Source organism: Notechis scutatus, chromosome 2, assembly GCF_049901735.1.
Source record: "Notechis scutatus isolate UNSWTSFEM ecotype Mainland chromosome 2, rNotScu1.2, whole genome shotgun sequence".
Taxonomy (NCBI): Eukaryota; Metazoa; Chordata; class Lepidosauria; order Squamata; family Elapidae; genus Notechis; species Notechis scutatus.
The window spans coordinates 202,857,117-202,929,205 of NC_142010.1; the positions used below are offsets into that span (position 1 = coordinate 202,857,117).

Consider the following 72,089-nt stretch of genomic DNA (forward strand, 5'->3'; position numbering starts at 1 on the left):
TCACACCACAACAACAGGTAACAGCGATCAAATTATGTTTAAAGTCAGCTCTGGGTTTTGTTGCAACCCAGAGCTGTATTTATACATGTTATACTTTGGATAACAACATAATTACTATAACCACCTTCTGGCCGCCTTCGCTGCTTAACATCCGGCATCCTTAAAGAAACATGGTAACTGCGCCTTTCCCCTGCTCGATGAGTCCATGTACCCCCATTTGCTTCATATCATTATTACAACACCACCCCCTTGACATCCAGCCACGAATCATTATTATTGCACCACCCCTTGTCAGGAAGCCAATGTCAGTTATTTGAAGAATATTCATCATAACGTCCACGTGGTAACACAGGGCAAGTAAAAGAATGTGGTCGTATCACATCCTGGCTGTCTTGGCTTCAGTCCGTTCTTTATTGGAGTTGTGACACTCACACTTTCTTAACAGGCCTCAGCAGATATTTTGTGTCCATTAAGAAATCCAGGCCAATCTTTTCATAAACAAAAAAAAAAAAAAAACCACCTCCAGGGATGGGATTAAAATTTACATTCTCCTCTACCCTCCACAAATTCTAGCAACAGGACATGACCCTTTAGGACATAATACGATTAACCTGCTACCATTTAGCAAAAGACACAGCTCACTACATTGCACAATCCCCAAGGGCATTTCTGACATCGCACAACCCTCAGCACCATTTCAGAAACTATAAAAAAAAGCTTGCACTCATCAAGCTAATTTGTCAGCTGTCCCTGAACTACATGCTGGGTGTGTGTTGGTTCTGCTCATCAATAAATGGACCTTCTTTCTTAAGCAGCCTCCATTTTATTCCTGGCTTGAAACAGGACCTGATTTTTTCTTCCAACACTATTATGTCCTATAGGTCATGTCCTACATCATGTTCTGGTGTCCTGCATAAGAAAAGCCAGCAACACAAGTTGATGTTAGACTGTTTATCTGGAAAAGCGGACCTGGCACGACGTGACCATCCAAAAAGATTCAAAGTTTGTGCTACTGTGGTTAGTTCACCAACCCCTTATATTTTGCTCTACCTCCTTTGTGTGTATACCTTGCCCCAGCTGCTTGCTGCAGTCCGGCCACACCCCTAGCCGCCCATCCTGGCAATCCGGCTACGCCTCTAGCCACCCATCCCGGCAATCCGGCTACGGCCCTAGCCGCCCATCCCGGCCTATCACTCTTGATTTCCTACTTCCTCCCACGATATTAAGAATAAATAATGTTTTAATCTGGGAAGTAGGGAGGCTTTCTACAGTTTCACAAACAGACTATTAAACGTGTTCACTAAAAAAACCCAACACAAAACCATGCCTTGTTTTCCACAAGGATCATTAATAAAGCTACTTTTTATCAATTTTAAAACATCAAAATGAATCAAGTTACTATGAAGTGTTTTGTATTGTAATAGTTTAGGCTTTAATTTTAAATCTTTTTTTTTTTTGTAAATTTTATTGGTTTTTAAAGACAAACAAAAACAAACAAAACATAAAAACATCCAACTTTCTTCCATAAGTGTACAAGCAGTGTGTCGGTTGGTTTACAAATTTTTTGTGCATCCATTTCATAGTCTCAATTACAGTTACATTGCATAATAACTCATATTATCATTCAAAAATTGAATACCCTAGTATCATTATTAATCAATCATTTGACTATAATTTTGTTCATTCATACTTTGCGAGATAACTATAATTTACTTTGTTTATTTTATAACAATTCATATAATCCTCCCAAATCTATCCTAGAAACATTTTATAGATATAATAATAATAAAAAAAGAAATACATCTTTATATATTCATTATTTTATAAAATTCTACATATTTTAATATTATGTTTTATTATCTAACCATTGATAGAAAAGGTCCCAAATTTTGTAAAATTGTTTATCCTCTTGTTCTCTAATTTCAAATGTCAATCTACTCATTTCAGCACATTCCAATATTTTCTTAATGGTTTCCTCCTGCGATGGTATTTTCTCATTTTTCCATTTTTTAGCAAATACAATCCTAGCCGCTGTTAATACATTTACAATCAAATATTTTAAATCTTTACTGTATGTATCAGGTAAAATTTCCAATAAAAATATCTCTGGTTTCAAATCTATATGTTTTTTTTGTCATTTTTTCCAACCACATGTGGATTTTAGTCCAGTATTTTCTAGCATCCGCACAAGTCCACCACATATGGTAATATGAGCCAGGTATCTGATGACATTTCCAACATTTTTCAGATTTATTCTTGAACATTCTTGCTATTCTTGTCGGGGGGGAAAATGCCACCTGTAAAACATCTTATACAAATTTATACACATCTTATACAAATGCTGTTGACATTGTCATTTTATAATTTTGGGACCACAGTTTTTGCCATTTCTCTAAATTAATCCCATATCCAAAATTCTTCCCCCAAGCAATCATAGTTTCTTTAACTCGTTCTTCTTCTAGTTTAATTTCTAATAGATATCCATACAATCTTTTAATCACCTTTTCATCAGTACCCGTCAAGATCTTATCTAAGTCAGTCAATTTATAATAAAATCCTTCTGTTTTGAAATCTTTATCATACCTTGAATGTATTTGCGCATATGAAAACCAATTCATCTTTATACCTTGTTCCTCTAGTTTTTGCATAGATTTAAGTTCACCCTTTTCATTCAAAATTTCCCCATATCTAACTGTTTGTTCCTTCTTGTATATTATAGGATAGGAAAATGCTTCAATAGTCGATAACCAGACTGGAATTTTCAAATAACATTGTCTTTTAATCTTCTCCCAATTTAACCACAGTATATGATGTCTTCTAAAATAGCCCTGTGTTTTGGTTCCCTTATACCATAAAAAAGCATGCCACCTATTTTAAATCTTTCTTATAAAATCAGTATTTAATTTGCTTTCAGCATATGTAATTTATAACAGAAAAGCAAGCATAATGTGACTTTTCATTATTGCACTGGAGGAAAAATCCATTGCTACACATGATGGTTAACGTTTTACTCTTGGGTGCTTTATGTTTGAGGGTCAAAGAGTTTAAATCAATATACTGACCTCTTGTTGCATAACTACTAATCAAAAGATAAGGAACACTCATTTAGATTTTTCATCTTTCAGCTTCTGTTCTATTCTGATTTGCTTAGATTGGTTCTTGGACTGTTTTTCAGTATGCAACTTTTCTGCAATGTACTTTACGGAAGGTCACCTGCAACAATTCACAAAGGTTTTGCCAGATTCCTTTATCACAAATGAGAACATTTGTTCTTTCATTATGACATCAGTTTGCCCATTTTGCAATCATGAAATATGCTGCGAATGCAATACACATAGCTCAAAAATCAGTGGCTTTCCTGATTCTTATACCTCATCATTTTTAGCGGGTTGAGAATTGCATCACTTATAATATCCTTGTGTAATTGGACCTTAACCCGAATAAAAGCATTTTTTTAAAGTTCCCGGCATTAGGCTGAAATTGTAACATTCTTTCTTGAAAGAAAACTTGCAATGAGTTAATTTTGTGAAACAGGATAAATGTAGATGCCCAACACTGAATTGCATCATTGGTGTTACTATCTTCCCTATTGTTTTACTCCAATGTTTCAGATCAAGGTTTCTTTCTATTTAGGATAAGGACCGATATCAACAAACATTTATAACAAATTGGGCAGTATGCTGGAAGTCATTTGGGGTACAATAACGTTCAACAAAAGGCACTGATTGTGCCCCATCAAATTGGTGTCAGGCATCCCCACCCCAATTTGCTCAACTGAAGTTAAAGATGGCTGGCAGAAAACGGGAACGATGCCATCCCGCAGGATCGTGCGAATAAGACCTCTCCAGGGGAAGCCAGCCCTCCCGAATGGAGGTTGTGATTCTTCACAGCAAGATCCAACAACTCAACTTTCAGCACACAAGCTAGGGGCGGGCGGAGAGGAGCGCCTGAGGAAGCTCGTCCAAAGGCTGCCGCTGACTCGGCAACCTCGGTCGCCTCGGCGGATCGGATGTTGCAATCTCTCGCCAGCTTTGCACTGAAGAAGGACGGGACAATCACGCCGCCTGCTCGTGGCCCACTGGTCAATAACTGGCCCGGGCTGCGAAACCCCGACCAATCGGATCGTGGGGAATTGCCATACCCCCTGCGAAAAAAACCAATAGAAAAGCAGAGCCTCTTGAAAAGCTCTGCCGTTCTGAGTTCGAGAGAGCTAAGAAGAAGAAGAGAGGAGATCGTCGAGGCAAGCAGAGGAGCTCCGCCGCTGGCAACCATGGACGCTAAGAAACACGTAGCCAATTTCGGCGCCGGACCAGCGAAGCTCCCACGATCGGTAGGTACTCCGAACTGTCGAAGGCATCTGGGATGATGTCCTATAAACGGAGCGGGAGAGTTGCTTTCCGCTTTTTAATTGAGGAGGATCGCCCCGAAGCTGGGGTGCCGCTGTGCCTGGAGAGTAAAAGCGTTGCTACCGAGTAAACCTTTGGTTTAAATAGGGATTACTTTACAACCCGAATGCCGAACGTTGCTCTCTTAGGTGCCCATCTTCAAGAGAGCAGCTTTTGGAAGGATGCTTGGAAGCTTTGATTGCGGGACTGTTGTTGGAAAGAGACGAACGGGGAGATACTTCTATCCTTTGCATCGGGCCAATTTATTTTCGTTTTTCACGAATACTTCGGATGCCAAAAAAGGTCAGGAAACGGTGCTCCTGTTGACGTGGTTGTCCTGGAAACTCCGTGTTAGGGATTTCAGTTACACTCTTCAAGCATGCTGATTTTACTCGATTAACTAAATTTCCTGGTATGCTTAGCACAGTATTGACTTTATCTTTTAATTTTAGTTTAAAGTAATAGAAACTTGGCATTTTGGTGTTTTACCTTTCCAAATCTGATGCAGTCCAAAAGACAAACAAAACCAGAACATTAACATTTACAAGTCAGACATTACTAAATGGAAAAAAAATAATATTTTTTTCTTTCAAAGATATATTTACAAACATATTGCCCACATTGCACGATTGCAGGATATTTTGTCTTTGTATTTCCCCCCTTTTTAATTCCTAGCATTGGTGGGACCCAGTCAGATCTCCAACTTGTTAGTCATTTTCATTTCATTTTATTTCAGTCATGATGGGGATAGCAAGTTGTATTTCTGGCATAGCAGCAAAAGCTTATTGCTAATTGGTGCACCTCATGGCTTTAAGAATAGTGCATATTCAAGTTATTGTTGTGCCCCAGAGCATAAATTCTGATACGTACAAAAAAAGTAGGCTCTCCTGTTTTCCATTTGGGAAAACTAGAGTGTCTAATTGTTAATCATTTTGTTTGTGCATTCAAAAGAGGAGAGTATTGCAAAGTCCATTGTCTTCTCTTACTGAATAAATCCTTTGTGAATGTGTAGGGCACACATAATTATAGATACAGCAGGGTACAACTTCAGGCAGATTCATGCTAACAATAATTTCTAACCGTGTAACTCAATTTAATCCAAAAAGTTGCATCAGCAGCTGTCTTGATCCAATTACATTTGGAGGGTGTGGCTCTTTATATCTGGTTTTTCAGCTTTCCAGCAGACTTGCGTGTCTAAACAGTTTAAAAAATAACTGAGGCCTAGAAAAAAGTGACACTGGTATCTATTTGGGTTAGTTAACATTTTATCTGGGACATACAACCCCTCCCTTTAAAAGAAACAATTTTCTCTGTGAACTAGCTTGTAAGGAGTGTCTGTGGTGATTCTCAATCATCCAGGTCACGGTTGTCCCAAAGACTTTTTCAAAAGGCAACTGGACTTTCTTGGTTTTTTTTTTTCCTTGACAGAGTTTCATTTCTCATCCAAGAAACTTCTTCAGTTCTGACTGAATGGTGGGGAATAGAAGGATTTATATTCTTTGCAGTCAACTGCAAAGCACTCTTCGAGTTGTTAAAGCCACTTGGGTGTTTATCTGTACCTCAGGGTAACCTGAATCCCCTTTTAAAGACATCAAATTCCACATTCTGGACAGAAAAGACCACTGGTTTGAAAGAGAGGCTCAAGAGCCCATTGATGTTAAAATTGAACAGCCCTCTCTTAACAGAGGGAGAGGGATACAATCAGTGGCAGATTAAGGCTCACTGATGCCCTACACATTCACAAATCTTGGTGCCCCTTCCTTTGTACATACTGTACAAATGAAGCCAAGCTTAGGCTACATAAAAAGTTTTTGTGGTGCCCCTTTGGGCCTGGTGCCCTAAGCACGTGCTTAGTCTGCTTAATGGTTAATACACTACTGGATACAATACCACCTATCTCTTATCTACAACATAATCCTTTTAACACTCCCAAGAAGGTCCCACACTAGAGGTGGTATTCAGCAGGTTCTGACCAGTTCTGGAGAACTGGTAGCAGAAATTTTGAGTAGTTTGGAGAACCGGCAAATACCACCTCTGATTGGCCCTGCCCCCATGTATTCTCTGCGTCAGCTGATTGGCTGCACAGGAGAATGGAGCTGGAAAGCAGGTTAGTGAGGTGGGGAGGGAATGGGGATTTTACAGTATCCTTCCCCTGCCACGCCACCAAGCCACGCCCACAGAACCCATAGCAAAAAATTTTTTTTATCCCACTACTGTTCCACACCCATTTGTAACTCTGATTCAGGTGACCTTGAGAGTACAGATAAAACCCCTCAACTACTCTCAACAACGGACCAGAGTGCTAACAAGACCCAGAGTGCTAAATCCTTCCATTTCCCCACCATTCAGTCAGAACCGAAGAAGCTTAGCAAAATATTTTCAAAAAAAAAAAAAACACCTTGAAAAAAAAGTCCAGTTGAGTTTTGAAAAGCACCTTTAGGATAGCTAGTAAGGATTACTGTACTGTGTCTTATTTCAGAATTGAGTAGGACTAGCTGAATTTTTTTTATAATATTTGATGTTTAGCAAGACATCTGAAAGCACTGGTGTAATTGGCTGTATAAAGACATCCTTATTTCTCAGTTAGGTTTGGATGGAATAAATGGATGGATGGATGGATAAATAGATAATTTTCTGAAAATGGCAGCCTAAATGGTTAATTTCAAGGTTAACCCTATGGATAATATCTTCAGGGAGTCCAAATCTATAGCTGATGATCCCATTATTGAAGCCAGCAAATCATAGTAACTCAAAAGAGTGTGCAAACGTTGAAGATCTAGCAAACCCTTTACAGTTTAATGTAACAAAACAGACAATGATTTTTTTATGTTCTAAAAGAGAAGGATGAATGATAAAAGTTGTTTTATGAATAACTCATCCAAGGTAAAAGTGGTGTAAATGAGGATTTTACTATGGTCTGCTGAACTTACTGTGGTCTGCTTAGCTTTAGAACATGGATCTGTTTGGGCTGCCAGACACTCATGGAATTTTTGTTCACATGTTTGAACTCTTGCAGCACGGCAATTGCAATTGTGGACTTGTTAAATTGCAGAATAATTGTTACAGAAGTCCTCATTAGTTATAAAACACTGGTTTATACAAACTCTCTGGCCAGTTCTGGCTCTTGTTTTGTTTGTTGTTCTGTTATTTATTTATTATGGTATTTATACCCTACCTTTCTTTCTGTTGGACAAAGGTAGCGTACAATAGTAAATGAAATGTAAATTATAAAGAAAACAGCATCAATATAAATAAAATCCAAATATAAAAATTGTTAGGGGGGAAGCGTGGGAAAAAAGATGTGCTTTTATCAGTTTCCTTAGTACTAGGAGATTGGGGGAGAAGTCCATCTGCTTTCTTTCTTAATCTTTTTTTCTGGCAGTAGGGATACTTCAAAAATAATTGGTGGGCTGCAGCTGCGTTGTTTTTTTTTTTTTGTACTTCTTAAGAAAATGTATAACCAAAATAATGTTTGTTTCCTTAAGTTTTCGTGGGTATTTATATTATAGTGTTCAGCTTTGTTCGGGTATGACATGGGAAAATACCCGAACAAAGCTGAATACCATACAAAATAATATTTATTTCCAGATATAATCTTGGAAATAAAGATGGTGAAATTACTCGGTATTATAAAGCACATACTTCCCAACATGGAAGCTCATGATCAAACTTTGGCATCTCAGCTGATAGAAACATCCAGAACTGTTACCACTCAGATCGGGCAATAAATACCTGACTAGGATCTTAGTAGAATTATACTATTTACTCTTGGATAAATCTTAAAGCATACATGTTAAGATGCAAACAATAACGAATCTAAGTAACTTTCTCTCTGTAGAACATATGATTTGCCTATGACATGAGTATAATTATGTCAAATATTTTTTGCAGGTCCTGTTGGAAGCCCAGAAAGAATTGGTGGATTATAAAGGCCTTGGTATTAGTGTCCTTGGTAAGGAACTCATCTTTATTTTGGGTATTACCGAAAATGAAAATGTAGGGAAACAACTGCCACAACGAACAGGGGATCACCCTATTTTCCAAAGTACCAGAAGGCAGGACAAGAAACAAAGAATGGAAACTAAGCAAGGAGAGAAGCCACCTAGAATTAGGGAGAAATTTCTTAACAGTGAGAACAATTAACCAGTGGAGCAGTTTGCCTTCGGAAGTTGTGGGTGCTCCATCACCAGAGGCTTTTAAAAAGACCGGATAACTACTTGTCTGGAATGGTATAGGATCTCCTGCTTGAGCGGGATGGTGGTGGACTAGAACAGGGGTCCCCAACCACGGTCCGGGACCGGTACCGGTCCGTGGAACAACTCCTACCGGGTCGCTGTTTGCTGGGCGCCGCCATCTTTTTGATGAAAAAGTGCTTCTGGTGAGCTTTTCCGGATAGAAAGCTCACCGGAAGCACTTTTCATCAAAAAGATGGCGGCGCTCGTGCTCGTGAGCTTTTCCGGTAGAAAGCCATTTCTACCTGGAAAAGCTCACTGGAGGCTACTGCCGCCATTTTTGATGAAAAAGTGCTTCGGTGAGGTCACCGGAAGCACTTTTCATCAAAAAGATGGCGGCGCCAGCTGATGCCGTATCGGCGCGGCGCCCAGCTGATGCCGGTACTGGGCCGTGGCATAAAAAAGGTTGGGGATCACTGGACTAGAAGACTTCCAAGGTCCCTTCCAACTCTGTTATTATGTTGCAAGTAAAGGATCAAACACTCAGTTGATCCAAAAAAAGGGAACCTTTGCTTGTGGGAAAACTCTAGGACAAAAAGGGGGGAAAAAAAAGATCATTAGAGAGGCCGAGCAGTATTTAAGTTGTTTTGATCCTGTTGCAGCTTTCCTGCACTGCCAACCCTTGTAATGCCAACCCTTGTTACTGTTCCCCATTTAAGTTCACTAATGAAATGAACTGAGGTTTCAACTGCTTCAGCTCTTTCTTCTGAATAGAAAATTTATTCTATTTCACTTTATTATTCTTATTCTTTATCACTTCGATGGGCATGGGAATGTTTGTGCATTCTTGTGTCTGAAAGTCCTTTCCGTGATGGGAGCTGATCTATGCGCCCCATTTTTGCAGCCTTAGTTCTTTTGCTTCTATTGAGCATATGAAACATGATACGTAAGTAGAATGTGCTCACTGGTGCATGTGATAGATAATTCCTCATTTGGGCCCGAGCTCCATTTATCCATGACATCCTTGTGGAGTTTAGCAAATTAATTTGTCTGCTCTGTTTACAGTTTCTTAGGTGCTTTTAAGCTGACTGAAGAAAGCCAAGTTAAAATGCAATCATTTGAAAAGCTATGGTATGTGTGTTTTTATAACATGATATCTTTGATTTCCTTTCTGTAGAAATGAGTCACAGAACATCTGATTTTTCAAAAATCATCAAAGCCGCTGAAAACTGCTTACGTGAACTCCTGTGAGTTATCCTGTTTATTCACGCCATTAAAAGCCTGACTTCTGAAAATACTGTAGCTGCAATATATGTTTTCCCTTTGGATGTATAATATATTTACGATGTTTCAATGAAACATTATATGTGTATGGCTTATTGCTACAGAAATAAAATGGGACACTTTGTAAATTTGTTTTTGGCATGGATTGTTATACATTTTTTTTTTCAGGCAGGTTCTTTTATCATTTTTGTTTTATGATAGCTTGTAACAGCCATGTATTACAGTGGTGGGATTCAAAAGTTCCAACCACTGGTTCTGTGGGCGTAGCTTGGTGGGCCTGGCTGCAGGGGTGGGATCGTGCGACTTGTGCGATCGCGTGTGTGTTCGTTAAACACACACTTTGTGCACGCGTTAAAACAGTAAAAACTAAGCTGCTGCACTTCTCAGCTGTTTAGCACAGCAATCCGCTCTGCCGTGCCAAACAGCTGAGAGGTTAAAAAGGACCTAAGAGCAGGGGCAGGCAGGCGGCCCAACTGTAAAGCCTCAGAGAGACTTGGAGTGAACCAGTTCTCTGCCAGCTGATCTTTGGCACTACCGGTACGCCACAACTGGGCTGAACTGGTAGAATACTGACACTGATGTGTTACATCTAATGTCTATAATAGTACTTAACATTAATGGTTGGATCTCAACTAAATTCTTTGTATTTAGCCATTGTTAAATTTGGGTCGACATTTTTTTACACTGATCTAAACAGGATTTAAATTTAACTAAATTAGATCCAATGCAATCTTTTAAACCACTATATTGACTATTGGGAAGAGGATAATTTAAAGTAGAGTATCGGTGAATGGATTTTAAAATCCTTTTTCTGCTAGGGTTATGTAGAGGATGTACCTGCCAATTGTCCTGAGAATTGTTGTAATGGGTACTTTCATAGAAAGGCAGATCCTCTTTGCTATGTGATATTCTTCTGCCATTCAGTATGACTTGACTCTTTTCATTGAAGAGTATTATTAAATACTGATGAAGGGCTGAAGCACAACATTGCTCTGCAAAAGTTGATACAGCTATTTGATAAAGTTTATAGTATGCATAGGCAAATTTATTGGGGGAAAAATCAAGAGTTTCATGCTGGTTTTTTTTGACTGCTTTATAACCTGATTGGGAGTATCTTCACTTTCTATTATGTCTTCTTTTGCCATATGGGTGCTAATAAGGGCATCCTGGGTGCTAATGATGGCAGAATATATACATTTTTAATAGGGCTTCAATCTGTGGCATATACTGTACTGGATTTTGATTCACTCTCAACACAATTGCTGCCAATAGTTGAACATGCCACTCAGAATCTATTCCAGAGATGGAATGCTGATACTTTAATTTCAACAGAGCTTGGAAAATTGCCTTGAAGTTTTAGGAGCATCCCTCTACATTCTTTCAGTCCAACAAGTGCTGCTTTTGCTAGTTGTTGTCTTTTGTGGAGACCAGATTCTACCAAACTTATCTGCATGTGGCATCGACTTGGAGGCTGGCATGATTTCAACACTGTCACTGTGCACATTCCAAACTGGATGGCATGTGATGTATCTAGAGTGGAGTGATTGATAAAATTAGTTCTGATTTCTGGGAGATCTCTTTTAGAGAGCTAATTAATTCTTATTAATCCAATATTGAGCCATTTTTAAAATTCAATCTGGCATTTTGAGAAGCAGAATAGCTATGCATTCTGCCAACAAAAAATAAAACAGTATAAAACTAATAGATTATCAAGATACTTCAAGTGTTAAAATACAAGCAAATATATGCATTGTATTTTACAAATAATATTTATCACTCTGGTAGAAGAAGATTATGCATTGAGCCAACATTTGGGGTGATTACTTTTTAAATAAACATTAATGTATTGTAATGTAATGTAATATAATGTATTATTCATGTAATGTAATGTATTGTAAAAGTTTTCTCTACTTGAATGCCGTCTTCAGTTTTTACCAGGCATAATGAATGAATTATCACTCCTCCCTTTCTTTTGTTTTGCACAGCAATATACCAGAAAATTACAAAGTGATATTTCTCCAAGGTGGTGGATCTGGCCAATTCAGTGGCATTCCACTTAATCTCATTGGGCTTAAAGAAGCCAGATGTGCTGATTACGTGGTTACAGGAGCTTGGTCAGCCAAGGCAGCAAAAGAGGCAGAGAAATATGCAAAGGTGAACCTTGTGCATCCCAAGCTTTCAAGTTACACAAGTAAGTTAACTTACTTGCAGGAAAAAGTATATTAGGTTATTTTCTTTCTATTGTTTAATAAGACTTCACAGTATAGAACCGTATACATATGCAACTTTTCTGTATCTGTCTCTCTCTGCACGTATTCCTCCCTACTACAGTTTCCTTTAGCTGGTCCAAAAGGACGCTATGATTGATGGCATTAAAAGTCACTGAGAGCTCAAGGAAGTCTTTTCTAGCACTGCTGCATATTCCTGAGAAATGCCATCAATGTTGGTGAAGTATTGTGCCTAGGCATAAAAGCCATTTACAAAGGGTCCAGATAATCAGTTTCTTCCAGGGTCCTTTGCAACTGCAACCTTTTAAATAAATTTCCACAGAAAGAGGAGGCTGGACAAAAAAAACATTGTCTGGGGCAATTGAGTTTAGCAATGGCATCTTAAGTAGGTGGCACACTAGTGAACGTACACACATATTCAGAGAGGTTGATAACACTGCATGGAACTAACCACATGCAATCTCCTGGGAGGACATCAGCACTCAGGGAAAACAGGAATAAAAAACAACAAGTGGCCAGGTTAACAGTCTCAAAGATGCTGTCAACTCCATCAGAAGTTACAGGATCAGGCTACTTCCACTAACCAAGTGTGATGTTGCCTCCATCACATCTAGATCAGCTCATTTGGAGCCCAACTTTGTAAAACTATTAAATGCCTAGCATATTCTTCACAGCAGCCCAGTACATAGTTCTGTGGTCTGTTCCTCTCCCCAAATGATCGTGTCACTCCATAAAAGGCAGTAGACATAATAAGAATGGAGAAATAACTGTGTTCTGTTGTTATATAATGTCTGATATGGGCTCTTACATAGGGTTGGTTAGGTTCACTTTTTAGTTTTCTCCAGTGGTGTTCTTGGGTCCTGTTAGTATTTCTTGATATTTCATTTTGCAGAGTTCCTAAGAAAACCAATGGACATTCCCTCACTTTGAAATACTGTGCATCAAGAGGCTACACAGGAGCAATCCAGTCAATGTGTCTTGTCACCTTCCTATTTCCAGACAGAAAGTAAGGGCTCAAACATATAATCCCACCAGATCCTTGGGGACCCCTCCCCAACCCATGTCTCTTGAAACAATTCTGTATCATCAGTCTTGGGTGGACTGACCTAATAGGCCCTACCTTTCTGTAGGGAAAGGATAGTGGGAGCGATAGTATCCATGTGTGTGGGTCTTTAATCTTCTTACAAAAGAAGATTAAGATCTCTCCATTTTATAATAGCAGGCAATGTATGCAGTGGAGATCTCTGTGGCTCAAGCAACCTTGACTAGTTGTTTGGAGAGCTAGATGAATGGTTGGAAAAACAGAAAAGAAAGATCTCCCTGCAGATACTATTCCATTGTAGATGGAAGGGGGGGACTGCTTTGCTGGCTCCTTTAAATGCCAAGAGCACTGATTTCTCCCCCTGGCCTCCTTGTTATGACTCAAACCTCCTGTCCATTAAGTGGCTTTCAGTATCTTCTTTTGCAGTGTTCTCAGATATCAAAGGAAGGTACCCTGGATCTCTTTGAAGAGACAATAGCAGTTTCTGCATTCATTGTTTGAAGAGCCTCTGCTTTGCTTGTTTTTGACTGTTGGTTACTTGGTAATAAAATTAGATCTGCTTTTGGAAAATAAGGATCTGTCAGGCAAGCATGGTAACTGGTTAAAATCCAAAAACTAATGTGCAAGAGGAGGGGAATAATTATGCAGGCGAGTACAAAAGAAACATATTAAGAATCCAGATATTCTTGGCTTCTTTTCTGAATCCTCTTGGCTTTACATAGTTATTGGAATTTTCCTGCCAGAGACTCAAGATCCTCCTTCCTAAACATTAGAGGATCGGATATGGATGCTGCAAATTTCTTTAACTTGAATACACTTTAGCCATAATTAATATGGACTTCACACTTATACATTTCTTTAAAAGAGTCTTTGAAATTCTGAAATATGACCAATGTAATAATCTTGTGTACAAAATTATCTTCAAAATAAACGTCACTGTTATATAAAGACTGATAAGTACAAGGGTAGGCAATTTAGTGTCTGTCAACTAATTTGGGCTACAGTTCTTTTATCTTGTAACTGTATTGACTGTGGCTGATAGGAAATTAAAATATCTGGAAGGTCTTTAGTTTCCTATCACTGAGCTAATGGGCACATACCATCATATTCCTGTTCTAAAAGATGGATTGCGTCACTCTGGATTCGTTGCAGTGTTTCAAAGTTGGTTTCTCTAGGTACTGCAGATATTGGGTATTGAATGTTTGCTTTTGTCTCTTGCTTCTGTTGCAAACCAGCAACCTTTGCTCATTGCCTGACTAAGATGTCAGGTTCCTAATCATGAGGAATTCATGGATTTCAAAGTAAATAGATGAACAATTTTGGTATGTGTGTGTGAGAAAGAAAGTATAGCATTGTAATTCTCATATTTTATGATTATTTATAAAGATTCTGCTGATATCCAGGGGCATTAATAATCTAAGTAATTAAGGATTAATTTACTTGCTTCAAAAATAATTTAGAATAATTTTCAGCAGAGCAGTTCCCTATTGTTCATTAAAGTAGCCCACCTTTTTTTTTAAAGGCTACTGAGCTTTAAAAAGTGTGACTGCTTTAAAAAGTTGACTTATTCAAGTTACAGCAACTCTTGCAGTACCTGCAATCCTTTTTCAGGATCATGCAGAGGCTTAAAAAAATTGGCTACTTTAATGAGTAGCAGAGATTCTCTACCATGTAAGGTTTGAAATATCTTCTGAATGATTTTCAAAATAAGAATTAACATTCAAAACTACAGTGAAATATCAGATAAATTGCACACATGGAGCTTTTGTAGTTAAAAAAAAGTATGTTCCTTTAAATGCCCAAATACTTTGAAACTGAAAGTTATTTTGATTGCTAGTCAAGTTACTTTCTTTCCATATCAAGTGGATTTTCCTCTCCCAGTTTATCGGATTCTGCTTTCTCCAAGCAGTTGCACAAGGTTGTGGAGGCTTATGTATTTTTTTTTAAACACGTTCTTTGCTGAAGTAGGAGATTAACTTTGCTGGCAGTGCATTTGACCTTTGGCAGTCATTCCTGGCGTATCAATGCAACCAACAGGCTGAAATTTAAAAAAAAGCACAACCCATTGTTTTCCATCATCTTATTTTTTTTCAGAAATCCCTGACCCAAGCACTTGGAACCTTAATCCCGATTCCTCTTATATCTATTATTGTGCTAACGAGACTGTTCATGGTGTGGAGTTTGACTTTGTACCTGATGTTGGTAAAGCAGTTATAGTTTGTGATATGTCATCAAACTTCCTCTCCAAACCAGTGGATGTTTCAAAGGTAACTTTCCAAAAGGCATTTTGCAATATGTAATGATCTCAAATTTAAGGTCACCAAGGCCAGGGCCTCTGCTCCTCTTACTGAGGGCTGATCATGTTCAATTTACAAGTTTGGATATGTTCAATGCATTAATGAAGCAGTTAGAACTGTATAAATGTTTTGCAAATGCACTCATAAATGTAATGGATCTTTCTTTTTATTTTTTTCCCCCAATGATAAGTTTGGTGTCATTTTTGCTGGTGCCCAAAAAAATATTGGTTGTGCCGGAGTCACAGTGGTAATAGTGCGTGAGGATTTACTTGGCTATGCTCTGAAAGAGTGCCCCATTGTGTTGGAATACAAAGTGCAAGTAGAAAACTCTTCGTTATACAACACACCTCCATGCTACAGGTAATTCTACTAAAGTTAATATTAATTTCGTTCTTCTAATTACTTAGAAGTTTCTTACAATTGACTTACTTTTTGATAATTAGGGGAAAGGAGGGTCAAGAGAAGTTGGAGAACATACGTGAGGTCAAGTTCTAAGCTGGGAGGGCTTCACAAATAGAGCAGGTTCTTCAACGTTCAGAGGTCCCAAGACAATCTTGAACTAGTTAAGTCTCCTCTTTCTCATGTTGTTGTGATTATATGAGGACAATTAATATCTGAATAGGAATTCAATGATTGCAAACAGAATCCTAAATGAAGTTTATTTATGGTTGTTCCCTTTTGACTATTGCCCAACAATACATTGAAAGAGACCAAGATGTATTCAGAACAAACCCAGGCATCTCTTTGACTGGGTGTTTCCTTCCACACTATACTCTTCTATATGTCACCTGCAAACACTCGGTTGAAATAAATGCTCATTGAGTGAACTTTGAGACAGTCACTTTCTACCTCACAGGATTGGCTGTGGTGACATAAAGCAGGAGGTAGTACTATATATCCCAACTTGAGCTCCAGAATGAAATGTTGAGATATGAATCAACCAAGCAAACTAATATGATAGTGGCTGCCATTCCATTAGCTCTGGATCCAATGGCATTTAAGTAGAGATTCGCTTTAACTGAATCAAGTAATTTGGTACCCTCAAAAGAATTGGACCACACTCTTTCTGAGTCTACATATACTATAGCTTTAGACTTTATGGTGCCAGATGGCTACTCCTCATCTAGATTTATCAAGAAATGGAGGGAAGGGAAATAATTTTTCCTTGTGGCCCCAAATGGCAAGCAAACCCTGGCTTAGTGTTTCCCTTTTCGCCTTTTGGTGAATGTTGGATGTATTGTCCTATCTAGTCCATTTAGTACCAGCACACAAAACCTATTGTGCTAAGCTTACTTTTGAGGGAAACTCTTAAACCCTTTGAAAAACATTTCAGAAAAATTGAGTGCTACAAGAAATGTTAACTCTAGAACAGTCAGTTCTTTGTACTACATAATACAGTAGGACAGGGCAGCCCTCTCTTTCTTCTGGGGCTGATCAACTGCAAATTTCTAAGTTCAACATGTTTGGTAAAGATTTTGGTCACATGATACATAAATGTATAATTGTACTAGCATATTTGCAGAACATACCATGTTCTAGTATGATCATTATTAACCAGTAAATTGGCTGGCTATGTGCATTCCAAATTTATTTTTAAAATCAAACTCACCGTGCCGTGTATGTGGCTAGAGATTGGCTAATTTTCCAGTTCTGCCTACTACTTTTCTTCCTTTTTAGTGACAGTGTCGGTTGCCAAGATCCTGAATTAAATGTTCAAGAGTTGGCAGTCTGATGCGTTGAATTAAATTCCTGCAGTGTGGATCATTTTAACTTCCTGTCAATAGTGGACTTGCCTTCCTGACATTAATCTTCTGGGTAGATATTAATAACCTTTTTACCCCAGAAGAAATCTCATTTCCTAGCTACAAGGATTTGCCTGATATTTAAATCTATGAGTAAACCTGCTTTAGGGACAGCACTGAAACTGGCAGTGTGGCTTTAAAGTGGGTCATTCAGTTATACTTCTCTGCTCCCCCTCCCATCTGTTTAGGGAATAGGGAAGCTTAGTTGAAATTCAGCTCAATGTGGAGAAAGGATTCTGCATTGGCCAACAGGGAGAAGCAAATCTGACTTAGCAAGAGTGCACAGGGAGGCAGGAAAAAAAAAGCTCATGAACTGAATGCTGTCATCAATGTTTGTAGATTATATTCTGCCAATAAAAAGCCAAAAGGCCAGCAAAATCTTAGGGGATGGCAATATTTCTCTTGTAAGGTTTTACATGGTTTCAGCCACTCAGAGTTGTTGAGAGTTGGGGCAGCATGCAAGTTTAATGAACAATAATAAACTGTTATTGCTGATCACATAATAAGCCAGATGTTTAGACTGTATTTGGCATTTTTATCTACCTATCAAGCCTTTCCCAAGGACCTGGGATAGGCAGATGTTGTTTGATAGTATAAAAGGTATCCTTGCAGGGTGTAAGCTGCTCCAAATAAAGCTGCCTTTTGTAATTGACTGATGGTGATTTTGTCAATGCAGTTGGCGTTCAAGTGGTGCTCCAGATGTTTTGGAATTGCACCCAAGGCACCTATTACTGTCGGTACTATCTTTGCTTTCTTTTGTCACAGTTGTTCTTCTTGTTGTAATGTTTTTAAAGAAAAAAAATGGTTAGTTTAAACATTGTTTCACAAACAATGCTTCTTTGGAGCATTCACTTGAAAAAGCCACATTATCTGAGACCAGTTTTACAGGGACTAAGTGTGCACCAGCTCTGTGAAGAATTTTAACTTTTGAGCATAGAGCTTCTAAAGACTGGGGCAGTTATAAGACTATACTGGCCACTGAAAGACTGAAGACACTGTTGGTTTTAATACCGTTAAATGCTGGACAATAGTTTGGTCCCAAGAATGTTGATTTATAATAATACGATAGTCCTCAAATTCAGTGAACAGAGTACTTCTCATAGTAGCTAGGAAGCTGGAATATTTTGGTTGAAAGCCTTCCGTGGCCCTGAATGTATTCAGAGGCTTTGAATACCATTAACCTTGGCAAGAGGATAATAAATACCTTTCAGAGTAGGTTGAAAGGATTGTTGGGAGATTTTGTGAGTAAAGGTACTTGAAATTGTTTGAAATTCTAGTGTACAGTAGTCATACTAGTGATTGTGGTAGATATTATTCGGTTTCAGCTTCTTGCATTGTTCAGAAATGTACAAATGTTTACCTCCAAATCAATTAAAAGCGTTTAGGATGGAGGCTTCTTGTGCTTTTTAAAGACAAATTTAAAGGTCACATTGTGTGAAAATTCTGAGACTGTGCTAATAATGGAAGGCAATCCCAACCTCTGAAGGGCCCAAGATTGGAGAATGCTAGTCTAATAGCTTTTGACGTATTCATTAAACACTATAGCAAAAGAAAACCTTTTGGAAGTATTGCAAACATGCACACAATTTATTATTTTGCAAAACAGAGTCCACAAGAAAGGTCCCTGCTTCAGCAATTTTGTAGCTAAAATCGCGCTAAGCAAATTGCTGGCATTTTATGCTTTCATTTCCATGCAATAACTTTCTTTGAAAATGGCAGCTGATAAAAATGCATGAAAGCTACTGAGTTCTAGTAATTGTTGTTGGCAAGTAGCTTTGCAAAAACATGTTACTGTATATGCATGAAAGAAAGGGATGGATAGTTAGTTCAATGGATAGGTGGGGATAGTGCTACACAGCCAGCCATGGAATTCTGGAAAATGAAGTCCACCCATCTTAAAGTTGTTAAGGCTGGGAAACACTGTCTTTATAGTGTGAGAAACTTTAGAGACTTATCATTTGTCTTGCTTGCTTAAGTTGTTTGAGCCTGCTGGCTCTGCTGAAGCACTTGCTGATCTAGACAAATGTGGTGGGAACTGGGTTGGCTTTGATATACAGTTAGAGATTTCTTTTTTTGGATCTCCATGGTTTTGAGTCAATTCTATGCTAGATTTCCGAAGGCCTAATATTTTATATTAGAGACGCAGAGTAATTGAATGAGTAATTGGTGTGCCTCTCTTCTTGATTCCAGTATCTACATCATGGGCTTGGTCTTGGAGTGGATAAAAAACAATGGTGGTGTTATGGCTATGGATAAACTCAGCCAAATTAAATCACAAATGATTTATGATATTATCGACAAATCTAATGGATTCTATGTGTAAGTATGATTACTGCAAAGAAAGGGGCTTATAGTAAGGCATGGCTTGATGCCTGAATATATCTGTTCATGTCAAGAAAGAGGGAATTAACTTTCTTAAAATTGCCACTGAAACTTTTCCATATGTTAGAGGCAAGCAAAGAAGTCAATGATCACATCAGAGGCCTTGTGCGTCCTTTTCGATAAACACAAAAGAAAGACCATGAATCTATAGCAAACAGAAGAAAATGTCACATGAAACATTACTGTGCAAAGCAGAAATATTTTGGAAAGATATTTAAAACTTTTGTCTGATGTAGGAAGGGGCAGAAAAAGATAACCTTTAAAGTAAATAAATGAGTCCTAATAGCAAGATTGGTCACTTTTATAGTTTGACCTACTGTTTGGCAAAAGAAGTTCAAGAGTAAAATAACAAGCTTTCTTGCAGATTAACAACTTGCTTCAACATCCAGTTGCCTGTTTTCTCCAAGTAATGTGCAAGTGTAGAATAGCTATAATGTAGAGGTGGGTTAACATGTTGCACTTAACTATGATTGAAGAATCACAGTTGGCTGGATGCCTAGAACATGCTAATACAACATTTATGCAGAAATCCAGATTTTAAAAGGAAAGTAATGATTGGAGTAAATGAGGTGTTTATTCCATAAAGCTTGTAGAACCCAGGAAACTATTATTTAAGGAGAGGCTGACAGGTGTGATGTATGTACCTTGAATCACCTTTCCCCTTCAAATCTGGATCTCTTCTCAACCCTAATAAACTTTCTTGAACTTTTAACAAACCGTCCTGAAACATTTCTTGAAGTGGTTCGCAAACAACATGTTAAAATTTATGATGGTATGAACCCAGGCAGTGTGTTCAAGTACAGGCAAAAGGTCAGAGAGGACCTACTCTGCCAATTTAGAGGAATAGCAGGAGCAGTAAGTGGCGGCTTCCACTTCCGGTTCTACTTATTATCAGTTGGATCTCTGAAGAGGAAGAAACCCACTGTCTCATTATCTTTCTAGGGCAGGGGTCTCCAACCTTGGCAAAGCTGGAATTCTGGGAGTTGAAGTCCACCAGGCTTCAAGTTGGCAAGGTTGGAGACCCCTGCTCTAGGGAACTTCAGCTTTCACCCCAGTGTCATGGTCCAGTGGGTCCCCCCTCATTTTTTCACGCTATGGTATCTGGCAGGTAAAATATTATTTCCCCAAGTTTCCGATCAAGAGGTAAAATTAAAGACTAAATTTTCACTAAAGAAAACCGCCCATGTTCAAGTGTATTAATACTGAATAGCAATATTCAAACACATTTCAAAATTGGCCATGTTTAAGTGAAATTTGTTTGCTGCTCTCCATCTTGGAGTTAGTTTAGTCTCAAGCCTGCTTCCTATCTCATTTTTTTAGCATCTTTATTCTGAAATGTGGTTAAACGAACAGTTTTAACAACAGTTTCATATGGATAGTCTAGGGATAAACTTCAGGGTCTTGGGCTTAACACATCACACTAACTGTAGAGATATTTTACTTCTTTATATTTATTTATATAATAATGAATTGGCTTGCCCATCTTACCATAGCGTGGCTTACAGTTAGCAGTTCGATGCTTGGTTTGTTGGTTACTTTAGGTACAAATATTTTAAAAATTCCTTCTAAATTGAGCACATTGAGCTGAAGACAAAGCATAATCATGTTTCAAGAAAGTATTCTGGCTTAAGCCATTCGGCCTTGTCCTTTCCCCTACTTGAAGCTTACGTTTGGAAGGACAAGATAGATGACAGTTTTTTGAATAATTGTTGCCGCTTTTTAAAATGTTACTCCTCTAATTTAGTTACTAATTACTGTTGGTGCTTATAAAACAATTATCTCTTTAAGAGCATGCGTGAATCCAATAATTTATGGCAATTGCCATGACTTTTATATACACTACTCTTGGAGCCAGAGGTGATACGCTTCTTCAAATTAGACACTGGGGGAAATCAGTAGGACTCAGCCTAGTCTCTCTCTTCTGGTCTCTCAGGGCTCTTACATTAACTAATGAGAATTATGCTTTAGTTCAAGAAAAGCTTCAAAGGCTTAATGATTTTTTAAAAGAAAAATTAAGGACTGTTCACATTAATTAGCCTTTGACTCTGATTCGCAACATGTTAAGTGTTCAATGCAATGCAAGCTGGTGTGCATAATGATCATATATGTCCTCTGCATGAGAAGTACTAATCTGATCAGGCTGGCTAAGAATAATGAAAGTTGACCTCCAGCATATCAAGTGGACACCAAATTGGAGAAAACTGCTGGAAAAAGTCCTTTTGTTGAACAGAGTTTTCAAATGCCATGTCATTATCTCTCGAATAAGTGTTTTGCAGAGAAAAGCAGCTTCTGTGACTGATCAAATACCATGCTATTTAGAAACACAACTAGCTCACTAATAATTCAATACATCAACTAATATATATTATAACAAATCAATAAAAAGTGAAGCGGTAATAGCTTCTATGTCTGTGACATTTACAGATGCCCTGTGGAAAAAAAGAGCAGAAGCAGAATGAATGTTCCCTTCCGGATTGGCAGCATTAAGGGTGATGAAGCTCTAGAAAAAGAATTCCTTGAAAAAGCTGTAGAAAACAACATGATATCCCTGAAAGGTCACAGGTAAGACAAGAGATTTGTTAAACAAAAATAAAAAAATCTTTGTCTCAGTTCTTTCTAAGATATGTCTGGATAAAATGAGTCTTGAGCTTGTGGTTTATACATATATGGATACAACCACTTACTAATTCAAGAATGACAAATACCTTCTGTTTTCAGAATTAATAGACAAAAATATAATGCAAAGTAGACAACCTGAAATCTAATGGGTGATTGTTTCAGTTGTGTCATTGTTCAGATCAACAGAATGACCACAGGTGTGTGTGCGGGGGGGGGGGGACTAATGGGAACAGGAGGGATTTCTGAATTCCTGCTGGCTTCCCCACTGAATTTGCTTGTGATAAGCTTGCAGGGAGAAAGTTAGTGGAGAAACCAGCAGGGAAGGTTGCAAGTTGCTTGGATAAGTCTCCTCCCAGCCACTCACTTTCCCTTAGTACCTCATGCCAGCCATTCACACATCCACACACACTCTCTCTTCATGCAACACCCTTGTACACTGTCTCCGACTTCACCACATCACTTGGGCACCCCTCACACCCTCCATAACCTTTGCCCCACCTCTTGCACATCCCCTTGCTCCCTCCCCATCCAGTTTTCCTGCTGCTGGCCTTGGATTTGTAATTTCCTGCTGGCTTCTCCGATGAATTTGCTAGTGAGAAGCAGGCATGGACCTTGAAAATCATAACCGTGTTTAAACTTCCTGCTACCTTCCCCATTGACTTATGGGAAGCTGTTAGAGTGTTGGAAGTGACAGTCACATGACTGCAGCTGACCATAGTAGTGTGGTAGTGCTGAAACAGTCGCAACTTCGCCAAATTTCAATCCCAGAGAAATAATGGTCCTGGATTTAGGACGCATTCTGTAAGTTAGCCCATTTGAGTTACATCGATTAAAAACAGTTGACCTATGATGCACTGTTTCGTCCAGTTGAAAGTTACAAACAGATGAACAGGCACAAGAGTTTTAGTTGTATATAAATAAGGGCTATAGTGAATATTTGCTCATGTATCTTTCAAAAATATAAACTTTTCACTCAAGCAATAATTTCTGGTTCCCAGAGCAGCTTTGACAGTCCTGGATCATATGAATGTGATAATTTCAAGATGAAATACATATACTGAAGACATACTGTACATACTGGATGATTCAGGATCCTTTGCTTAAGGACAGTGAAACATATTCAGAAGGGGAAAAGCAGAATTTAGTCCCTTTTATTGATAATAGTCTGAAAGGAAAAATCATTTGGTTCTGAGGTAAATAAGCCTCATGGAAAATGAGGCTCTTCTGTTTCTGACCTCATGATTGCATAATGTCGACAACTGGAGATTTTTCACAATTACTTTAGGTTTTAGGGTAATAGAGCCCAAGTTTTTCCAGTACTCAACTGGTGCTCAACTGATCCTTGTTGAAAATATATAATTATCTATAGACATATCCCTTACATGTACATGTAATAGAGCCACTGTGGCACAGTAGCTAGAATGCAGTACTGCAGGCTACTTCTGCTGATCACTGGCTAACAGCAGTTTGGCAGTTCGGGTCTCACCAGGCTCAAGGTTGACTCAGCCTTCCATCCTTCTGAGGTCGGGTAAAATGAGGACCCAGATCGTTGGAGGCAATACGCTGACTAAACCGCTTAGAGAGAGCTGTAAAAGCACTGTGAAGTGGTATATAAATTGTAAGTGCTATTGCTATTGCTACATTCTCCATTCTTTTATTCTTGTAGAACAGAATTCTTTTTTTGGCCAAAGAATTGTTTTATTGGCTGAAGACAAATTCCTTGTGTGATTGAACACACAAGGAATTTGTCTTCGGTGCATAAGTTCTCAGTGTACATAAGAATACATTCATCAAGAAGAATGAGATACAACACTTAGTGATAGTCATAGGATACTAAATAAGCAATCAAATCATACTAGGAAACTGAATAAAACAATATAAATCACAAAGATTTATATTGTGTTGTATCTATGGAGATTCTCAATCATCCAGGTCATGATTGTCCAAAGATGCTTTTCCAAAAAGGAACTTTCTCAGTTTTTTCCTTGAAAACGTTTTGCTTCTTATCCAAGAAGCTTCTGCTTTCAAGGGAAAAACCCAAGAAAGTCCAAAAGGCAATACTAAAATTGCCTTTTGGAAAAGCACCTTCGGGACATTCTTGCATGTGGTTTTTCTTCCCAGTTTCATATTGCTGAAAGGTTTGACTTGGGTCTTCCTTTTATGCTTATATTCTTGCAGAATAGTAAAAAGTCATTGTGGTTGAATAAGCATGTTTTCAGTATAAATAAATTATTTTGGCATTTGCAAAGAAATAAATGTCTTTGTGAAACCACCATGCATCCTCTCCCCTCCCCTCCCCATTTTCCTTCATATTTCAGATCTGTGGGAGGAATTCGGGCATCTTTGTATAATGCGGTGACGATCGAAGATGTGGAGAAGCTGGCAACATTGATGAATAGCTTCATGAAGCTGCATTCATAACAAACTAAAGTAGATGATGTTGTGGTGAACCGCCTTTGAAACAAACCAGCAAAGAATTAGTAACTAGAAAAAAGTTAATACAAAATATTCCATGGCATTATATTTTTGAAACAAAGATATTGATATTTTTTTCTGGCCAGTCAAATTTGCATAGCAGTTTTGGCTGACTTGCAGATTTCACCCTAAAACCAGTGCTTGTTAATGTGACTGTATAGTGATCCATAAAAGGATTGCTAAGATTTTAATTTTTAAACAGATCATATCGATTATAAGATACCAAGAATTATCTGAAACATACAGTCTTCGTGTCACACACAATCCAATCTTGTACAGAATATATTTAAGTATACTTTGTTACATTTTCCCGACATTTGTTTCTATCTTGGTTTATTTAATTTGAAGTCTAAATCTTCAGAAAGACTGCCATAAGCTTGAACTGTCCACTTTTTCAATGTCTGATCATTCCAAGTCCATATGACTAAAAGTGCCTAAAGACATTGCTGCCAATTATGCAGAACACAGGCCTCAATCTGGCAAATATTTTGAAACAATATGCTAATGAGCTGAAGGCCTGGCTCAATTGTTATTTTCTAACTGTTAGCATATAGTTAACTATACCAAGGTGGAGGATTTTTTTTAACTTTTAAAATAGTACATTTAAATCATTTTAGCAATCTTATGTTCTCAACACAAAAGTAACATTTCTTTTCCTACCCTTTTCCCTTTTGAAGTCAACATTACTTTAATGTTTTTATAAAACCGAATTGATCTCTTATTGCAGTCAGATGTATAACTTTTTTTGGATCAGATGTATAATTTGGCTTTTTCAGAAAAGGCAGCTTCAGTAAACTGGGATTAAGTATATATTCTACACACTCAATTCATAAAATTAAATTTAAAAAATTGGAAGGAGTCCAACTCCCTTCCCACTCCAGAGTTCCTGTCCTCAGCCCTGCATGTCTCCATCTAGGAGAATTGGTTCCTTTGAAACAACTCATATTCTTTATTTTTGAATGTCATCTTCATATATTGTGATCTTCATACATTCTCCATATTTACACCCTCAATCCAATTATCTCACCTGTCCAATAATGTTTCTCTTTAAAAAAAAAAGGAAAACAATTAGAATCTCATAATTAATGCAGAATTTTATTGCATTTGATATGGGTTCAGAATTATATTTGGCCATATGTTGTGTCCTGGGAGAAGCATTGAGAATTATATGAAGGTGGGGAAAGTGTCCATCTGCAGAGTAAGCTATATTGTTCTTAATTCCAACCATTTTTAATCAGATGTTATTCACTGTCCAATCACATCTAGATTTAAAAGCATTACATTTTGAGAGATCTGTCTTCCTCAGTATCTGCATGTCCTGTTATGATAGTTGATGTACTTTGGGTCTTTCTATTACAAAGTGTCATCTGATATCATGATGCTTGACATCTGGAACAACATCCCCCTCCTTGGGATTTGTATTTGTCTTGTTCAAACCTGGTTCTTCAAATGTGGCATTTCACCCAGCTTTGAATTAAGTTGGGTAGCAGGCTCTTTTGATGAGCTGTTGTTTTTACTCTTTCCAGATACATGCAATTTTATTTTCTTAGTGTTGTTAATTTGCTTTTAATATTGTATGTTGCTCAGAGTCACTATGAGATCAGTCAACATTGCAAATAGGATAAATACGTTTTAAATAAGAATTGGCTACTTTAGCTTAATACTAAAATTGCTTAGGATTCCTTCAGAAGCTGCATTGCACACCATTCTGTACAGTATTAACATTATTTAAACATCTTTACTATACTTAATAATATTCCTTGTTTATTTCTTGGCATAAGGTCTGAAATAGATGTCCATGTACCCATTTAAAGGTGTGTGTGCTGATTTTAAAATAGCAATGTTTATTTTTTGTATTCCACCATTAATTGAAAAAATAATAATAAAAAAACTTAAAATAGCTTTTTGTGATTTGATTTTCTTTTAATATAAAACATGGTAAATGTAAATTCTGTGAGACTTGTAGGATCATTAGCATTAGATATAAAACACTGGTCCCTGTTTGGAGATTGTTGAACATAACAAACTTGTGTATTTGAGGTTTTGCAAGCAAGAGTTCCCTTTTCTGTGCCAACTGAAGATATGATTGGTGCTGTCATCTTGGCCAATGATATTGATTAGTGGACTAGGAAATGATCAAAAGCAAGTCTTGTCTATCAAATCAAAGGAAAATGGTTCCATTAGAGTCAAAGGCACTGATTTTGTGCCTCATGATATGGGTGGCAGTTCTCTGTTCCGAGGAGACTGAAGGTCTGAAGTTTCATTTCTTTGAAACATAAGTTCCTATGTGAACCTTATTTTGCATTATTTTAAAAGGTTATATCCATTTATCTGAAATGCGTAATCTCATTCCTGAGCATGAACATGTTTGATATTAAGCTGTCTTCCTAGAGATAGCTTTATTTTTTAACAGACATGACAGCATAGATCTTTAATCTTGTCTGCCAGCCCAAGATGCATTGACATTAAATTAAATTTGAGAGGTGAATTTAATATCACCTTAAGGTGGCTGAACATGGCAAAGAAAACAGATTTCTTATTTTGGGCCTCCAAATTATTAAATGTTAGAAGTAACAAAGATGGTAGGATATTTTGATGGATTAGTTTCTGTCAAATTAAGGTGAAAACATTATTAGGGTTGGTAATATATCAGCATATGATTAATGTTTGTTATATTACACTCTTCGAATGTTAAATAAAATGTGTGGAAAAAAATCTCTTCATATTTGATAAGGGTGTGCATAATTAAAAACTGAAATGTTACTTTGTTTTTAAGTGAAATCAATCATTTTAATTGGAAAGAAATATCCTTATTTCTGTTGGTAATTGGACTCTCGATAATTTTAAATGGAGATTCATAACAGTTTGTGATAAATTGGCTCCTTTTAGGCTAAAAGAAGCTCAGAAATTATAATTAGCCCTGGATTATTCCTGGATGACTAGATCAAAGAGATTGAAGGAGATAGGAAGAAAAGCTGTTTAATACATGAAGATTTATTAGGTTTTAAAGCAGCTCAAGAACATACGTGTGTTAGTAGCAAAAACAAAAGCTCCACAATTCCAAAAGAAAAAAAAAACCTCAAAGAGCATGAAAGGAAATGAGTATTTTAGTCTTTGCGCAACATTTGAGCTGAAGAATTTATGTGTTGGGGATTTAAATGTGCAGAACTATTGTAGCAGGAATTGTTACTAAAATTATTAGAAACCATAAGTTGAACAAATATAATTAGCTCAATCTGATCTCAAATTCATTCTTTCTGTCTGTCTGTCTGTCTGTCTGTCTGTCTCTTTCCTTCTATCCCTCTCTCTCCTCCAAAACCAGGACTTTAAAAAACACACCAAACAACCTATTCCCCACTGGATCTTTCCTTCCTTCCTTCCTTCCTTCCTTCCTTCCTTCCTTCCTTCCTTCCTTCCTTCCTTCCTTCCTTCCTACCTACCTACCTACCTACCTACCTACCTACCTACAATGCAACATCATTATGGTGTTACATGAATACTATGTGTCTGTTCAGGTTTCGTTCCTGTTTTGCTATTCATAGTAGTTATTTCCACATGGTGTAAATCCAAATGGTTGTTTTTCTTCTCTTTCATTTCTTACTAGAAGGTCCAGAAAGAAAAGGAGAGATAAAAGTCATCCATGTGCAAGTTTGTGTCTCTTATGTGGCAGTATGGCAGTAGATTCTAAGAGAAAATGGTTGATATATGCAGATGATGATAAATTTATATTGGGAAGGGAAACAGTACACAATTTCTTTTAATTAGTTAATTCAACTAAAGTGTGTGTGTGTATTGTTTTGATCTTGTATTATTTGTTGGTATACTTGCAGATAGATAGATAGATAGATAGATAGATAGACAGACAGACACAGACACAGACACACACATATGTAGTAGCCAGACAAATATCTCCAAGATATGACATTCTGATGTTGACAAGGTGGGGAAGGTAGACACTGAAAAGGATTTGGACTGAATTTATGATTTTTTTCAGTTCCCCCTTTTTCAGGAGACAAGCATCATGTTATATTCAAGATTACCTTCCTTTCAAGCGAGTGCAGTAAGTAATATGTCAACATGTATCACCTTGTATCAGCTTTATTATCAGAATTCTGCTGTTATCAGAATTCTTCCAGAGTTGAAGGTGACATGCAAACAGAAAGCCTTTGTAATGTCATCAGCAAGGTGAAAAGTTACAGTAAATTAAGCCGGAAAATCTGTAAAGCAATCTGCTTGCTTGCAGACTGTGTCTAATAACGTTGGAACATTTTCTGAAAATAAAGAAGGGGAAAAAAATTTAAATTTTGCTGAGCTTTCGGAAGGTGATACAGTCTTGGAAAAAGTATGTGAAGCAACTGATATGTTCTCTGAGTCAGTCGGCCTATCTTGAAACACACAATCCTTTGGTTCACTCATGGTATCTATTGGACCTCTTCTTCAGATTGGTGAAAAATCTTTGGGCCAATTAAATTTAGTTTCCTTTATACATGATAGTCTTTGAAGGGAGCATTCATTTACAATTACTTTACTTAACAGTAAAGTTCTCTTGTAGCCGGGGATAGCTCTTTGATTGTTGAAGCCTCCTAGAAGCAAAGGGATATGTTTAGTGATGTCATTACGTCATCTAAGTGACACGGGGCAAAATCAGTTGGAAGGGAAGTTAGAAACTATTTACCTATAATATTGTCAGTCAGTCAGTAAGTTTATTGTTGTAACTACAGATACGTAGTGTGTCATAAAATACAATGAAATAACAGTTAAAGAATAAGATTGTAAAAAAAAGTAATATAAAGAATATTGACTGTAAAAGGGTTACAGCGAAACAAAGGCAAAGCTGTAATTAAAAATTAAATATTTCTAAGTTTAAATGGCAGCAGAGCAAAGGTAGCAGCTTGGTTGCTGACAGTTGGGACTACTTCTACAAGAAATAGTTCAATTTTTTTTTTTTAAGGTTACAGCCCTTGTGCTTTCACATTCATCAGTAATTTGGCCCTGATCTCATTCTACATGCAGAAATAGTCCCCCCCACCCTTTAAAAAATATATGAAGACTTGGCACTTAGCTCAGAGATTCAAAAACATCTTTTTATTGTTAAAATAGCCTACTGTATTCTGTTTTTTAATGATTAATTTTCCATCAATGATGTTCTGAACACTAACTGTACAACTTCAGTAACTTCCTTGTCATTTCACTGATATTTCATTACATCAATTATTTTTCATTTGCTTGGTTTTCGTTTTTAAAATAAACAATAATAAATAAATGAACAAATATAATAATAATGAATACTGGGAAGGGGAAATGAGAAAAACCTTCAGTTTCTGAACAATCTAAAGTATTATCCAAAGTATTGTCCCTAACCCCAACAAAGGAAACTGTCAGCCAGCAATATATTTTGATATTACTACAATGTTCACTTTTATTCTCTTAGTGGTTCTTTTGGTATTGATATAAAGATGTTCCTGTGTGTCATGGAGACTGGAGACTGGAGACTGACTCTGAGGCAGAGGAGGAAAGCTACAGGGAGTGGAAGTATGGCTCCAGAGGTTGTAGAGGAAGCTGGGGAAGGGCACAAGCCAGCTGGGCAGTCAGAGGAGGACCCAGGTCCATCCCCTCTCCATCCTTGGGCATGCAAGGAGGAGAGGATAAGGGAGAAACATGAATGGCGTGGTCTACGGGGGAGGAAAGGGCCTTGATCCTCTTCATAGGCTGCAGCTGTGAGAATTGGTTAAAAGGACGGTGCATGAGCCAGTGCTGGAAACAAAGCGTGAAAATATTTCTAGTTTGTCCGTTCTTACCTGAGTTTGGCATCCTTCCCAGTGAATATTCCATATCTGTGGACGTCTTCAACCCTTATCTTGCCTGGTTCCCTTAATTGCTTCAGTGTGGTTTGTGTTGTTTTTTCTATTTATAATTTATAGGCATTTTTAGTTTAAACGGCATTTCCTCCTTTTTGCAACTGTTTGTGGGGGAGTTTTTTGTCTCCAGTCAAGGATATTTGGAGCTTTGAAGCCAAGCTGAAGGAATTAAAGGGACTTCACCTATTTTTGTGCCTGTGTTGTTTTTATATCCCACCCTGGGTCATCACACTGTGATTCTAGTTTTTCATTTTGAAAAATGGTATTGGATAATGGTATTGGACATAAAGGAAGATTTCTCTATAGCTGGTCAAAGGTGCAGAATTTCCAGCTCCCAAATGTTTCTTATGCAGACGGTCTTTCCCCAGTATAGAAAGTTGTGTTCTAAAAGCAGGTGGCTTTTCAAGATTGAGTATTCATTTTAGTTCCCTTAATTTCTAAAAAGGTTTAAAAGTGGGTTGTTATCTGCTGCTGCCTTTAAAATAGCTTATTTTGAACGTCCATTTATTTTGTTTTATGCTTATTAGATATTAATTAATTAGATATTAATCAGAAATCAAACTGAAGTGGGGCATTCAGGCTGAAAGCCTATATAACTATCTGGAGAACTTTAATGCAATCACCATCTTCAGCGGAGAACTCAGTGGGATACTTCATAATGGTATGAAGTATTTATACTGATTAACCCTCCATTTTTTTTAGTAGGGGAAGGTGGCTTTGATGGCAATTTTTACTCTCTACCCATTATAGACCCCAAGATAAAAGTACTTACATAAATCTGCATTTAATCTATTAGCTTAGAAAAACAACAACACATCCCTGCTGTTATAATTACTTTGCTACTTCCAAGGAAAAGAGTGGAAAGCTTCCATCTATTGTCTTCATCTACCACATGTGTAGCAATAACTATACACCCAGTTCATAAGTTTTGTGATGTTTCCTGTATGTAATATACAATAGGTAGTCCTAGACTTACAACAGCTCTAGTGAGTGCTTAAAGTTACAATGTCACTGAATAATGTGACTTGTGGCCAGTGGTGGGATTCAATTTTTTTTACTACTGGTTCTGTGGGCATGGCTTGGTGGGCGTGGTGTGGCTTGATGGGCGTGGCAGGGGAAGGATACTGTAAAATCTCCATTCCCACTCCACTCCAGGGGAAGGATACTGTAAAATCCTCATTCCCTCCCTACTCCTGGGGGAAGGATACTGTAAAATCCCATTCCCTTCCTACCCCACTAACTTGCTTTCCATCTCCATTCTCCTTTGCAGGACAACAAAAGAAGATCCAGATGATCAGCTGAGATTCAGGAGGCAGAGAATAGATGGGAGCGGGACTAGTCAGAGGTAGTATTTGCCGGTTCTCCGAACTACTCAAAATTTTCACTACTGGTCCTCCAGAACTGGTCAGAACCTGCTGAATACTACCTCTGTTTGTGACCATTTTTCACACTTACGTGCATTGCAGCATCCCCATGGTCACATGATCAAAATTCAGCACATCAAAATTCAGACACTTGGCAACTGACTCATATTTATGACAGTTGCAGTTATTATTTAGGGTATGATGGAAGATGAGGGAAGAGAAGCAAACATAATATACATAGTCCATGTAATTATAAGGAAAACTTCTATGGGGCTATGGCAGTGGCCTCATAACTGAATGTGCAGGTGATCACCTCTGACATTGCTTCATGCAATGTCAGGTCTTCTAGGGCAGGGGTCCCCAACCACCGGTCCACGGACCGGTACCGGTCCGTGGAACAAGTCCTACCGGGCCGCTGGTTGCTGGGCGCTACCATCTTTTCTTGATGAAAAAGTGCTTCCGGTGAGCTTTTCCGGGTAGAAAGCTCACTGGAAGCACTTTTCATCAAAAGATGGCGGCGCCCAGCTGATGCCGGTACCGGGCCGCGGCTCCCAGCTGATGCCGGTACCGGGCGCGGCATAAAAAGGTTGGGGATCACTGTTCTAGGGAACCAGAGAACACACGTGGCGTGCAAACTTGCACAATATATTTAATAGTTTGTATATCAGCACCACAATCACAGTTGAAGTTCATAACTTTTAAAGTTCCCAAGGTCGGATCCCCCTGCTTTAAAATGTTCAGTCTTTTTAATATACTTCATGCTCTCACACAAGACCTGATGCAACTATAGTTATCCAAGATGACGGAGCGAATACTGAAGAGCTCCTAAAACTGCAATCTCTTCAAAGTCCATTCTGAGATTCTGTACTTGGAGTCACTGCCAAAATAGCAGACAGACATTGCGGTAATATATAAATGTCAGGCTAAAGGAAGTTGCACCCTCCTACTCTATGTCTTCCACCTAGTGTACGGCACAGCTTCGAAGCCTACAATGCCATACGTTTCAAGGAAATTGCTAAGACATAAGCAAAATAATAGCACTTAAAATTGAACACTTAACATGCTGTCAAAAGGTAAACAGGTTCCTAGATAGGCTAGGGAAACTGCTGCCATTCAACATTTATAACCGGATAATAAAGCAATTTCTGTTAGATTTACACAGATGGGTTTCTTCTATTTGCTTCTGCTTTGCAATATTTTATCTCTGAATGAGTACGGTATAACTTTTGGGCTAAGTCACAGCTTGGCAATTTGCAGCCCTTCAAATATTACTGAAGCACAAGTCAGTCAATTCTGGATGAGTTTGCTAGGAATTGACATTCAGCAAGGTGCATGGGTTGCTCTAAAGTAATCAATTTGATGGGATGGACACCCCTGGTCTTTCCCTCTGACAAGAGCAGTTATAACAAAGTGATAAAGTTGTAGGGTCAGCAGACAAAAGAGAGAGACGAGTGTCCTAGAAGAGTCTTTCTGTGGCATATTCTATCTTCTGATTCTAAAATTGAAAGTAGAACTGATTTTGAGCCCCAGATTTTTGAAACTGACAGGCCTGCTTTCTACATATCAGTTTACTTCACTCTTTTCCAACCTGGTCTCCTTCTGTGCCAGATTATAGCTGCCTTCATCTCAGCTATTGTGAGACCTATCTCTTGTACAGTCAGAGAAACACTATGTGATAGGACATCATGTGGCTCTTTGCAAAACAAGAGAGGTAGAAATGGAGAAACAGATTGGCTACCTAAAAGACAGACTAAATGCAGAGCAGGCAGTAGAAGAAAGCACAACTGAACACTGATTTCATGAACTATAGATCTTATTTGTTCACACACACACACACACACCTGGAATTCTCTCGTAATCGCTTCAGTAGTTTTTCCACAGTGAAATTCCTTTGCAGAAATTGCTGGATTCTTTTGCTGAACACTGATTTCATGAACTATAGATCTCTCTCTCTCTCTCTCTCTCTCTCTCACACACACACACACACACACACACACACACACACACAACTGGAATTCTCTCGTAATCGCTTCAGTAGTTTTTCCACAGTGAAATTCCTTTGTAGAAATTGCTGGATTCTTTTTGTTTTCAGTTTAACTTGTCCGGGGAGAGGTTTGATAGCCAGCACAGCCATGTGCCTAGAAGATGATAGAAGCTTTAATTTTGTAGGAGCTGAGAAGAAGAAAGCTGTTATAAACTGGTATGTAGAAAATATAAGCATTGTTGGAATGCGTGTTGGTTTGTATATGTGTGTGTATTAAAAGCACTGCAAAATTCAGAAGCGAAACAGAAGCGACAACTGATTTACTGCTGAAATTATCTGGACAGGACAAAGAAAAAAAACAGACTGGAGCAACAATGAGGTAAGATAAGGAATAGAAGCATTCTTTTATTTATTGTATTTATATCTCACTTCCTTCCATTAGGCAATTTCCCAAGAGCATCGATAATGGTTCCAAATGTAGCTTCCTATCATAACCATTGACCCAAGCTGACTTAGTTTCATTCATTTTAGGAATGATGCGTTTTCACACCAGAGCCTTCATTTTGTACATGAAGCAATAATTTGCACTGATCCGTCTTCTTAAACAGAGAGGGGAAAAAAATCCTATGAAAAGGAGAGAAGCAAATCTAAGAGGGAGAAACTATTAAATTCAAAGATTTGCTGCCAGGTGCTATTGGGGAATGGCTGTGGATTTTACAGAAGTTTATTCCAGGTTTCCTCTCCCAATTGACTTTGGGAGTAGGAAAAATATATATATTAAATGGTCTGATCCCCCAAAACACTTAGTTTGGTCAGTAGGAGATAGCATTAGAATAAGACCAGTTGATTTGTAAACAGACTAGCCCTGAAAAAATTAAACTACCCTACCTAATCAACTGCTTTAAGAAAACTTGAAGACCCAGACTATTTTCAGGGCTAGTTTGTCTGGCTTGCTTACCTGGCCTTCCAAGTAAACAAATTTCAGTGGCCAAGCTCCACTTAAGGATGTCATGAAACCTTGTTGGTGCTCTCTAAGTGCAAAAGATCATGAAGTAGGCAGTTTTTGAAAAAAGTGAGTGGGGATTCAGGGATGACAACATTTGATCTAATTAATTTGTGCTTCTGGAAAAAACAAGAAGAAAAAGACTGGGTTGGGACTGTGGTTGATTAGGCTAAATAGATTGTGGTAAAAAGACAAAAAGTAGGGTAACTTCGGTCCTAGTGTATTTCTTTCTTTCTGAGGAAATATTAAGGGGATGGGAAGCAGAGGTGGTATTCAGCAGGTTCTAACCAGTTCTGGAGAACCAGTAGCGGAAATTTTGAGTAGTTCGGAGAACTGGCAATTACCACCTCTGATTGGAGAACTACACTATCCTTCCCATGCCACACCCACCAAGCCATGCCCACAGAACCGGTAGTAAAAAAAAATTGAATCCCACCACTGATGGGAAGGCTAGCAAACAAACAAACATCAGGCCTCACCAGATCTTTCCCAGCATTATGACTCTCCTTGCAGAGTATTAATAGCATGGGCAACTGAGATTTCCATGCCTGTAATAAGGATAGTCCTCGACTTACAATCATTCATTTAGTGACCGTTCGAACAGCAGTAAAAACAAGTGACTGATTATTGTTTTTCACAGATATGACCATTGCAGCATTGCCATGGTTACATGATCAGAACTTGGACGCTTGGCACCTGGCATGAATTTATGCCAGTTGGGGAGGCCTGGGATCATGTGATGATTATTTGTAGTCTTCCCAGCTGGCTTTTGACAAGCAAAGTCAATGGGGGAAGGCAGGCTTGGTTAGCAACTGCATGATTCACTTAACAACTGAAGTGATTCATTTAAACTTTGCCAAAAAAGGGTCATAATTCACTTAACTTGCTTAGCAATGGAAATTTTGGACTCAATTGTAGTTGTAAGATGAGGACTATCTGTAATGAAGTTTGCCGGGCTTAACTCATTGGCTTTTCTGCAATATTCAAGGGATGCTGAAATTGTGCCTATAGATTCATAGAACTGAACTTCCAGAGTACAAGTGTCAAACTTGATCGCGTCATGTGACATATTGTGATCTATCTTGATTGCGTCATGTGACATATTTTGCCTTTGTGGAGCCAGGGTGGGCGTGGCCTGCACATGACGCATCTGGCCCATGGGCTGCCAGTTTGATACCCCTGTTCCTGAGGATAAAGAGAAGTTAATGTGAACTCATCAGAATTATTCATATTTTTAAATAAGTTTTAAGTCTTTTTTTAGTCCCATACATTACTTTATTTTAGTACTTCAGTCAACTTTGCATCAAGAATGCTTGATTAATGGTTTTGTCTACCAGCAGTCTCAAAGAACTGAAATATTAATTGTATTGTATCAGTTTTGTATAATACTGGCATGGGGTATCCCTACATATGAGCTGAGCAAGCATGTGAGATAATTCACTCTAAATGGACTCTATTCTGGAAGATAGCATGCAATTTCCAAGCTCTATACCAGTGTCTCTGAACCGTTTAAGATGTGTGGACTTCAATTCCCATCTTAAAGTTCCTGAGGTTGGGACAAATTGTTCTACCCACTTCAGCAGATAAAAGATATACCAAAGTTCTTCAGAGTTTCACGGGATTTAAGAGTATTGAAATGATCCATTAAATAATTTAATGCAACTTTTTAACCATTGCTGCTCTTCATGGCAATGGATTCTACATGGCAATGTATTCTTAATAACTAACCAAGTAAAATAAGCAAACAATAATGGTGCTAAGATAATTAGGTTGGGATGACCTCTTCTGCCCCAAATTAAATAAAACTGCAGGGGGAAGGCTAGTTACTGATGGAATCATAATTTGTAAAAGAGTAAATACTTTTCAAATGATTTCTCTCTTTCTCTCAGGACATACAGTAGTTATATGGACCAGAGGAAAAATGTATGTTTGTCTTTGAGAAGAAAGAAAGAATCTGCCCAGGAAAGATAAATTACATTATTTTCACAGAAAGAACGCTTACTAATTTAAAAAGGGTATATGATCTATTGAAACACATTCTATTTTGTAATTTTTCTTAACACATTTGTTAAGTGAGTCACTGCAGTTGTTAAATTAGTTAACATGGTTTTTAAGTGAACCTCGTTTCCCCATTGAATTTGCTTGTCAGAAGGTAGTAAAAGGTGATCACATGACTCTGGGACATGGCAACCATCATAAATATCATATAATAGCTGGTGATTTAATAAGGCATGCTTAAACATTGTATTTCCCGAATTTACTCAGTATGTGACATGTGCCACCAGGGGAAACATCACACTTGATCATGTGTATTCTAATGTAAAGCGTGCATATAAAGCAGTGTCCCTTCCACATCTGGGACTTTCGGATCATTTATCACTGTTCCTTATACCAGCATACACCCCATCAGAAGGAAAACTAAGCCTGAAATCAAACTCATCAAGATCTGGCCGGAGGGAGCACTTGATCAGCTGCAGGATTGTTTCTCAAATACTAATTGGAATTTATTTGAACAAGAGGATTTGGAGGAATATACAAAAACTGTACTGTTTTACATCTTGACCTGTGTGGATACGGTTACTGTGAATAAGCTCGTCTGGATTTTTCCAAACCAGAAGCCCTGGATGAACAAGGACGTGCAATTACTTCTCAAGACATGTGATATGGCATTCAAGTTTGAGGACAGGGTTTGGTATAACAAGGCAAGAGCGGAACTGAGGCGGGGCATCCAGGAGGCAAAAAAGGACTATAAAAGGAAGATTGAGGACTACTTCACAAATAATGATCCACAACGGGCTTGGCAGGGAATTAAACACATCACTAATTACAGGGGCAGCAACCCCATATCGATCAATAAGGATGCATCACTGGCAGAAGAATTGAACTGCTTCTTTGCCCAATTCGAACTGAATAGGTCTTTGAACACACTGCCTCTACAAACCACTGGTACTCAACTGTTCACAGTACAAGAGTATGATGTGAAGCAGGTGTTTAGAGCAGTGAATGTGAAAAAGGCTGCTGGCACTGATGGATACCTGGGAAAGGTACTCAAAGCATGTGCTGACCAGCTCGTAGGTGTGTTTACAAATATTTTTAACCTTTCTCTTACACAAGCCATTGCTCTATCTTGTCTCAAAACTTCCATTATTACTCCAGTTCCCCAAAATCCCTCTCCTGATATTTTAAATGACTATAGACCAGTAGCTCTCACACCCATAATTATGAAGTGTTTTGAAAGACTGGTCTTAAAATATATACAGGATTGCCTCCCATTAAACCTTGACCCATACCAGTTTGCCTATCGGAATAACAGATCCACAGAGGATGCTATTGCTGTGGCTCTCCACATTGCACTAAACCATCTGGAGCATAGAGGGAGCTATGTAAGGATGCTTTTTGTTGATTACAGCTTGGCTTTTAATACCATCATTCCGGATATACTGATTAAGAAGTTGCCAGAAATGCGCCTCTCCTCTCACATCTGCTGTTGGATAAAGGACTTTCTTACTAACAGACCCCAAACTGTTAGGATTGGCAGCTATTTTTCCTCCACTCTTGCTCTCAGCACTGGCTCTCCACAGGGTTGTGTGCTGAGCTCCCTTTTGTATTCACTCTATACCTACGACTGCACTCCCTCTTGTCCCACTATAATAAAATTTGCAGACAACACCACATTGGTGGGACTCATATCAGAAGATGAAACGGCCTATAGGTCAGAGGTTCTCAGACTGGTCTTGTGGTGCAAGAGTCATAACCTCACCCTGAACATCAAAAAGACCAAAGAATTGATTATAGACTTCAGAAGATGCAAAGCAGAGCCTCCCCCACTATGTATCAATGGATAAGAAGATGCTCCAGAGAGTTATAAACACAGCATAAAAAATCATTGGTTGCTCTCTTTCTTCTTTGGAAGAGATTGTGAAGACCAGATTCCTCTCTAGAGTACTAAAAATCTCCATAGACCATTCTCATCCTGGACATTCATATTTCAAACTGTTACCATCAGGGAGACGTTATAGATGTCTTAAAATGAGGACTAATAGACTGAGAAACAGTTTCTTTTCCAAGGCAATAATTGTCTTGAATCAAAAAATGCAGATGTGATTTAGCCCTATGTATATAGTGACATTTTTAAACTATCTAACTTACTATATGTTTTAGATAGGTTTTAGACTAGGTTTTTAATTATTATTTTAATTATTTTAATTTTAAATACTCTAGTGTGATTGTGATGTGGTGCTTGGGGCACTGTGCTAGAGTAGCTTTCAAATTTCACTTTATTTGTAGAATGCAATGACAATAAAGGTATTCTATTCTATTCTATTCTATTCTATTCTATTCTATTCTATTCTATTCTATTCTATTCTATTCTATTCTATTCTATTCTATTCTATTCGAAATATGAGTCAATTGCTAAGCATCTGAATTTTATTCACATGACCATGGGGATGCTGCAACAGTCATAAGTGTGAAAAATGGTCATGAGTCATTTTTCAGTGCCATTGTACCTTTAAACAGTCACTAAATGAACTGTTGTGAATCAAGTAATTTGATACTTTACGTCATGAATGCATATAAGTCAGCTATCTAAAAAGGAGCAAAAGCTATTATTTTGAGGTAAGCCAGAAATACTTATGCTTATTTTCTGAGGATTTTTTTAAAAATCACTCATAGTTTCCAGGAAATACAGAGCTGTCACAATTACTTTCCCTAGAATACGTTCAATATTACTTTGATGTCATCAGATTTAACTTAAATATGATTTCTTAATACTTTCTGCATAATTTGTTTCAAACATTGTAATTGATAACAAAGCTTAAATTCCTTTTTCACATGTTGGTTTTTATCATCTGTTCTTCAAAGTATGAACACATGAGGGAGACAAAGACATGTTAATAATGGAAGTAAATAACTGCTGTTCTCTGAAGCTTGACCACTTAGTTACTTAAATTTTAGCTAGGAAATTATGAGACCTTCTCATCAGTACATATGTATCGTGAAGAAAACACAGCTTTCAATCATATACAAGCTCACATAGCAACTTGTGTGTACGTGCGCACACGCACGCACGCACACATACCCACACAACACAAAAACACACAAACACAACACATATCAACCACAATTGGGACCATCAACTTGGTTGTTAAGTGAAACCAACACTGAGCTTAAGATCTTACCTCAACTTTGCTTCACAGATCTGCAAAGTGTTGTAAATGTGAGGATTGGTCATAAAGGTACTTTTTGATCACAGCCTTAACTGCGAATGGTCACTAAACAAAACGAAAAACAGCTCTATATTTATTTGAAATAAATATCACTCTAGAACAGAGGTGTCAAACTCAAGGCCCGCGGGCCGGTTGTCGCCCCCAGGGTCCAGGCCACCCTGGAAACAGCTATCGTGCCTGAAAACATGGCCCAAGCTCTGTTTTCACTGGCAGAAGGCTAGCAAAACAAACTAAAAACAAAACAAAAGGAGAAATGTTTCCCCTTTTGCATTTGAGCATCAAAGAAGGAACAGGAAAGGAGAAAGGGAAAGAGGAAAGACAAAAAGAAAAAGAAAAGAAGAAAAGATGGGAAGTGCACAAGGAAGGAAAAAATAAGGAAAGAGGGGAAGGAATAAGAAAGGAGAATGAAGAGGAAAGAAAAAGAAAAGGAAGGAAGGGAGGGAGGGAGGGAGGGAGGAGAAAGGAAGGAAGGAGATTATAATGAGAGGGAGGGAAGGTCTGAGGGAAGTCCTGCATTCGCACTTGGCCAGCACAGGTGCCTCCGACATGAATGACATCGAGCTGACCATGCCCACCCTGGCCACACACCCCAGCCTCCCGCAAGGTCAAACACAACCCTGATGTGGCCCTCAATGAAATCAAGTTTGACACCCCTGCTCTAGAATGATAGTGAGAAAAAAAATATATATTCTGATTTGGGAAAAGTCTTGATCTGAGCAACAGCTCATGATTTCTCTCCGTACTGTAGCTAACAATTGTATAGCATTCCAAGGCTGCATTTCAGTGACAAAAACCTTGCAAGACTGTTTATGTATCTCTCATGGCATGTCTTAATTTACCCCCTTGAACTATAATCCAGCAAAAGAAAAGCAGTTTTATGTCTCATTGATTTCTGTTGAAAGCACAAGCACTTAAAGATATTTAACTCTGGAGGATCCTATAATCATTACTTGGAAATAAGTACTAGCTGGAAAACAATGCTTTGGATGTTACATATAGTAAAACCATGCCAGAATTACACCAATTGGACCATAGGGGGCTCCACAAAGTCAACACAGCATCCATAAATGTACAAAAGAAGCAGGGCTTTGATCATAGGATCATGGCTGCCATATTGAACTTTACAAGCCTGTCCCTACTGATTTTTATTTATTTATTTATTTATTTCATTTGTCAATCGCTTACAAGATACAGGTATAAGAATAAACATAGTTTTGAATACATGAGATAGAAAAAATAAAAAGAAACAATAGGACAGGGGCGGTAGGCACAATTGGTGCGCTTATGCATGCCCCCTACAGGTCTCTTAGGAAGGGGTGAGGTCAATAGTAGACAGTCTAAGGTTAATGTTTTTGGGGTTTGGGGAAGAAACTACAGAGTCAGGTAGAGTATTCCAAACATTGACCACTCTGTTGCTGAAGTTGTATTTTCTGCAGTCAAATTTGGTGCAGTTAACCTTGAGTTTGTATCTATTGTGTGCTCTTGTATTGTTATGATTGAAGCTGAAGTATTCATTTGCAGGTAGGACATTGCAATGTATGATTTTATATACTATATTTAGATCGGACCGAAGGCAGCATAGGTCTAGGTTTTCTAGGTCTAGAATTTCAAGTCTGGTGGCATAAGGTATTCTGCAATGAGTAGAGGAACGGAGAACTCTTCTTGTGAAATATTTCTGGACTTTTTCAATTGTGTTTATATCAGATACATGATATGGGTTCCAGACTGATGAGCTGTATTCAAGTATAGATCTAGCAAATGTTTTGTATGCTGTAGTTAGTAGTGTGATATTTCCAGAGAAGAAGCTACGTACGATTAGATTAACAACTCTTAATGCCTTTTTGGCGATGTAGTTACAGTGGGCTGTAGCACTTAGATCATTAGAGATGAGTACTCCAAGGTCCTTGACAGAATTTGGATCCTCAACAAGGTCTTGACTATTTAGCTTGTATTTTATTTTCTGATTTTTTTTGCCAATATATAAGACAGAGCATTTATTTGTTGAGATTTGAAGTTGCCATTTTTTTGACCATTCTGATACATAGTCAAGGTCTTTTTGGAGGGTAGTAGTATTGTCTGTGGTGTTGAATAGCTTTACACCATCAGTGAAGAGAACGCAGTTGCTCTTAATATGATCACAGAGGTCATTTATGTAGAGTATGAAGAGAGTTGGTCCTAAAACACTGCCTTGGGGGACACCACTGTTGACAGGTACAGAATTTGATAGGACGCTCCCAATTTTGACTATTTGTTGTCTGTTTGACAGGAATCTTCTATCCAGTTATGAAGGTGACCAGAGATACCATAAGATTTTAGTTTTAGTAGTAGTTTGTTGTGTACCACTGAATCAAAGGCTTTACAGAAGTCTATGTAGATTGCATCTATTGCTTTGCCCTGATCAAGTTGTGTAGTCCATATGTTTTTGCAGTGTAAGACTTGCAGATTACAGGATAGTTTTTTCCTGAAACCAAATTGTTTATTGGAGAGTAGGTTGTTTGCTTCTAAGTGGAGGATGATGGATTGGTTAATAATTGATTCCATGACTTTACAGGTGACGCAACATAAGGAGATTGGTCTGTAATTTTCAACTAGGCTGGGCTCTCCCTTTTTGAAGATGGGGATGACCGTGGCTTGTGACCATAGTTTTGGCAAGGAACTGGTCCTGAAAGATTTTTCAAAGATTATGCTTAGAGGTTTGGCTATGGCAGTGGATAGCTTTTTTAAGAAGTAGGCACATATTCTGTCCGGTCCAATAGATAGGGATGGTTTTAGATTACGCAGTGCTTTTTCAACAATGTCTTCTGTAAAATCGATATGTATTTGATCATTGTAGTTGTCTGTGGTTCGACTAGGAAGTACTGGGCTTGATCCATTGCTGTTTACAAATACTGAGCCAAAGAATGTGTTAAAGAGGTTTGCTTTGATGGTGTCGTCATTGCAGTCTTTGCCATTAGATCCTTTCAGGGGTGGGGTTGACCTTGACTCTTTTAATTTGTTGTTAACAAAATTGTAGAAAGCACGGGTGGAATTTGTACATAGAAGGTTTTCCTCTTGTTTAATGTAATAATTAGTGCATTCAGTTTTTATCTGGTGGCATAGATTTTTGTATCGGGTTTTGAAGTTGGCAACGTGACCAGATTTGTTTTTTTGCCAAAGTGATCTCTTTTTGGATTGAAGCTTCCTTATTGTTATGGGTAATCTGTTTTTCCTGGTTTGGGGAGTTGTTATTGGTACATATAATTTGATGGCTCTTTTGATTTCTAGTAAGAATATGTTGTAATGGTCTTCAACAATTATTGCATCCAGTGAATAGAAATTGCCAACCAAGGTAAGAGAGATCATTGATTATAAGATCATAATTGCCTTTTTTGAAGTTATAATTGGGGATTTTGTTGTTGTGATGATTTTTGTGTGGACGTATGTTGAGACAAAAGTCAATCATGTTGTGGTCACTGTTGGAAAAGGGTTCTTTAATTTGTATTCCGTAAATTGAATTCAAACTATTGCAGAAGATGAGATCAAGGCAGTTGTTAAGTCTAGTATTGTTGGTTACTAGTTGTTCCAGTCCCAGATTTGTTACAGAATTGTAGAAAGTTGCATGTATGGGTTCAGTTGTACATTCGTTTAGGGTCCAGTTAATATGAGGTAGATTGAAGTCACCAAGAAAGATAAAAGCGTGTGGGCAGGATGCTGCCCACGTTAGTAGTGTATTTAGCTTGTTTACATGTTTGATGTCATAATCAGGGGCTCTGTAACATAGTAAGAACTGAAATGTGATATTTAAGGTCAGTTCACAGATAATGGTTTCAGAAAGTATTGGTATTGGATTTTTTTACTGGCATGGTGGGTTTGTTGAGATAGTACGTTGATTAAATTGCTTAATAAAACAATTTTGGGTAATCAATATAGCCAATATCACACCAATTAATCAATTACAATAATCTCTCTAGTCAAGTAACTATGCTAAGCAACAATTAGCCTAATTAATTAATTACACTAATTGTTAATACACTGTTCAATTAAATTCACTGAATCGCTAATTCTACTAATCAATTAAATTACATTAAGCCTGATTTTTTAACATTAATCAGTAATCACACTATTCGCATTAAACACTCTAATCACACTGATCAATTAAAATGATAAATCAATTAAACAATTGATAAAATAATTATTTTTTAGAAATTGATTATCTAATCATTGATATAGGTATTGAGGTAGAATTAGAAAATGCTTTTTTAAAATCGCTGGTTGAATGTTGAAGTTCTCTCTTTAGGGGGGGAAAACACAGCCTGCGTCTATGGAGATAGCTGATTTAAAGTGTTTGCTGGATTTGCATTTTGTCATCAAAAAGGGGTGAATCGCAGCCCGTTTCTTCCTCTCAAAGAAAAGACTAATGACTTTGGAGCTGGCGGGCAGATTGTTTCAATGGAGGCGAAGGAATGCAAGAGATTCTTTTATTGGTTACTTTCTGTGGAAGAACAGAGGAAACCAACTATTCTTCTCTCCCTATTCAGCAGAGACAAACGGAGAAATTCACAGGCAGGCAACAGAAAACTTTTTGTTTTTGTTTTCCCTTGATGAATGGGATTTCTGGCCACCTCCTAGTCAATTTAAATACACTTTCAAAGTTTGTTGCTTTTCAGAGAAAGAGGCACGTAGATAGTCTTGCACTGGCAATTCTAACAGTTTATATTTTTACTATGTAGACTCAGATTTGTATTGAGCATTGGCTACTGGCTTCAATATACTTCTGCTTCTATCACAGGAAATAAAATTGCTTCCACACTTCACAGGAGTTCAGTTACAACAATACTTCCCTACTTATTGGGTTACTGTCCTTTTAAAGAGGGAGTCCGGATTAGCAGTTGGATGGGATGAATCTCACCGTCTCACCGCCCTGCAAGGATGACCGTAGAGCCCCCAGTACTGGTGAGCCCCACTGCCTTACCTTCTAGTAAGGATGGGTCGAATCGCAGATCGTTGAGTGCTTTTGAATAGAGCACTTTTGAATTTAGCGCTTTCCAAGGAATGAGCTCTTTTCTGGCGTGCTGGTCAAGGATGGGAGGAATCGGAAATGTTCCAGCTGTTTTTCTTTTTCTTTTCGAGTTGTTCAGTTTTTTTTTATTCAGATGTCCCTCTGGCCTAGCTGGGAGGGCAGCTGTGGGCATAGTAGTAATTGTACCCATACACCTCCAGACCCCGGAGAGATGCTATCTCAAGACTTAATCAAGGCTTTCCTGAAGGCCACTGTAGCAGATAACAAAGCTCCAGATTGATCCCCATAATACCCCTAAATAATAATACCCCTAAATAATAATACCCCTAAATAATACACTAAGCAAGAAGATTGTATGTTTGAGGGAGAATATGTAAGCTGATGTTTTTCCAGGAATCTGAAATGTAAGGAAACATCAATTATTTGATACACTCATTCAATTCAAAGTACAGCCTTTGTTCCAGATTTGGTAAAAATTAATCACAAAGCAAATTTTACCTCACTTTAGGTAATGGCAATTGTATTAATAAGATTATTTATTACTCCACATACTCCACCTCTATACTTGTTGGTGGCATTCTTCTGCTCCATAAACAGTAATTAAAAAGATACTTGACATGTTTTAAATAATACAATTTGATCTGAAATTACTTCAAGCAGAGATGGTATTGGCCCCGACCCCATCTATTTGCTGCCTCCCAAGCCCCAGCTGATCGGCTGGGTCTTCTTTTGTTGCCCTGCACAGGAGAACGGAGCTGGAAAGCAGGTTAGTAGGATAGGGAGGGAATGGGATTTTGCAGTAACCTTCCCCCAGGAGTTGGGAGGAAATGGAGATTTTACAGTTTCCTTCCCCTGGAGTGGGTTGGGAATGGAGATTTTACAGTACCCTTCCCCTGCCATGCCTACCAAGCCATGCCCACTAAGCCATGCCCACAGAACCGGTAATATTTTTTTTTTAATCTCACCACTGATGTCTACCCCTATCTGGGCCCTGCAAATGTGTTGCATTATTAACTTTAATACTTCTTGGAAGTTCAAGGCTCCTTGGGATAATTTTATTTATTACTCATGCTTCCCTAGGCATGCTATTCCCTTAGGATATTTTCTATATGGCTGCTTAGGAACTATGATATCTGCAAGACAGATATAAGATTTTTGGAATGGATAGGATACATTCATATTACTTTAGCTATGGTTTTTATAAGCATCTTCCTTACTAGATATACATGCATAGATGTATGTATAAGTCAGCTTGGAAAGTATGATCATGGCTACAAGCTAATGATATACTCTTTCTTTGCCTTTTAATGAATGTGATTTTATGACATTCATTTTTTCTAGATGCATAGTATTAATTGCACACTGAATATGTACAAATGAATACCAAAAAACCCCAGATCTCTTATTCAGATTTGTTTATTCATTTAATTTACGATTTACTCTTCTCTTCTAATGAGTATTGAAAAAAGCTGACCAAATAAGAACAAATAGCAAAGTCTCAAAAGCTAAAAACTTAACACTAAGACCAAGTCTAAAATCAATTCTCAATTAGCTTACTGTCTGTTTAGAGATTCTCTAAATGCCCAGATAATTGGGTTTGTGGTGTGTGTGCAGATGTTATTATGAAGTGGTGCATGTATGCCTGGAAGCAGCCCATAAGAAGGCTTCTCTTATCCATGCAGAAAGTAACAGGGGGAAGAAATACTTTTTGGTCCAGCTTTTTAGGCATTTAAAGATTAATACACTAGAAATATACAACCAGGGTGCTATGTAGCTAAGGAATGAGGCTTGGACCAGGAAGTTCAAATTCACCTTCAGTCCTGAATGAGTTTAGCTCCCTGAATGAGTTTAGCCCATATTATCTTTCAGCCTAGCTCATCTCACAAGGCCATTGAGTAGAAATATTGGAAGGTGGAGAACTGAACTGGAGAAAAGGTGAGATATAAATTCAATACATTAAAGACCAAGAACTTAAACCGTGCCTGACTAGCACTTGGCAATCAATGTAATTTTTTTCAGTATAGCCATCATATGCTTTTGCACCATGCAAACACCTGGACACTTCTCAAGGATAGCTTGGTCATCACATGCCTTTGCACCATTGCAATAGCTGGATACTTCTCAAGGATAGCTTCAGGTAAAACATGTTGTAGGGTTTAAAGTAGTCAATGGTTACCCACACAGTATGAGAACCTGAAGGTTTGCAGGTAATCTGCAGCTGGTACACTAGGCATAATTGCTCCTTGGCTCTCTTTGTTATGGGAATCCACTGAAGTGCTCTTGAACTTGTTCTTTCAGAAGGAAAGCAAATGTCAGTTTAAGTTGAATCTCAGTTCCTGAATCCACTTCCAAGTTTATCCATAGCAACTCTATCTTGTCTAGATTTGATTTCATGTTATTCTCCTTTATCTTGTTCATTGTCACTTAGATATCTTTCAGGGATACCAACTACTAGTGAAAGAATCTCAATAAATTACTGGAAAAGATGCTTGGATGATCATAATAAATATTTCAATAAGCTTCAAATTTGCTTTGTATATTCGATTAATAGAAAAGATTATTTTATAAACAATGTGAGGAGTGTAACATCTTTCTACTCTTCAGCAGACTATATACAGGCTATTCTTTTCATATACTGTACTCTTGTATATTTTTTATACAATGCTTTAGGGTAGCCCTAAATATATGTAAGATTTCATAAATACAGGTCTTCCTGTCCATACTGGCCAGATTGGATTTTCACTTTCATCTCTTCCCTGCACTGCACTCAGTCATTTTATCAAAGGATCCCCATCTGAAGTTAATGAAACAAAGAGATTGAGTGCAGGGAAGAGATTGACTTAATATAACAGAGCTGAATTAGATAAAAAGGGAGGAAGGAGATCTGCAATTACAGATTGACAAGTTGTTTTAATATCCACTAATGCAAGTCTGGAGCAGCTGGATTAATTAAGTAATATGGTGAAAGCAACCCGGGTCATTATGAATTTCAACATGCCTTGGAGGCTCAGTGAGGCTGGCAGGCTTAAAAGTACAACTTCTGACCATACAAAAGGGCTGGGATTGATAATTATCAATTATCGTGGGTCTCTTGCATGACTTGAAAGGGCTGGTTTAAAAATGAGGGGTGAAAATAGGCTTTAAGATTAGCAGGACTGTAAAATCCCATAGAAATTGGTCCTTGAGAATATTACACAGACAGGACTGAATATCTTGCTACTGGCAATGGTTTGTCCCTTGGCATATTTATTAAGGCTAACCAGAGAGTCCACTTCAAAGTTGAAAGTGGATGGGAGTGTACCATTATTCATTTTCTAGAAAACAAAAGCTAGAACATTTTAAAAGGGTTGTTTCACAAAAACTGGTTCGTAATAATAAACAAACAAATAGAAAAAAAGATGAAAAAAATAGTAAAAAGTAAAGGAGAGGAGAAAGGAAGGAAGGATGTAATTGTTTGAGTTCCACTGAAGCTTATGTTAAAAGGTGGCCTGTAGAGTACAGTTTTATGCTTGTATAAATAAATAGGGTTTTGATGCTTTGATATATGTGTAAAAGCCTGTATGTTCAGGGACTTGATTTGTATTCTAAAATTTCCAGTTTCTAATTCTACCAATTCTGGAATAATCTATTCAAAAATGAAAACAGTTTTGCATCAATAAGCGTCTTCTTGGTGTTTTCCAAAATTACCTTGCATTAAAAAATATTTTGTTTATTAATTCCAAATGAAATCTGAAAGTAAAAGAGGTATGGATATTTTCTTTCCCCACTTTGCAGTTCTAAAAGCTGTGGAATCTGATATGAGCCTGCAGCAGTTAAAAAGGTTACAATTCATATCAACAGCCCCAAAGCCTAATGTTTTATGCCTTCAGGAGATTTGAATAATTAACAGCTTAAACATAATATTGTAAGCATACATTTATAATGATCCTACCATGCTTAAATAAGACATTTAAGAAAAGCAATTTGATCTTATTCTTGATCACTTACACTATGGAAAGGTATCCCAATATTAACTATATTTGGGAACAATTTCTAATTCCCATTGGTTTTATTGGCTTCAAAATGATTGTCTTCATTTAGGTTTGTGCTTAAGCAAAGCAGTCTAGCACATCTACAAAAACAAGAAGAACAGCAGATGGACAGAACCAATATATTCATAAGAAAGATATTAAACAGACAGAGATTTGTAATGCTGTGGGATGAATAAATTAAGGAAGTCATAAAACATAACAAGCAACTGCATAATATATTTCCAAGAATTACGGCAACTGTAAACTGACAATGAGAAAGACAACTGGCAAAAACATATGTTTTCCTTCAAGACCAATAAGAGAACGGTAATTACTGATAGAATTGGGAAACTTTAGAGATATTTATCATCTCACACTGCAAAAGTAATGTTTTCCATGCTAGAGTTCATAATACAATAATTTTCTGAAATTGCCACTTCATTTAAAGAAAGAGTTGGAGAATTCAGTGACAGAATGGCAGGACGGATGGCATTGTAAAAGTAGACTTAAAGTTAGTTTATAGTCCTGGTTTGTTGGGATAATGGGCCACATTTCTCTATTTATTTATTTTCTTTGTATGCTGCCGATTTCCAGAAGCTCCAGGCAGCTGACAGTAAAAAAATAAATAAATCATAAAAAGAACCTTCTTGAAAATAATGAAGTTCACTAATGACATAGACCAGGGGTGTCAAAAACAACATGAAACATCACATGACATCAACACGATGTGGCAAGTTTGACACCTGTGACATAGACTAAATGCAATATCAAAATTATGTAGAAAGGTGATAATATATGATATACCCCAAATGCATCTGCCACATTAAACTATTCAGTTGCAACATGCCTCTTCCTATGCTTGATCTTAACTGGTTTCTGTTGGACCCCAGGAAGGAAGAAGTAGAGCAGATTATTGTGGGGAGGAAATTCTAGAGTAGCAGAGGGATAATCAAAAAATGTTTATTACTGAAGTCTCATCAGATGCCATTCCTGGATAGATGGGACCCAGAGAGAGTTGATCCTATTTGATCTGATCAGATGAGCAGATGAATATGGGACAACAAGGCAGCTTTGCAGATAACCTGTTCCAGAACCATATAGGATCTTAATGAGGACAACAGCACCTTGAATTGCACTCAAAATCTGACTGCCAGCCAATACAGCTTTCAAAGTTGCAAAGTCACCTGATTTATCCTGTGAAAAAGAAGGAATGAAATAGGAGTGAAGGAGCTGCTTAGTGACACATGACACTTATTAGAATCATTTGGCTTGAATAAGCCAGAATTCTGATCTGAGGCTTGTTAATGAATTTTAGAACATTTTGTGCTATTTTAGGTCAATTCAATGTTTGAATTCATAGTTGCCTGCTATGTTTATATTAGGACGAGAATGATCCATTTGTGTGAAGAGCTAGGAGACATTAATTAGAAGTCTTCATCTGGTTGCAACTTGTCTCTGTGTCTACAATTAACTCTTCATGTAGCAATAGCACTAACAATTGCACTTATATACCACTTCCCAGCCCTCTCTGAGCAGTTTACAGAGTCAGCATATTGCCCCAAACAATCTGGGTCCTCATTTTACCAGCCTCGGAAGAATGCAAGGCTGAGTCAACCTTGAGCCGGTCAGGATTGAGGAATCAAACTCCTGACAATGTGAGCAGAGTTAGCCTGCAATACTGCATTCTAACCACTGTGCCATCATGGCTTATGTACCTGTGTATGTATGCTTGTACTGAATATGTAATGACTGGGAAATGTTATATCCAGCAGACACAGAAATATCTTTGAAAGTGCAGTCATGGAACTGAAAAGACCAAAAGACCTAGCTAGCTTTTCCAAGCAATAAAGTATTCCCAAATTATATCCTGAGATATAATTTGCTTCCTCTTGCAAAAGTTATTTTGCCTGGGAGGTACTTTAAAACTTCCAAAGGATCCAAGTTTTAATTACTTTTGACAGAATGTGGTAGTATAGTTAAATACAAGGGTTGCCAACTTTTTGGACCTCAGGGACCACCAAACTCATAATTTTAAATCCCAGGGACTACTAATATGAATTTTGAGTGATGGTGGCTTGCTGATGTTGGTGGGACAGAGAGAGAGAGATCTGATCTAATCCCTTTCTCTTCCTCTCCAGACCCCCCCCTCTCTCACACACACAGAAACACACAGAGGCAGGGGTGAGATTCAAATTTCAACCGGTTCTGTGGGTGTGGCCTATTTTGTGGGTGTGGTTTGGTGGTCATGTGACTGGTTGGGTATGGCTTGTATGTAAATATTATAAATATTTATGTATATATTGATTTTTTTTTTTTTAACAAAAAAAGCAACTTTTACCCAAAATCAGGCAAAGCAGGCAGGCAGATTGAGTTGCTCACAGAATCACAGATTCACTCAGAGATCTATCTTTCTGCCATTGGCTACCTGAGTCTGCACTGAATAATAGAAGCTTCAGTCCTAAGGAAGGTTCTAAAGATCTAAAGATTAGCTAGAAAGCAAGAAATCCAATGGTTTCCTGCTTTCTAGGTAATCTAAATCTCCTGGCACAGCAGAACAGCTGATGGTCGGGAAAGAAAAAGGAAAAATAGCAACTTAGCAGGCAAGTTTGCCAGGTAAGGAGTGAATGTGGGGGTGGAGGGTTCCCGTGGGCCATGTGGGTGGTGCAGCCTTGTGTTCCTGCACAGCCTGGATTAATTGCTTTGGGGGGTGCACTGGGGGTGACATTTATCTGCGGACCACCAAAATTTTCTTGTGGCCCACCAGTTGGCAACCACTGGTTAAATAGATTTGCATCATGATCAGCTTTGCTCAAGACTACTTGGGCTGGAGCAATGGTATGGGGATTGTCATCTGAAATGACTCAGCCACACATCACATTGGCTCTGATTGACTTTACGAAAACAAAGCCTTTGTGGAGAGACAGTCCCATTTTTGAGGAGATGAATGTAGGGCTGGCCCTACTTTTAGGCAAAATAAATCAGACATTTCTGGCAACAGATGCTACAGGGGAGGAAGATAATAGCAAAAATGCAGCAGCATAGAACTGGCAGCTCCCAAAGGACTGTTTCCTACTTTCTTCTATGATTAAACTTATTTCTGGATGCAGTGAGCATATTGTATAATTCCCAGAATTTTAAGACTCAATTGTCAGTCCAGTAGACTTCTGTAAATGTCACGAGAGGGAAACCATTTTGGATTTCGTCTCAGGTTGCAAACTATCTCAGGCCAAACTTCATAAACTTGTGTGACTGGTGCCCAGATTGAATTGATTGATTTAAAGGAGTGTTAAGACATAAGTGCACCACACCACAAGTGTGGCGTTTGGAAAAGACTGAGCTGAAGTCTTCACTCCGGTCTGTATTTCCAGTGGGAACACGGACTGTTCCTATTGGCTGATGCCACTTGACAGCTGGCTATAAAAGGGAACTGTCAAATGGCATCAGCTATTGTCCGCCAGCTGGCTGCCTTGTTAGCGTGGCAGCCGCGGCAATCCTTTATTGTTACAATAAAGTAAAAGCTGAAGTTCACTCCGTGTTCGCCTCAGTTATTCCGCTGCTCTACAACACTGGTGACGAGGGTGGGATACATATAGGAGGCAACTGGGCAAAGAATCGCTGAGCGAAGTCACTACAAAAAGAGCCAAAGTCACTACTGAGCTGTATGTCACTTTAAGAGCTTACTGTCACTATTCATGAGCGCAAATTTAAACTTTCCTCGGAAGATCTGGCACCGCTGAGTCGAGATGACTTCGAACCCTGCATTCCCGTCTTTCAGACCAACAGCAGAAACATGGGAATCCTACAGAAACCGATTTGACTGTTTCCTAGATGCCATAGACCTCGCTGACATTTCCAACCATAGGAAAAAGCCCTACTTTTTAAGTTTTTGCGGAGCCACAGTGTTTGACACTGCTACGGCGTTATTGGCTCACGTTCAATTAAGACTGTTCAATGGGAAGAATTGCAGGAAATTCTTTCTAACCACTATTCGCCTAAGCCATCCCGAATTGCCAGGCATCATGCTTTTAGAAGACGGATTCAGGTTGAGGGAGAGACTATTAGTGGGTACATGGCTGCCCTATGAACAGCTGCCTTGCACTGTAGGTTTAGAGACTACCTGGAGGACATGTTATTAGACCAACTAGTTTGTGGAGTCAGGGATTTAAGGCTACAAAGGCATCTATTGGCTAAAGGGGATTTAACCCTTAAATTAGCAATTGAAGAGTCTCAAGCTGCTGAACTATCAGCACTTTCAGCAGCAGAAATTCAGGGAAATCCAATTAGCCAGAGCAGCTCAACCATCCATTACGATGAAGCCTCCACAGAAGAAGGCTATGAAGAGGCTAGTGATGTAAATCTCCTCAGGCAGCAAAAAATCAGTCAAAGGGAAAACAGGCTAACCCCCAATCAACCTCCACAGTCTCAGCCCATTTGTCTAAGCTGTGGGGGAAACCACCTCAGGGCATCCTGCAAGTTCAGGAATGCCATTTGTCTAAAATGCCAGAGAAAGGGTCATTTAGCCAGGATCTGTCAAGCAGGAAAGATTTTTGCCCAAAAGTCTCAGACAACTCAGCATTTCCAAAAACAAATTGAAGACTGTTTCACCTGCTATCAAGCCAAGCTGACTAACAAAGGCTCTAACAAAATCAGTGTTTTTGTTTCTATAGAAGGGAAATCTTGCAGGATGGAGGTTGACACAGGCTCAGCACTGTCCATCATCTCATGGAGCACCTTGAAACAACTGTTTTCCAGAATGGTTAAGAAGAGACTTCACGGCTGCCAATTAACCCTATGTGACTACCAAGGCAGAACCATTCCAGTCATCGGAAAAGGCAAGTTTTTTATTCAATTTCAAAATTTTAAAGGTCACTTGCCTTTAGTGGTAGTGGATGGTGCCCTCCCAAGCCTGTTGGGGTTAGACTGGTTCCCTGCCCTTGACCTCCATATAAGCGGAATCCACTCTATTGCAAATGCTGAAGTGGACACCTTGTTTAATGACTATGCTGATGTGTTCAGCGAGGGCTGGGCTGTTACTCAGGAACCCCAATATCTTTCAACTTGGACCCTCTGGCAGTACCAATCCGTTTAAAGCCTCGAAGGGTACCTTTTGCAATCTGCTCCAAATTAGACATGGAGCTTGACAAATTAATTAAACAGGGTATATTAGAGCCTGTGGACTTCGCAAAATGGGAAACCCCAATAGTGACACCCCTGAAGAAAGATGGTAGCTTAAGAATCTGTGCAGATTACAAGAGCTCATTGAATAAATATTTACAAATCAGCGCTTATCCAGTCCCAGTTATCCAGCACCTGCTACATTCTTTGGAGCCAGGAGCCATTTTTGCGAAATTAGACATGTCACAGGCCTATCAACAGTTCCCTGTTGATGACACAGCCACTGAACTACAAACTATTGTAACACACAGGGGTGCTTTTAAATGTAGGCATCTCCAATTTGGTGTAAGTGTGGCCCCAGGAATTTTCCAATCTTTAATGGAAAGACTACTTCAAGGATTACCTGGCGTAATTCCGTATTTTGATGACATTTTAATATCTGCCCCTGACAAGTCTCAGTTACTGCAAAGAGTCAAAGGAGTACTCGATCATTTCAGGAAGAATGGTCTTAAGTTAAAGAAAGAGAAGTGCACTATTGCCACCCCACAGGTAGAATTTTTGGGATACAGAATTGACGCCTCTGGTATTCACCCAATCAAATCCAAAGTAAGGGCTATTCACGAGGCACCCACACCAGCTAACAAAACTGAGCTCCAGGCTTTTTTAGGACTTCTTAGCTTCTATGCTTCATTTTTGCCACATAAAGCTTCCATTGCAGAGCCTCTGCACAGACTCTTGGATAAGCAATCCTCCTTGCACTGGGGACCTAAGGAAGTCCATGCTTTCCGTGCAGTCAAATCATTGCTTACATCCGATGCGGTTCTGATCCAATTTAATGAGCATTTACCTTTAGTTTTAGTAGCAGATGCTTCTCCTTTTGGCATAGGTGCCGTTTTAAGTCACAGACTGCCTAATGGTTCTGAGGCACCCATTGCCTTTTTCTCCAGAACTTTTTCCCCAGCTGAGTGCAACTACAGCCAAATTGACAAGGAGGCTTTGGCTGCAGTTGCTTCTGTCAAAAAATTCCATGAGTTTCTATATGGACACTATTTCGAGTTGGTTACAGATCATAAGCCTCTGTTAGGCCTTCTGTCAGGCGATAGACAAACTCCTCAGATTTTGTCTCCAAGAATGACCAGGTGGACTTTATTTCTGGCTGCCTATACCTATACACTGGTTCATCAAGCTGGCAAGAGTCTCTGCCATGCTGATGCTCTTAGCCGCTGCCCCCTGCCTGTTCCTGTGGAGGATCCTGCACCAACTAATGCTGTGTTCCTGATCAATGATCTCAAACTTCCCATCACCGCCCTTGATATCGCTGCCCACTCTGCCAGGGACAAGGTAATCACCCAAGTCCTTGACTGGGTGGAAAGGGGGTGGCCTGCAATTCCTTATGCCCCAGAATTCGTGCCTTTCAAAACTCACCAGCAAGAACTGTCTTCTTTGCAAGGCTGTTTACTTTGGAGAACTAGGGTAGTTATCCCTTCCAAGTTGCAAGCCTCAGTTTTAAAGGTCCTGCATGAAGGGCATCCCGGCATTGTCAGGATGAAGGCCCTAGCTTGCAGTTATGTCTGGTGGCTGGGCATGGATGCTCAGATTACAAGTTGGGTGAATGCTTGTCAGCCATGCCAAGTTACCAGACCTGCTCCACCACCATCCACTCCAGGCAGGTGGGAAGATTCTGGGACCCCTTGGTCCCGGGCGCATATTGATCTGGCTGGCCCTTTTCATGGGCGTACATTCCTGGTGATGGTTGATTCTTTTTCTAAATGGGTAGAGCTGACCTTGATGACCACCACAACTTCAGAAGCCATCACTAAGGCTCTATCAAGGATATTCGCTACCCATGGCCTCCCTGACACCATTGTGTCTGATAACGGCCCCCAGTTTACTTCCTGTGAGTTTGAGGTCTTCCTAGCTAACCTGGGAATCAGGCACACACTTACAGCTCCTTTCCATCCTGCCAGTAATGGCCTGGCTGAAAGGGCAGTCAGATCTGCTAAGGAGGTCCTGGAAAGGCTTGGCACTCTAGGTCGCTAAGTATCTTCTAACCCAGCACATGACCCCCTGTGCCACCACAAATAGGTCTCTGGCTGAACTTCTCATGGGTAGACGTCTGAGGACTACTTTAGACAGACTCCATCCATATCACGCCCCAGTCACGTCTCTAGGATCAAATAGCCAGACAAGGGAGTTTGCTGAGAATGACCAGGTCTATGCCAGGAAATATGCAGGACACCCTTTGTGGATACCTGGGCAGATTGTGGTGGTAACTAGTCCTAAATCTTACAGGGTCCAACTGCAAGATGGGCGCATTTGGCGCTGCCATATCGATCAACTTAGAAGGCGTTGGGGTTCATCTGCAGATGGCTCTCAGGACGTTCCTGTGACAGAGAAACCACCAGCACCCGAAGAAACTTCCCACGAACCTGACAGTGACGTAAGCCTACCTGAGCAGCCATCGGCCCCTTGCCCAGAGCCGGCTGAAGCCAAGACGCCAGTTTCGTCGGCATCAGAAGATGCTCGACAAGCAGAGAAGTTCCTTCCAGCAGCAGCTCCATCAGAGCCTAGAAGATCTGGCCGCCTGCGCAAGCGCCCGAGTTATCTGAAGTTATCTGAACGCATGCTCCGTTCTGGGGGAAAGGAGTGTGGCGTTCGGAAAAGACTGAGCTGAAGTCTTCACTCCGGTCCATGTTTCCAGTGGGAACATGAACCGTTCCTATTGGCTAATGCCATTTGACAGCTGGCTATAAAAGGGAGCTGTCAAATGGCATCAGCTGTTGTCCTCCAGCTGGCTGCCTTGTTAGCGCGGCAGCCGCGGCAACCCTTTTTTTGTTACAATAAAGTAAAAGCTGAAGTTCACTCCGTGATCACCTCAGTTATTTCGCCGCTCTACAACAACAAGCTTTTTAAAAGAACAGAATGGTTTGAAGCTAAGTTAGGTTACATAGCTTCCACTTATAGTTAAATACTGGAAAAGAATTAGCTATTCAAAAAAAAAAAAAAACAACCTTCTTCTATTTTCAGATCAAAATGTACTTTTATCACTGTGGTAAAAAGGTTTTTTTTTTTTTTGATATCTCTAGAGAACCCAGCCTTTTAATGGGGTACTTGTGTCAGAATGTTATTTTTCCAAAACTCATTTTTTTATTGTACAATTGTAGGCTTAGTCTCATTGATGTAATGCAACTAAAATATTTTTCCATGTTCTCATTCCCCCTGGTCCACTTCTGTGCACAAGGAAATCAGATGGAAGATATCAACAGATTGCTAGGATTTGAAGCATCACTTTTTCAATGAACTGAGCACAGTGCCTGTCCAGGCTATTGATTCGGCAAGCAGGTTTTACTTATAGTTGCTTGCATGCATGATATAACTTCCTATTGGTGGGGTTTTCCAGAAAAAAAGTAATGCAACTTTTCCTACAGAAGTAAATGAATCAAATATTGTTCCCAAGAGGAAATAGAATGATGTGTATCCACAGGTCTCTTCTGGCATTTAAAAAAGGAGTATGTTATTGTTATCTTTACCAGAAAATATAGAGATGCTGACAAATTTTTTAAAGATATTTTTGCTGAGTAGCACATAGTATATGAACAAAGCCGAAGTTTTATAATACATGCTTTAAAATGGGCAATAATGCCAGGTGTTTGTTGAATTGGAATAATATTTTATTTTACTTCTCCAAAAATTTTTTATATCACTTACCTATTATAATATATTTATATAACCTTGCATAGAACACTCAAGCTTGGGGACTCCAACATCACAATCATGATCTCTTACTGTATATGTTTCTTCAATGCTATCATAATTTATGATTTCAAGATCTCACTGTTGCCAAACAGTGATGCTAATGGATAAGCCAACGCCATTTTACTTTTGCAAATCCCATAAACCAAATTAAACAGTTAACAAATTATGCACTGAATGTTGTGCTGAATGTCTGTGTACCAATGTGTGTGTTTCTAAAATTCATAAAAAGAAATAGTTGAAGTATCAGAGGATCATAAATTTGGAGATATTTATAATTAAGAATAAACGTAGAAGATGTTCTTCTACATAGAAATCACTGAAATGAGCTATTTATCAATAGTTTCTTTTAGGTCTTAACTGAAAGTGTAACTAAAGCTGAAAGAAACTCATCACTCTTGTAATAATAATAATAATAATAATAATAATAATAATAATAATAATAATAATAATAATAATAATAATAATAATGTCAGCTGGTGTAACAAAGCATTGCATGGACAGTTCCTTGAAAAGATCCAAGGAAAAGTAGATAAGGAAAAGACCTGGTTATGGCTGACCAACGGAACACTGAAGAAAGAGACAGAAGGCCTGATTCCTGCAGCCCAAGAACAAGCTATCAGAACAAATGCAATCAAAGAATAAAAAAATCTGCTGATCACCCCAAATGCTGACTCTGTAAAAAAGCGGATGAAACCATTGATCACATACTGAGCTGTTGTAAGGCAATCGCTCAGACTGACTACAAACAACGTCACAACACAGTCGCTCAGATGGTCCACTGGAATTTGTGTCACAACTACCATCTGCCTGTAGCAAAGAACTGGTGGTATTATAAGCCTGAAAAAGTGGTTGAAAATGAGCATGCAAAACTACTGTGGGACTTCCAAATACAGACTGATAAAGTTTTGGAACACAATACATCAGATATGACGATTGTGGAGAGGAACAAAGTTGACATTGCCATACCTGGTGACAGCAGAATCGATGAGAAACAACTTGGAAAAAAAAAACCAGATATGAGGACTTGAGAATCGAACTGCAGAGACTCTGGCATAAACCAGTGCAGGTAGTTCCAGTGGTACTCAGCACACTGGGAGCTGTGCCTAAAGACCTAGGCAAGCACTTGAAAACAATTAGTGCCAACGAAATCACCATTGGGCAGCTGCAGAAGGCCACCTTACTGGGATCTGGTCGCATAATCCGCCGATACATCATACAGTCCAGGGAAGTGTTCGACTAGTGATTTGTGATACGAAACCCAGCATAGTTATCTCGTTTGCTGTTACACTGTTGTTTTTTGTGTATAATAATAATAATTAATGATCACTGTTACAGGGACTATACCTTAAGCATAAGCATTCTTCTGACTCAATGTACTATGAAATTGCTTCTGCTCTATGATATCCTAGAATTGATCTTGGGAGATATTGAAATCTTTTCAGCATTATGTCTACCTTCTCTCATAAAGTGAGAGGAATGCTTCTCACCACCTGTATCCTTTAAATTCTGACAAAGGACTATTATTATTTGTGGGTCATACGTTGATTCTCACACTTTGTGTAAAAGGTGGTTTTATTTTGTCACCATATTTCATATTCCTTTATTTGCAGAAAAAAAATGTATGTCAGTACATGCTATGTACTTCCTGGTTGTTGGGATTAGGCTTCTAGCACATTGACTTGCAAAATAATATTTGAATTTGAAACCCTACATTACATAGAATGCTTGGGACAAAGCTTTGTATGCATTGGTTGCCTCCAGCCAAAATATTCCATAATTGCTTTCCATTCACACACATGTTTTTCTCAGAGGCAGAGATGGATGTAACAACTGATTATGTGTGGAACATTTTTTGTTCAAAACTCAGTAAAAACATCCGAACTAATTTGTAATAGGGCCATGTCATCGGAATTCAGAAAAGCCAATTTCTGATTGATTCTTCATCCAGGTGATTGTGTAACTGGTTTGATTTGTAGAGGTTCCAAAAGAGCTGATTTTTGACTGGTCTGTCTTTGAAACACACAGCTGATTTAGGTAAGACTTGTAGATTTTACGGATGTTGGTTAATTAAGAGCTCTTTTGTTTTGGTATGATGTAAAATCAGGCTTTGTTAAATTTCAGACTCTCTTCCTTATTCTTAAAGTTGTTGGGATGTTAATGGATCTCAATACCTTCTCTATGCAATTGTACATGATGATTTGCATGATTGCTAGTACTTGCATTGTTTTAAATTGAATCCTCTGCTATTATGTAGCAGTGCATGTTCAGCTGTCACTGATTTTCCAAGTTATCTTAGCCAACAACAACTTTTTGTTATTTTACTCAAGTGTTAATTCTATGTTTTGTAGTTCCAATGTATATCTATCTGTAGCTGCAAGACATGCAGTAAACCCTTCATGGTGAGAGTGGATTTCTACCATGCTTAGGTGATTGAATAATTTTCATTTTTCCCCATTGGTTTGTAGATAGCTTTAAAATGGTGTTTCTCCAGTAATTTTCCAATTTGGACTGTAACTTTCCCAATATAAGGCAGAAACACCTTTCCTACTGAGAATGGTCTTAACCTTAGATGTATATATGCCTTTATTTTTAAACAGGCTACCAGATAATTAGATCATGCCCTATTAACCCAGAAGCTCATCTACATTGGAAAGTTGAAGAGATTTGGTCATATAAAGACAATAAATAAGGATCAAGTCAGAAAACCAATACAGAAAGGAGGAAGTAATGGGTTACATTGGCTGAGTTTTTGTCTCTTTTCATTCTTTGTCCCCCCCCCCCCTTACTCCTTTCTTACAGTTGCCATAAAGTGCGTATCTCAAAGTGAATAGTATGATGGGTATATACAGTAATATGTGTATGTTTTATAATTAGCTTTTATTCTAGGGAATGTATATATGAAGAAACCTTAAAACAAGAGCCAACCAGAGGCTCAGTACTATGAAAGAGCAGGAAAGATGTGTATGTTGTTGTTATTTTAAAGGCAATAATTTCTGTGTTGAGAGAACCAACAGGGGACAGGATTTTATTTACCTTTTTCCTCCCCTCCTTGGCCCTGGGACTCTGTTAAATACAAAAGCAAGTAAACAAAATCCCCTAAGGAAGCCCAATAAACCACAAGTCAGGCCTAACCCTTCCCCAGCCCTGTGTTGTAAACAGCAGGTGGAACTTATGGCTAGCTTTTGTCTGCAAATGCTAACAATTATAGGTAATTTTTCATTTTGATGGAGAAAGCAGGTATTAAGGCAGAGAGAGATAAAGGAAAGAAAAACAATGATGGGCAGGGAGAATAAAAACTAGCCACAATGAGAGAAAGAGAGAGAGAGATTTCCCAAGTGTCTTATTCAATCCCAGGTCGACAACCTAACATGAATGTAGAGTGCCAGGTAGCTCCTTTTCATCCCCTTGAGTAAGATCTAATTGTCTCTGTACTGTCTGTTGGCAGATGCAGTTTCTACATAACAACAGCCCCGAGACAGAGCTGCTTGATTAATGCCTCCAGCTGTCATATGCCCCATTATCTGTGCATTTGCATAACTTAATGGTTTAGGACAGGGGAGAAAGGATGCTTAATTTAATGTTTAGCAGGCCCTTGATAGCTGAATAATTTAAGAACTGTCAAGGGAGGTCAGTCCTACAGCAATACAGCAAGACAGGTATAATTTCTGCATAATATTATTCTCTGTCTTAGGAGAAGAGAAGTGGGAGATAATGATGAAGGGGTGTCTGTGTGTGTGTGTGTGTGAGGGAGAGAGTATGCATGTGTACACAAAAGAACAACGATGCCTGAAAGGAAGTATTATTTTTCTGATACATAAACTCTCCCGATGTAGCAGTTAGACAAGCATATACTATAAGCTTATGCATGAAAACAGCCTTTGGGGAAAGGGTTAATAGCTTGCAACTATCTCCTCCCCCCCCCCTTCCCTATCACCAATTTGCTGAAGGGGAGGAATACAGAATTTACTCAAATTCAACTAACAGCTCAACATGCTTTGAACAGGAAACGCTCTCAGTTTCATTAGATACTAATGAATATTATTAAGCTAATCTGCCATTTGTTTTCTAATTATGCATCACAAGGCACCACGGTGGCAGCTGAGGCAGCTGCCAGAATACATTTATTTTTATTCTTGCACTGCATTTCCTGACTGAATCGAGCAGGAAATGATTAGGATGACTTGAAAAAGGATAAGGGGGGGAAACGCTCTCTAAGAGTCTCCTTTCAAATCAGTTAAGTGGTACCCTGGTCTCATCAGGCTGTTTCATTTGTCCGCTTCAGCTAATGCGCCTGTGAAATAGGAATAGATACAGCTAATGAAAACAGGTGATCTTGGGTGAGTTTTCTGATGAATTACATGGATTTCTCTCCAAAGATCTCCATCTTTTGTGTATATATACAAAAAGAGATGAGGCCAATGCTAACTCTTGCATGTTACATGTAAAGAAACATGTATTTGGAAAACTCTGATAATTGTCCTGCCACATGCATGCTTTATGCAACATCTCTTTAATTTCTTTTTGGGGAAGTTTATTGAGAAGATAATCAGGCTTTACTTGCAGAGGGCTACAGAGGTTTGGGAGTTAGGGGCACAGGGTTTGGCTAGTTCCACTCCTCCTTCAGCAAGTAGGTCCAAAGTGAATGGTTGTTGGGAATGGGAGCGAGATGTTGGACACTGAAGTACTTCATTATGCAGTATTTTAGAGTTTACTTTTTATCTCATGAAACCACAGGGAGAGGTCATCTGCCAGTTTGGGCTGTTGATAATATTCAGCTATAGATGTTTACTCTGAACCAGAGGTGGTATTAGGCAGGTTCTGACCAGTTCTGGAGAACCGGTAGCAAAAATTTTGAGTAGTTCAGAGAACCAGCAAATACCACCTCTGACTGGAGATTTTACAGTATCCTTCCCCTGCCACGCCCACCAAGCCACACCCACAAAACTGGTAGTAAAACAATTTGAATCCCACCACTGCTCTGAAACCATTGAGAGAATGTGGTGGAAATCATGACCCAGTATCTGGAGGTTATCTAGGTCTGTATGAGGGGAAAAAAAATCCAGACTCATCACTCAAGCCAAACAAGATTGAGTGAATGTTGATTCAGAGGATGACTGCTTTTAAGACAGTACCATCTTTGGTGAAGGGGTTGTGCTGTGCCAGAAAGAGCAGGGTCACTTTGTGGGCATCCTCCTGGACTCACAGCCCCTTCTTGAAGAGCCAGTAGAGTGTGAAGGCTTTGCATAGCTTTGGCTGATGCATCAATTGCAGCCTTACTGGAATGTAGCATGATTACTGTAGAGTGATTGTTCTACGTACCCTTGGAGATTATTTGAAACATGAATAGTCTAGAATATAGAGGTGTCAGGTGCAGGAAATCAGGAGCAATGATAGGGTTCAGGAGCCCATCTATCCAGAGGTGGTATTCAGCAGGTTCTGACCAGTTCTGGAGAACCAGTAGTGGAAATTTTGAGTAATTCGTAGAACCTGCAAATGCCACCTCTGACTGGCCCTGCCCCCATCTATTCTCTGCCTCCTGAGTCCCATCTGGGTCTTCTTATGTTGCCCTGCACAGGAGAACAGAGCTGGAAAGCAGGTTAGTGGGGTGGGAAGGGAATGGGGATTTTGCAGTAACCTTCCCCCAGGAGTGGGGAGGGAATAGAGATTTTACAGTATCCTTCCCCTGGCATGCCCATCAAGCCACACCTACAGAACCAGTAGTAATTTTTTTTGAATCTCACTACTGCATCTATCAATCAAGAATCAGATCTACTTACAGTCAAGGCAAATTGGTGCCAGATAAGAGTCAAAGGAAGGATCGACTTAGGTCTCTTGCCAGGGTGTAGTGATTCTAAACTGATGATATGTTTGACCTCACTCTCAGGCTCAGTCTGGTCATCTCCTACAAGGGACACATGAGGTCTCTGCTCACTTTCGGCATTTTCACATCTCTGCTATGTGCGCTGCACTAATTTCTATAAGTTTCTGAATGCAGTTCAAGGTGGTGGCTGCTACCTATAAACCTGGTATCTTTCCTTAACAGTTTCTGCCTTTTCTGTATAAAATAACTAGGGAGCACTTGCTAAGGGTTCTTATCTACCAGGAAGTACAATGAAGTGTGGGGCAATGGCAGAAGTTCTCTATAGCAGTTCCCCTCTTCTGAAAATGGCTCATCCCCCCGAAATGTGACTGGCTCCCACCTCTATGGACTTCTTGAAGCAGTGGAAACATAGCTCTTCCAGGAAGCCTTCGGGAATTGTATTAGCGGTGCTATCTATCTATCTATCTATCTGTCTGTCTGTCTGTCTGTCTGTCTGTCTATCTATCTATCTTCCATCCATCCATCCATCTATCTATCTATCTATCTATCTATCTATCTATCTATCTATCTATCTATCTATCTATCTATCTTACAAATTCAATGATTTATAACCTTTTTATTGTTAGTATATTAATCATTTTATTCTGATATATATCCTTTTTTTAAGGAATAAAATCTCAATATCAAGGGTCTGGCTAGGTATTTTTTTTGACAGGAGAGATTATAAAAAGAAAAATGGTATGATATTTTAGAGAGAGAAGTTAAAATATATTGGTACTGATAACTGCTGTGAAGAGTATCGGAGGGCACTCCTTTAAACCTTTTTTCTCTATTTTATCTCAACGTTTATCCTTTTCTTGAAACTTTTGCTTTTTCTCTGATTTCTTTTTTAACTTTCTATTAGATTGTGTTAGCTTTTATCTTGGCAGCTTCAAGTTGCATGGACTTCAACTCCCAGAATTCCCCTGCCAGAATATTTTCTTTATTTATGACCTGTTAACTCTATTCCTTCCTTCCTTCCTTCCTTCCTTCCTTCCTTCCTTCCTTCCTTCCTTCCTTCCTTTTCTCTCAGCAAAGCCAGCCTACCTTTCTTCTAGCTGAGATTGAAGTTGTGCTATATTAGTAACACTTTGAAAATCCACCTTCACTCTTCCTTGCTTTGTGTCTTCACTTCTTCTTTGCCTTTTATTGCTTAATTATTCAATAGATTGTCATTTTTATATTTGATTTTTAAAAAAATTAATTGATTGTGGACTGCCTGAGCACTGTTGCTTGTAGATTTGGGTAAAGCGATGGAGAAATTAAGTGATTCGTTTTTCATGAAGTATAATTATACTGACAGTGCATCCTCCAGAGTCAGGGATAGGCTATCACTCAGTAGAAATTCTAGGAAACAGTTAGTGCTCTTGAAATCCTCCATTTGGGTTATTCACTTTGGACAGCAGGATCCTGGATCATGTAAATCAGGGGTCTCCAAACTTGGCAACTTTAAGACTTGTGGACTTCAAATCCCAGAATTCCCCAGCCACCCTGATGCAAACCATTGGATTTGTCCACCTGGCAACACAAGGTCATAGGTTAAAAGTTTCTGTTGTTGGGGAAAAGTGAGGACAGTCCCATTTTTAGGGAACAGTTGTGGGGCATATATTTCAACCAGTTACGTTCTAGAATGTTGATCAATTGGTTTATTGACAAGTAATTGTTGCTATTATATTAATAGATTGGTTTTATTTGGGTGTGTGTGTGTGTGTGTTATGCTCTAGGGATCTTGTGGAATTATAGTAGTTTGAGTAGCAATCTTTGTAATTATGTTGTTTTACAATTATCTTCTCTTTAAGTTTAGATTGCAAAATGAATCATTCAGGTTCCTGGCTTGTGAACCTGCTATTTTGCCAGAGTTTTCAATAGCTTTTGAAAAAGAAACCATTTTTCAACGGTTCTTCACTGTAATGGAACATGAGGTTTGTCACTGACTGGGTTTTGATAATAACCAGTGACCATTTCACTGAATTTGAACAGGGCTGGGGCTTGCACACAAATAAGATTGTCAATTCACATGCTAGCCTAATTATTTCTCAGGCTGACATTGATGATGTTGTTTCTGCGTGTTCCAAACCAACAGATTGGAACAACAGCTGGCACAAGGATATTAAGGTTTTCTCCAAGGAAACACTCCAGGGAAATGGTAAGAATAAGAAAGGAGGAGGAAGTAATTACATTCGATGGCTTTCTCCAACTGGATACCTCCAGATGTGCTGGACTACAGCTCTCACTAACTGCAGCCAGTGTGATTACTAGAGTTAGTAGGAGTTATAATCCAACACATCTGTAAAACATCAGCATTCTGTGTTAGAAAAATAAGATGGCTTTGACAGAGAGATTAATACAAGCACAAGAAGTGTCCAAGATATATATTCTGCCTTTTTTAGGGCAGACTTTATCTTGGTCTAGTTGCCTTTCTAAATAACTTCTTAAGCCCTTGTCAGAAAGTAAATGTTGGAAGAGAAAGCAGGTAAATGCACAGAAAAGATTGTTTTCTTTTATAGGAACTACATCTGTTCCATTTAAAGCAGGGCTGTCAAAGTCCCGGCCCGTGGGCCGGATGTGTCACAGATTGGCCACGCTCACACCTGGTTTAGCAAAGGGGAAAAAAGTTCCGATACATCACGCAATGCTGTCATGATGACTTGAGTTTGGCACCCCTGATTTAAGGGAGTAACTTTCTTTAGCTTATAGGTTGAAAATTAAATGTTGATCTAGCCTCACAGTGATGATAATGTGGAAAACAATAAAATGCAAAACTTTAGAAGAACAAGGGAATTATCTTGAAAATAACAATTCCTTATAACAGTCATAGATCAAAAATTCTCAGGGTGCAAAGCTATTTGGAAGATCAAGTCAACTTCTGTCTTAGAAATATTTGGTGGCTACCACCATTTGAACTGAGTTCCATAGGGCTTGATAGTAAAACCCTGATAATATTTGTTTTCATATGTGTCATTGCACAGATATGTCAGAGAAAAGTTCTCGGTTACTTGATAGTCCTCAGGCCATCCTGAGCTTAGATCAAGAACAATAAATATGAAAACTGCAACTTACATAAAAAGAACTAAGTCAAGATGAATATTTTGGGAATGACTCCTATTCCCAAATTCTCTGAAACCCGTACAAAGAAAAAATAACTGAAAAGCTGCAAAGAAGCATGAATCAACCCAGACTTCTCCTGGAAATGCAGGACAATTGTAGTGATTCACTTAACAAATGTGGCAAGAAAAGTCGTAAAATGGAGCAAAATTCACTTAACAAATGTCTCACTTAGCAACATAGATTTTGAGCTCTATTGTAGTCATAGGCCGAGGACTACCTGTGTGTCTCAATTTATAGGGAAGGTAAAGTTGAAAAGTAAATTAGTCAGAAATGACTAATGATAGTCAGAAAAAAGACCGTAGCTCAGGAGTACATAAAACACCTTGCATTCAGAAAATACCTCTATCATTCTCGGATACCTCCAGTTATTGCTGATATGTCATGTTTCAGGCCTTGAGAACACTATCAGTCACTGCAGGCAACTCTGAAATAGATCAGGGGATGGACAGATTCCCTCAGTGGTAATCTTACAGTGGCCATCTATCAGTGCCCTGGCTGTTTAAGCTGCTCCTGTATTGTGCTTGTGTCAGCTTGACCCCTATGCTGATTTAAGAAAATCTTGTCTTAAGAATGTCAGAATCGTTGATAACAGTTTGTGAGGCGTTCAGTCTGGATTGCAGGTTATCATGCATTCCACTGGGCATTTTCCCTGTCACTTTATGTTCCTGGAGAGCAATGATCAATAGTTTTTTTTTTCTTCTGAACATACCTCCTTTGATGTGTAGGGATTAATGCAAATGTGCACCCACCCACCCACATATAGAGAAATAAACACACCCACACACAAAATTGAAGTATAATATAAAGTAAAAATATATAAAGTAAAAGCATTAAAACATACATGTATGCATACAGAATAAACTCTATTTTTTAAACAAAACCCTCTTTCTTATTATTCTGTCTCTTTCTAATGCCATTTTGGCTTAATTGGATGATGACTGCTATTATAGCATAATGGTTGCATTGTAAGGGAAGGATTCTGGTTCAATGCTTGACATATTTCTTCTTTTCTTCCTTCCTTCCTTCCTTCCTTCCTTCCTTCCTTCCTTCCTTCCTTCCTTCCTTCCTTCCTTCCTTCCTTCCTTCCTCTCTCTTCTCTCTCTTCTTCTTCTTTCTTTCTTTCTTTCTTTCTTTCTTTCTTTCTTTCTTTCTTTCTTTCTTTCTTTCTTTCTTTCTTTCTCCCTCCTCCTTTTCTTCCTTTCTTGCTGCTTAGAGAGGGCTGTAAAGCACTTTGAAGCGGTATATAAGTCTAAGTGCTATTGCTATTCATGCAAACCCCAATGAGTACTCTCAATTCTTAACCCTGTAAACTATTTTTCCCGAAAAAGCTGCCTGGAGCACCTATTACGGTATAAACACAGGGGGAGATTGTGTGATTTTTCTTGTAATCAATATTAAAACTAGAGGTAAAACAGAATTTAATATAAATTGGAGAGATCTCCTCAATATTTTAGTGGAGTACAAAAAATGCAAAAGTGCAGCAAAATGGAGACATACTGTACCTCTGCCCCCATATAAATTAGCATAAATCAGCTTAGTGGTTGATATCAACACATATGCTTCAGTCACAGGGCTCACAGCTTAGAGGTCCACTAAAGAAAAACCATATGTGCTGTTGTAATATCAGAACTGAATGGGCTGCAATTTAATGTTCGTCAGTATCTTTGGATCAAAGCTCTCCTTGCTTGTATTGGAGTTTGGGTATCTTCCTGGAACAACATTATCTCTTTGCACAGCTGTTATTTATTGTTCTTAATATATCTTAATCATTTCAGCTTACAAGCATAGTATCTGAAAACATAAGGATTTTGTTGCTGGATAAGACCAGAGATGTTGTGGGATGTTCCTATGGGGCTTAGAGTTTATCCAAAGCCCAAAACAGAAGAAAAAGTTGTGGTACTAGCTAAACAAGCACTCAAAATGAAGAGATTCTTATGCTGTGCCAGGAAAAGGTTCTAGAACTTTTTTGCTCCATGTGTTTCAGGATTATTTCTTCATCAAAGATAGCTTTATCTCTCTGAAGCTAGGTTTCCCCTGATGAAGGAATAATTCAAAAATGAATTGATCAGCATTCAAGAATTCAAATACAGGAAGTCCTTGACTTAAACCATTCGTTTAGTGACTGTTTGAACTTACAACGGCATTGAATAAAGTAACTTATGTCTGGTTTTCACAATAATGACCGTTGTAGTATCTCCATGGTCATGTGATCAAAATTCAGGCACTGGATAACTTGCATGTATTTGTGACAGTTATACTGTCCCATGGTCATGTGATCACCGTGTATAACTTTCCCATGGCTTTCGACAAACAAACTCAATGGGGAAAGCCAGATTTGCTTAACAACAGCATGATTCACTTAACAACGGTGGCTAAAAAGCTTGTAATACAAGGTGCAACTCATTTAACAACTGCCTCGCTTAGCAATGGAAAATTTGGTCTCAGTTGTGGTTGCACATTGAGGACTACCTGTAGTTTTTTTCTTGGCACCATATAACATCTCAGCCACAAAGAAGAGAGAGTCAAGCTATTCTCCAAAGCACCTGAGGGTACAACAAGAAGCAATGGATGGAAACTAATCAAGGAGAGAAGCAACCTGTCAGGATTCCAGCAGTTACTCCAATTAAATCATGAGACTTGAGCCACACTCCCAAAACTAAAAAGGATTTATTTGAAGTTAACATTCTACATCCGGCATTAACCCGGGCATAGCCAACTCTGAGATATATAATTCACTGTCACCCTTGATCCTGCTTTCCCCCACACCCCTCTGGGTGTATCATCAAATGAAAAACGTCCATAGCCAAGAGTCATCAATCATGCTCTCCAATTAGATTTTTGCGCTGGCAGAAGCTTCAGTCATCTAATCAGTTTTTGAAGAAAATATGAATGGAATGTACTTTCGTTTCCACACTGCTGCCTGCTCTTTGAAACTCCCCCCCTCTTCTTTCTATTGTCAACTATAAAACGTGTATACAAAATGTTTTCTGAGTTGACACAACCTAGAACTAAGGAGAAATTTCCTGACAGTCAGAACAATTAATCAGTGGAATAACTTGCCTCCAGAGGTTGTGAATGCTCCAACACTAGAATTTTTAAAGAAGAGATTGGATAACCATTTGTCTGAAGTGGTGTAGGGTTTCCTGTCTAAGTAGGGGGTTGGACTAGAAGACCTCCAAAGTCCCTTTCAACTCTGTTATTCTATTCCTATTCCTATTCCTATTCCCATTCCCATTCCATCCCATTCCATCCCATCCCATCCCTCCTATCATCCCTATAAGCTGGACAAAGCTACAGGTAGTTCTTGACTTACAACAGTTTATTTAGTGACCATTCAAAGTTACAACGGCACTGAAAAAAGTGACTTATGACCATTTTTCATAGTTACAATCTTTGCAGCATTCCCATGGTTACGTGGTCAAAATTCAGGAAGGTTCATATTTAGGATATATGCTGTGTTCTGGGGTCAAGTAAGCACCTTTTAAGACCTTCTGAACATGTGGCTATGAAGGTTTGTCAGATGTTCACGATGGGCATGTGGAAAAGCCACAAGATTTGAAAATCAAAAAAATCCCCTTGTATTGAGAAATGGTTATGGCGATAAAGCTGATCAAGACTTCACTGAAGCGCTATATTTATTATATTTATATTCACATAGTAAACCTAACAAAGGTAGACTTCAAGGAAGACTTTCATTTAAGTTGGGTGTGTTCTTGAAACATGCTGGCAATCCTGTGTCTGCGTATAGGAAGAAGACAGACTATACTTGCAAGAGATTATCCCTTTGGTCTATAAGGCTTTTCATTTACATCATTTCCTAAACCAGACTTACCGTCCATATCCTTAACAGACTTGGTGATTAAGGTTCATGATCCTAGAACTGAACTTTGTAATTTTGTGGGGCTCAAATGAAAATAAACATAATTGCTTCTTTATGAGAAAAAAATAACCTTACATATTAAGTATTCTATATACTTGGTGAACCTTTTTAAAAAGCCAGGTTTTTTTTTTTGTTTTTTGCTTAGCATTTGCTCTTCTCTGAATTCTGGAGACAAAGTTTGGCACAGAATGGAACTGTCATCTGTCACATTTGGAAACTGAACACTCTGTCATCTGTTTGAATTCAAGCTTAGAACTGGCTCTGAAAATATGGGGGAAAAGTGTTACTGAAGGCCACACTGTCCTCGTTCATAAAAGCCAAATATCCGTTTGCTTACCTGATTTGCAAAATTGGGCTGCAAAACTCTTTCTGTAAACCATAGGATATCTACCTTAGAGTTATACATACCTTTGTGGGTAGTGCTGAGTTTTGTTTTGTTTTTCTAATTGTAGAGGTCAAGGTTGGGCATAATCTTGGTGGGTTGCTAGCTACATATAATTTTTTTAGATGAGCTCAGAGCTGGGAGAGCTAAGTGAAGCAAAGCGGTCAGAGCTTTAGGCAGTGTTTGTACAAGGCCCAAGATTTATTTATTTATTTTCTTTCAGTTTGGGAGAGAAATTTGGGGAGGCGATTGAGGAGGAGGGGAGACTCTTCATCTTTTGGTTTTCACTACTAGGGATAGAGTTTTTATGAATTTTCTCGCTATCATCAATGGTAACAAGACCACCTACTAAATTTTCCAGTGAGCGGTCAAAATGTTTCTGGAAGTTTCAGAAAAGGAATTTACAGGGCTGGTCTAGTTGTCTAGTCCTTAAGGAATGAAAAATTATCACAATATATATCTGACTGGGACAACATCTGGCTCGAATTTTGCAGAACTTTTTGCTCTGCTTGGGATGGAAGTGGAATAAAATAGCAGTCTTGGCTTCATCATGGAAGCCTCTTTGATAAAGAGGCAGGCCTCACTTACCAACCACTGATTCAGCAACTGTTTGAACTTACAATGGGGCTGAAAACAGAGACTTGTGACTTGTCCTTGAAGTTGCAGCTGTTACAACATCTCCATAGCCATGTGTTTGCAATTCAGGCACTTGGTAACCAGGAAGCATTTAGATCAGTTGTACCATCCTGCAGGCTTGTGAGCACCATTTGTAACCTTCAAAGCCAGCTTCTGACAAGCAAAGTCAATGGGGAAGCTGGCACGAAGTTGCAAGTCAAGTCATGGTCACATGATACCA

The 72,089-nt window shown here is 38.6% G+C and overlaps 1 protein-coding gene across 1 annotated transcript; it reads left to right on the forward strand.

The window, feature by feature from the left end:
* Positions 1-3,525: 3,525 nt before the first annotated feature.
* PSAT1 (phosphoserine aminotransferase 1) lies at positions 3,526-26,586 on the forward strand. The gene is made up of 9 exons (XM_026674977.2): positions 3,526-4,330; positions 8,277-8,337; positions 9,735-9,804; positions 11,827-12,032; positions 15,206-15,378; positions 15,599-15,768; positions 19,401-19,529; positions 22,017-22,154; positions 24,530-26,586. Exons 1-9 carry the CDS (start codon positions 4,010-4,012, stop codon positions 24,630-24,632), a joined length of 1,371 nt encoding a protein of 456 aa, XP_026530762.2. The 5' UTR covers positions 3,526-4,009; the 3' UTR covers positions 24,633-26,586.
* The last annotated feature ends 45,503 nt before the right edge of the window (positions 26,587-72,089 follow it).

Coding starts and splice junctions, on each gene's coding strand:
- PSAT1 (XM_026674977.2), top strand. CDS start 4,010: ATGTTGCAATCTCTCGCCAGCTTTGCACTGAAGAAGGACGGGACAATC. Junction 8,338..9,734: donor CCTTGGTATTAGTGTCCTTG/GTAAGGAACTCA, acceptor TCCTTTCTGTAG/AAATGAGTCACAGAACATCT. Junction 12,033..15,205: donor CAAGCTTTCAAGTTACACAA/GTAAGTTAACTT, acceptor ATTTTTTTTCAG/AAATCCCTGACCCAAGCACT.